The sequence below is a fragment of the Varroa destructor genome, unplaced genomic scaffold (genome assembly GCF_002443255.2).
Source record: "Varroa destructor unplaced genomic scaffold, Vdes_3.0 BEIS01000003.1, whole genome shotgun sequence".
NCBI classification, from domain to species: Eukaryota; Metazoa; Arthropoda; class Arachnida; order Mesostigmata; family Varroidae; genus Varroa; species Varroa destructor.
This window is the reverse complement of record NW_019211456.1, coordinates 5667100-5719008: the sequence shown is the minus strand read 5'-3', so window position 1 is coordinate 5719008 and position 51909 is coordinate 5667100. Positions and strand designations below refer to the sequence as shown.

The following is a 51909-nucleotide window of genomic DNA, read 5'->3' as shown; positions in this document are numbered from 1 at the left end:
TTCCTTTAAATAAAAGCGAGTACATGGCTCTTTTCATCACTAGGTAGATAGATTGAACATAATGAACTTGTTCCTACGATTGCTTTTTACATTTTCGAGTTTACTAAGAAAAAACTAGATTAGTACGCGTGTGTCACTTCACTGTGTTCTTTAAATAAAAACACTCTTTTTCTCTGTTTTGCTCTTTCTCAATCACCGTTATCATTACCATAACGTCGCAGAAAGTACGCTGTAACTTCATACGATTCGTAATGCAATACTCTGGGTAAGAGAGCTGCTTCAGTAAGCTATAAAGTAGCTCTATAATGATACGTATGTACCCTTCGTGGCTCGTTAAAAGCAAAAAGATGATATTGAAATTATCTGTGAAGATAGATATATCTCTTGCATCGAACGAGTCGGTGGAACGCAGAAAGTATCGCTTACACGGGGCAAATAAAAATTGTCAATGCCACCATCATGAGGTTTGCTTATTTCTAACTACAGGCAAGAGCTGGGGCCCGAAATTAACAGCATGGACACGTTGGACTGTCGCATAGAATGGAAAAGCTATTGAAAAAGAAAGAAGAAGAAGCATTTTAGATAGGGCTAGTGCTACCTTCTACTGGCTAAAAGACAAGCGATGGTTTATTAGGAGCTCTTAACAGTCGAGTAGCCGCTATTTGCTTTGGTCAATAGACGGTTGTTCGTCACTTAGGTTCGGCACGCCATTTGATTCCGCGCAATACAGGACGCACTGTATGATTAAAATTCTTCTGAAGAATTGTATCATCCCTATAATATCCCTATTGGCGTCATGCTTCCTGTAATAAGGAAGATAGATCTTATCTAGTACGTTGATGCTAGTCAAAATTTCGAACAACAAAGTTTTCCTATTGACAAAATGCAAAGTGTATGACCGTATGCCGCGCAAAATTGTCCCAGCATCTTTTTCGAGCCCAGCTATTGGCTGTGAGAAAACGCTCCGTAGCCGGCACGGCGCAGATAAGTTACAGGGCGGTACGTGCAGGACTGTCACGGCCGCGTCTACTCTCTCTCTCTCTCTCTCTCTCTCTCTCTCTTGATTTAACTTACTCAATGGGTCTGATCACATACACTTGACAGCGATTTGCGACCTAATTTGAAGGTTTGCAATTAAAAACAATCGTTGTCGGCTGCAGAAGAATGCGCAGGTACCGCGTTACCCCGACGATCTGCAATGCAGGCTCGCTGAACGGCTCTGGTTTGTCAGTCACCCAGTAGTGTTTTAGCAGGATGCGGAAATCGTGTGTCTGAAAAGCGTGTCCTATATTGGTGCAGTGGAATTACTCTGAAGTGTTTACGTCTTTCTGATCCGTCACATCTGCATTTCTCAGTGTTCTTGGATGACGAGGCTTTGCAGCGACCCTCTAGATCCCGTAGTGACTATTATTCAAATGTGCAAGTAGTATATCAGGTTGTATAAATTAGTATTACCTAGATATGGGGTTTGGCATTGCTAATTGCCTGAGCGAGATTTTCTCTATCCAGGTCATGTTGATGACGAGGTTCGAGAACCCGCGGAAATCAGTCAGTTCGATTGTAATAATGGACTGATATATAATGATCCCTCGTTTGTCTGTGAATGATGCCATATACTTCACAATACGATATTTAGTACGGTGACGACGGACATGACAGATGTGCTTAAGTGTCATTCAACGATTTTTTTCCAACAAGTAACCTTGTTACTGATTCGTCGTGAGTGTCTATTCCCTTCGAGGCCAGGGTGGTCACTTATGAACTATTAAAATGAGTGAGAATTTATTAAAAGCCACTAACGTATCTGATTTTCGCATACGTAAATGGCACAGCAAGTAGTGATTCATTTAACCGGAAGAGCCAGAAATGGCTGCAAATTTATATTCCGAACGCCGAAGCTGTCTATAAAAGTCTAGATTTACTCGCAGTATTTAATATGCATATGTGTTGTTTTGACTTCGGATTTTGCTACGGCAATAGTTTCACAGGTAGAACGGAAAACGATAGTGAGTTAAAATCGTTGGTCATCTAAGGAATTGAAAGGTCCTTTGAAGTTTTCTCTCGTCTCGCCATTGTTTTAGGTCGAACATTGAAAGGTTTCCGATTCGAATACTGGATCTTAGGTAGCAGATCTGTAAGTTGAATTTAATAAGCATATACAAGAAGTTGGCTTGCTTCGCATAAACCTGGATAGCGATACCCGCTTGTTTACGATACTGGTGCGCCTTATGGCAATAGGTACACACAAAAGTGTAGAAGTATGGCCTCACGTGGTCAGGACAGAACTATTGACCATCCACGAACGATCTGTCGTTGCTGCCCACCTGTAACTAAAAGCTTACAATCTGACACCCCGTACTGCTGTTAAAAACACTGATTCGAACGACCGGTCTCCTAGACAAAGTTACAGGGAGCTCGGGAATTTTGCAACTTTACACGAAATCAACCAAAGTTTAATGGTTTCAAAGGTCACTCTCTCTGCAATTGATTTTCATTTTTTTTCATTTTTACGCCTATATAATTATCTTTGCTTGAGAACAAAAACGAAAGCAAACGATATGAAAGCCCGGAAAACGTCGAACTGAGTTTTCGTCCAAAATAGTTCTAAGCGTTAGACGTCTTAAAGAACGTGTTTTTGGATCGTTCGGTCTTTTTCTATTAAATAAACGTCAGTATATTATGATGTATATACTAAATAAATAATGGAAAAAAAATTCGCGGAATTTTTCTCTTGAAGCTATCGAACTTTGGTTAACCGTCCTTACTTGATTTTTTTAACATTGTCACTAACTATTTTGAGCTATGGTAGAGACAGTAAATGTTGGTGGCATAGCTATGCCATAAGCAACAACTGATAGTAAGGATTTTAAATGTTAAGGATTTTGAATTCTAAGAAAAATCCCATAGTTACAAATTTGCGCGGTTTTAAAAGAGTCGCAGTGTGATGGCAGCTGTGAAATCCCAGGCTGTCATGATTATGGTTTGGGTTGTATTCTCGTTTGATTGTCAGGTGACGGAGACACCAGCACGTCGTCGGATGTTCCCCGTCTCAACCTAAAACCTCGCAATCTGTTCCTAGTTATCTTCAATCGTATGAGTTCGGCGCTTCACCGTCATAACGAGCTGGGGGTCAAACAAAAAACTTTCTGGCGTAATCGCCGTTGCCAACCGCTTTATGAAGAGCATGCTGAGGAAAACTGGCAGCTAAGTAACTTAAAGGTTAAACCATTACCTTCTCTCGTTGGCAATGTACTTCTTGTGTCTAGCGTAGTCTAAAATGTGCGTTTTCATAGGTGAACTAGTTTAAGCAGCTTTCAGCATTTTGACTAATTCGGGAAATGACGAAAGTTCGATTCGGTTCCAAATGAAATTCGTTGAACAACTAGAAAAACATCGTATTGTAACGTTGCGAGGTCTATGAGTTATGTTACAAGACGTAATAATATAGTTAAAGTTACGATCAAGATTTGGAAAACATTGTGGGTGTTTACGTAAAATTAAGAAAAGTGAAATAAATCACACTCCGTCAAATGCGGCGTGGTAAAATACATCGGAGCAACCTCTCATTATACATAAACGACATGAGCAGCAGTCAGCCTATAGACGTCACAGTATGAGGTTGCCCTTCTATAGGGGCCCAGTTCCTCCGCACATCCGAATGATGACCCAAAGTTGGGCGCTTTTAAATTGCTTATTTCCAAAAATTCGCCCAACTAGCCGAACAGATTGAAAATGTGGGTCGTATAACCGCTCCTACCTGAAACGAGCCCAACTTTGAGTTTAGCTCAATCGATCACATACATCAAAACTCACTTAGCGCCCAATACCAATGGAAACACTAATTCACTCAAAGAAATAGTATGAATGAAGCTAATGGGAAATATACAGTAAGGTCCTTCAAGTTCATCTGAAATAATGTTAATTAAAACGGTTTAGTATTTAAGAATAAAACGGAATCAATTAACATTGTAGAATATTGTTGCGCCTTAATTTTTCAGATCGGCGATCCGCTCGGACAGGGGTCTTTTGGCACTGTTTTCCAGATCAAAACAAGGGTAAAATTTAGTGATATTCTAAAAGTAACTTATATAAGTGTTGGTTTTGAAGAAACATTACGTTACATTAGCCCGAATGGTTCATCGAGCTTGTGTAACATGTGCATGTTGTCTGTTCCTGTCGAACTTAACATTTCTCAGTGCCCGCGAGGAGTTTCACACATGCTGGTCTGAAATAAACAAAAGATCATAGGTGAGAGTATTGTGATATAATTACGTTAACCACAAGCGATGGCGCTTCTGCAAAATCCAAGGAAATCGTTAGACATAGTCGGAAAAAAGCATCGTGTTTTCTTGAAATGTGAATTGAAGGCACATTTGAATCTATTAAGTTACGTATTTAATTTGCTGGTAAATGTGCCAACTACAAATCTTTCATTTGATATACAGCTGTGTATATAATGAATGGCCATGTAATTTACGAATTAAAATATTCTAAGCAGGACAATGCCACTGTTGCGGCGATCAAATGCATAAAGAAGAATGTATTGGATGGGGAACGCGAGCTACTGCGTGTCAAGAGTGAGTTCTCATGTTGGCGTGCGTTATCTGGACATCCTAATGTCATTCGCCTCATTGCCTTTCTTGAAACGGAGAGCCATTGGTGCTTTGTGATGGAGTATATCGACCTTGGTAGTCTGAGTCAAGTTCTTCGTTCTAATGGTGACCAAATTTTGTTCTTAACTTTTTTATGTAGCCGTTCAGACAGATTTGTATACCTCGTGCTGTTCCGTTAACTTGATCAACAACCCAGGAAGTCGATTGGGAAAAGAGATATGTATGAGACGTGCCGTAACAGCTTGAGGCTCTATAGCCTTCCATAATAGTAATTTCAGCTTTAACGAAGGTTGTCAGCTTACGGTTGCATGATAGCACTTCGTCGAACTTAATGCTGGCAGCACTGCACAGACGACGATTCTCTAATAGTCAATTGTTTTAGGTGTTTCTAACAGCTTCTTCCCTTCCTTAGATTAACAGCATCGACCTGCAGTCGGTGGAAGTTACTGACGAGTGTTGCCGCACGTTTCAGACATACAACTGACGCGCTCCCAAATTCGTCGCATCGCTGCTCAGCTTTGTCATGCCGTATCTACCGTGCATGCAGCTGGATACATCCATCGGGATATTAGTTGTTCAAACGTAATGCTAACGTCTCGATTGGATGCAAGGCTTATAGATTTCGGACTTAGCACCAAAGGACACGTCGGGCAGAATAGGTTTCTTTTCCCTTTCTGTGTGTTTAATTGAATTACCGCTCAACGTAGCATCTCCGCTGTCAAAAAAATCGCTATACATTATTCTATTCGCTTGATTTCTAATACGCGAACATTTCTGGGCATGTTGAATTTCTGGGCATGCTGACCACGTTACAGTTTTTAATATTTTAAGCGCTTTATACAAGTCCGATCGCTTCGTTACAACCAACTCAGAGCTATGACCCTGTAAAATGATGCTGATTTCTGCATATCGGTCTCGTTCGTTATGTGTAGATGCGGCAGTCTCGCTTACATGGCTCCTGAAGTCTTGCGGAAGCGTCCTGGCGGATGTGGTTCAGACTGGTGGTCTGTAGGTATTGTATTATTTGCCATGCTCATGGGAAAAACTCCACTGGCAATACATGCATATAAGAAGAAAATTGATCTGGCCGTTGTCTCAAGAGATATTAGGTTCGTGTTAAACCATTATAATTCGTTCCGTATTTTCAAAATTTAGTTCAAGACTTAGTATAGGATCTTTTATATTTTTACTTAGAAAAAATTGATTCAAGCAGCGTTTATTAAAGCTGGTACAATGCCTAAAAAGGAAATCTTTCAAATTTTGTTTTCCTTTTAATAAGCTAGATCCTGTCCGCTGAGTTTAATTTCAGTGTTGTTTTGCACCTAACCTTGCCTAGGTTCGCCTTGGCCAGAGCAACTCCAATCCGTATTAGCCGACGACTCAAGCCTGAAGAGAAATCCTTACTGATTGATATTTTGAGGTACTGGTTGTTGATAATTGTAGATTTCCTGAATACTGTGTGCTAGATAATACACATCTGTTTAGGTTCATGTGATCTAGTTCTTTGTTACATTTGTTGGAAAAGCGGCAAAAAACCGGCGAAGTAATGCGTCATTTCTATCTATTTTGCCCTTCTTGTTCGTACCGTTCTATGCAAAGAGGTAGCATGATATATTGCTTAAAAAGTTGTTGATACGTCCAAACAGGCCTTAACCTAAGAACGGAATGACTAGCGTGACACAATAGGTGTAGGCCATCAAGAGTCGCTTCTGTATTACGTGCGCCTGAAGTAGTTACGAAGTATTTGTTTTTTTTCTGTTAGAGAGGACCCAAACGAACGCCTGGGAGCTCGAAACAATATGGATTTTGACGAGATCAAACGACACGAGTTTTTTAAGAACTTCGACTGGAAACCATTGGATTGTGCCCGCGCGACCATTGTAGCGCGATTAGCCCGGAAAAGGCTTCGAGCCAACCCTGTAGCACCAGAACGGCGTTATCTGGAGCTAGAGTGACTGTATGATGCCAGACATGATTTTGTAGTTAGTGATGCGATGACCAAGCTCGAATCAACCAGAAGCTATAACCGTATAAAGTATCGTAATAGATATACAATATAATCAAGTGAAGTATAAAATTTACCATGTTATATTGCGAATGCTCCTTGGCATTCTTTTCATAAACAAGAAAAAGCGTTATTATTGCAAGTTCTGAAAAGCCTACTTGCACAAAGAACATAGAGCCGTGATAAATCGGAACGAATTAGGCTAAATTGTTTGCATGAAGTAAACGTTCGTCAAAGTTTTTCTAAACTTATTACTTTGAGCCTACCGTAGATAAACAGGCGTGCTATAAAACCAGACGCTTATCAAAAAACTTATCGGGCGTCCTCCTGCGCGCCGCAATATAGCAGATGCGGTAGTGTAATACATTTCTTAACAGCTCCCTACTAAAAAGAATGGATGCTGTGAAAAGGCGTCCAGAGACAGGTGAATATCCGCTAAAAACAGCTTCTGTACATGACTGAAGCTGCTCATAGAGGCGCTATGAACATGTGGTTATCGCCGGTTTAAATTTCAGAGTTGGAAGATGGTTACCATGCTAAATAATGGTCATGGTGTTCCATAGGTTTATTAGAGAAATCCCAGAATGTCCAAGAAGTTCCTTATCCCTTTTAGTTGGGGTAGATAGTTGACACTATAACGGAGAGCCGATTCCGAGGTCTTGTTTACGCAGTAAAAATAACCGGTGTTTACGAACTAATCATCGAACTACGCCGTTGCACATACAACACAGCCCGAGATCATTTGATTGTGTCACAGCATTGATAGGACTTGCATATTAAACGACATGAGTGATGACATATAACGTACTGAGAATCTGTGAAACGAAAACAATCTGAGACAATTCTGGTATTAACTAGATGTTATAGCAGACTTTACCTCCTTCTATTCTACTAGTAAATAAAGTTTAGGATAAGTCAATATAGATGGATTAACGTATTGAAGTATTTATATAAGGCTATTTATATATAGGATCTATTATATAGGGTTGTTGAAAAAGAATACATTTTCAACTTTTTTTTTTTAGAACAAAATTGAGAATACTTTTTAAATTCCAAAATAATGTCCTTCTAAACATTATACGTATAAAAGTAGATATACATCTACTTTTATACGTAGAATGTGATAATAGTAAAAGGTCATCGACTTTCATAATTTTTTTGAATAATATTGAACATCCTGACTATAGAACTTACGTAGTTTCTGGGCAAAGTCACTTTTACATGCCTCCATTGAAAGTAATATGTACTAATGAAAGAGTTGTATAAAACCGAGATAAATGGTATTTTGTTGAAGCAAAATTCGGGTTTTACGTACGATAGTTAAGGTAGAAGACCACGTCTTTTCTGGTCACTAACTCCAGTCAATTTTTTCCAATGACTTGCTATAGTCTTATAAATCGTGTAGGTTTGAGTTAATTGTCTTGCTCAGTATGCACTATTCCTTTATAGTACCCCTAAACCCATAGCATCGCAATCTTTGGCGTCAGTCTGCGCTTTGCCAAAGACTGGGGCACATTTTCTCCATTTGTACATAATTAATGTATGCGATTCGTTTTGCATCACCCGTAATTAACCGCTTCATAAATAGCACGATTTCGTCGCGTCTCGGTAGAGCTTGGTAAATGAAAATACGATCGAATAAATTCATTTGCGTCCACTCGTGTAGCACCCAAACGCCTTTACAGAGCATCTTTTGAACCTCGTTAAGATAACCTTTCAGCTTCCTCAGAGCAGTTTACAGCTCGTAATGGACCTGTCGTTTTCTGGCAACATCATAACTATTTACCTCAACTTTAGTAGCTTTAACTCAGCTTCATCAACTTTTCCGTGACCGGTCAATCCCTATAACTTCCAGAACGAAGGCGACAAAAATATTAAGCTACTCCTTCCTATAACGGCCGAAGTTGAATTTACCACACTTTTGCAGAAATTTCACTTATATTTGAAGTACTCGACCGCAAGTCCAAATAAAGGCATTGCAAGAGCTTTAACTTGTATGCTTTATGTTTCGTTTTTTGTGCGGTATCGCCGTGGAGCTTTCTGTCGGACGGCTGGCTCCCACCACGAAGCAAAATCTATCTGTTATTGCTAATATTTGAATATACACTACAACGCGCCTGTAGCCAAATATGTTACCCGCTAAGCTGCCGCGGGAACCTTGTATTCTCCTCGCAGATTTCAGCTTCTAAGTGACACCACTGCTGACCCGATGGGCCCTATATAACCTGAGATATGCAGCTTTAAAGCTGTGTGGCAAGAAAAACGATCGACGCCGTTTTCGACAACCCACTATATATTTCCTTGCATGTATATTGTCTTGTATATATTCAACCTAAATGGGAATTTTTATTATGTATGTTTCTCAATGGAAAAAGATATTTTAGAGAAGTTTTTGGATGTCGCTCCCACCATTCACCGCAATTGCAGCTTTGATTCGGGATCTAAACCAGTTACTATTAATATCTCTGCATCAAATATCCAAGTGCATCGAAAATTGACTTTTGGGTAGTTTTGATGGACGTTTGAGCCCTTTAAATCATGCATCTGTTGAACATAATTATTAAATCATGCATCTGTTGAACATAATTATAATTTTTTTTTCATTTATGCAGTTTTGTTTATGACGACTTAATTTCTAACAACTTCAGAGCCTTCTGAAGGATTTAAGAGTGTGAGTATTGCAGTCTCAGTTTTGTCGAGTGTGTCTACGAAATGTACTCCTCCATGGAGTTTATGCTCATTGAACTGCGAGGCTACAAAATCGATCAACTCCTGACGAATACACTTAAGTGTTTTAGTCTTTTCATAAGCAGGTTTAAGGATGATCAGAGCCGTCGAGGCTTCTAGGGACTACCACAACTTCCGATACTGCGGGATGATTTAGCATGGCATCTTCGATTTCCGTGGGTGCAATAAGCTCTTTGAGGCAAATGATGAAGTGCTTTTTACGTCCAGTAATTGAGAGGCGATCTTGAGCCAGTCCACATCGCCCGTCGCGTAAAATCATCAGATTCGCGTTTCCAGAAGCCCAACACCATTTGAGGGCCGCGCCATTGCAGCTCTCCAGCTTCACCAACTTCAATACATTGTCCTTTGTCCTTGATCCTGACTCTGATGTCAAAGTTTGGCGCAACGAAGCCGATAGAATTCGGTACAGGGCTCTGAAGCCGCAACTGGCTCAAAGGATTCGATCATACCGTGAGTGTTCAGAAGCTGTTTCTCACTAAAGAGCTCAGTGGTCTCTTCACGTAAATGCTTTTGAAATACGGTCCCGCCAAGAGGAACTACGCGTATGCTAGTTAGCATGCGGTAAATATTCGAGAAACGATGCACGTTAGCGGGGAAGATTTTCATGGGATACTTCAGAACCACAAACACCGTGGCTTTGTACATCTCAATAAATAATGGCAGGTCTGTGTCGATGTCATGACTGGCCAAGACGAGTGTTCCTCAACATGATAGCGGGTATATCGTTACGAGTGTGACGAGCGTTAGGGTGCTCAGTAACATGAATTGGTCTCTTTCTATGTACATCCCCATCGAATTTGGATCCACTGCGTGAATTGCTCTCACGAATGTGTAATGACTGTGCATTCTCCCTTTAAGCACTCCTGTAGATCCCGAAGCGTATGATGCAACTAGTTATCTTCCCATAGACGAATATCATTCGGCTTGATAAACTCTCCTGTAATTAACTGATCTATCGGCGAGGATGAACTTCGTGGATGTTCCACTAATTATAATCGCTTTTTTTACGCTCCAGTCTCGATCTGCCAGCAACAGATGCACTACGATATCTTAATTTGCTCCGTCAGTAATTATTTGACTTCGGCGTCCGTTCCGTTTGAAATTTGTACTCTACACACTTAGTGGATTTGCTCGGTTTGAAAACAAACACGCTAGCATTACACATAAACTCAAGGGCATTGTCGGCATAGGACTGGACTTTAGTTCGAGATAAAACTCCGAGTTTTTGCAAAGAGCCAGCAGAACTTACAACTTCGTCTTCCAGCTGAACGAAACTAATTTCTCTACCGGAATTCACGTCCACTACCGCGATTTTGTTAGGGTTCCCTCTTTAACCCTCTAACGAGAAATCGGTATACGTCTTTTCCGGCGATTTTAGACCTTTCCATTAACCAATTTTTGCGGGAATTTTGAACTTGTTATACCTTCACTTTTAATATAAGTGAGGTCTTATTGTTTAATTTTGTGTGGTAGCCCGCCAGGAACCTTCCTTATAAAGCCCACAAGAGTGGATAAAAATCAACGCGATCAAAATTACTTTGTCACCGCAGTACGGGCCGCTTGTGATAATGGTAATTTACAGTTGTAACCGGTATCTATTAAGAATGTGTTCGCGACGAGAAAACAGCTGCCAGCTACCGATATGGCCATTATCTCAAAAGGCTAGCGTAGAAGCTAGTCTATTTTTCCTGCTATTATCATCCCAAACCGCACAAACTCGAAGCGGATATTTTTCATCCTCCCAGCCAAACACCTCAACATGGACTCATTTTGAAATGTTTCTACAAACATCTTTTTTTTCTTCGAGATAGCTCAGAAGTGGCCGATAAGGGCTGTAAACTAGATGGTCATTTTCGGAGCTCAATCTCGGTAGCCTTCTCATCTAGCTTTCGCAATCGCAAATCAGTAAAATTAGTAGGATCAATCTTCATTTATTATACCTCGGTATTTCCAGTTGTAAATAAGGTATCGCAGTTAGGAATTCCATCAGAAGGCTAATTCACACCACGAAATGGGTTCGAACGCAACCACAACTTGTCCCTAAGATCAGCGGGCACCCGTAAGCGAGCACCACATTAAGTTCATTTTCTCCAAACCACTAAAAACTTGCTTGGCAACATTACTGAACACTTATTTAAATGGTAATGGTAATCTCGGCGGAGACAGTAGTTAATTGTAGTTACTTTGGTCATACATAGAAAAGTAACCTTCGCATATCCTGTAACAACTGTTCAAAAGTTACTTTTTCCTCTAATATAAATTTTACTGCCATAATCACGTTTTCTCAATGGATAATAATGCACACTTAGAAAATGCACACATTAATTGTTTATGGGATATATATACGCAATAACGACTGCATAGTCAACGTAATTTTTATTGTACACAGTATATGAATATTTATATCTTTGAGTGATTTTACATATTTGAGGGAGTTTCCACGGAACTTCCAGCAGAGCGTTAGACGATTTCACACAGCGTTACGCTTAGAACTCACGGGCTTATTTAAGCGTAAATTCCTGCATCGCTTTGTCCTATTACATATTTACGATAATTACAATTTAGATATATATATTCATATGCTAGTACGAAATGGAACCGATACTTTTAATTAGACATCATATAGTGACTTTCACACCACGCCAGTGCAAAAGACTTACTAGCTGTTTTTTGTATTTCTGTATAAGCTACCTTTTTTTACAGTCATTTATAGTTTGCCAGATTTGCCAACGATCCCGAAAGTTCATCAACATACTGAAAAATGCAGCGTCAAGCACAGTATGCACAAATCAAATTTATACTTAGATGCATATTAAGATGCATTTCGACAATAATGTTCCTCTCCTGAAAGTTGTAAAAACATTTTCGATTATATTTGACACCTTTATAAGCAACTTAAACGACAACTCCTATGAACATAGAACACACTAGAGTTTCTCTCACCTTCATTGACTTTTTCCGTACCAGTGGACGCTCAGCACGACCACAGATCACAATAGGAAACAATATTTGAGACACTTATGCTGCTAGTTTTGAGAAACAGTATTGATGTACCTGCAAAATGTAAAATATGGAATCATTCTATTTCAAAACAATATAGATGACTAATCAGAGTAATTCCGGTTGCAAGAAAACGCCTTAGGCGTTTTACGTCCATTTTGACAAAAATCTTAACTTACGCCTTAACGGTCATCAAAACTAGCAGGACATAATAAAGTGAGCTTGTGCAATAGAGTATACAAATGTCGACTATATATGAAAGCACCTCCACGAGTCACCGGTATCAGCCCCGCAGGCTGCAAAAAGGTGGAACATAGTTTTCCTGCAGTTAAAAACCACCATCGTTTCTGACACGGAAACTATGCTGCCTCTTCGAAAGGGTAGCAAAGGATAGCTGAGCTAGTTGATCATTCTCACTCGGCTTTTCAGAGTCATGTCCTGTTCTAGGGTCTATCAAAGATGCCAAAATTTGGGGTACACGACATCTTTATACGCCAGTTTCTCATACGCCAGTGAACAGGGGATGCAAAGATCCCCGAGTCATTTTTCGAAACTTGCTGTACTACATTATGATAGGTACTTGTCCCGATTGAATAGTATTGTAGTTGACTTAAGACTGTGTTACAAATGTCGAACAATTGATGATTTATTTCGGCTGAATATAAATATCCCATCACTTATCTTGGTTGTTTTTTTTTTGCTGTTGAAAAGGAAGAAGCCTCGCCTAGCTGAAGCTGTATCACACACAGGTGTAGCATTACTCATATATCAGTTTAGCGGGTACGTCGTCTTCACTCTGTTATAGATTCTTAGCGAACGCAGACGCAGCGCTGCAAATATCGAGAATTACACTATTATTAGCGTGTACAATGCTGGCGCCGGATTCAAATTAGCCTTTGGTCTAGGTTGAATGGATTAAGACCAAAAATGAACTCCATGTCGCATACACATTAGTGACGGTAATACATGTATCATGAACAGGAATTAGAGATATTTAGCGTGCTTTTTTTGCCTGTATTCCTCTTCCTTATTCCACCTCTAAACAGATCCCCCAGATACTAAAATCTCTGGATTCAAAGAAATTGTGCATAGTAATGATAGTGCAGTGTAACAATATCGTTCATTATTAGTAAGGAAGATCTGCACTTTACTTATATAGAAGTACGTCGATGTCTAAATTTACAAAATAGGAATCGGTGCATAAAGATAGTATTATTGAATGTCTTTTCATTTCCAGGTCTAACTCGATAACGGAATTAAGCATGCTAGTACGTATGCCCACACATTCACTAAGAATAACCGTCATTAGTTAGAAAATATCTGAACCCAAAAAGACGAATAGCATTAACGTTTCTTTCAGTGATTGCAGCGAATTAGGCAGATTTAGCTATGCTGCCACTATTATTTGAAATTTCTTAGTAGGGCAGCGATTCTGGAGCTTAATGGAAAAATTATCTAGAGTTTATTATCTGCAATTAATTCTTACAATTAATTAAGTAATGATTGTTTGAACCAAGAAAGACGTAAAGTCTAATTGGTATGTAAAATAATCTAAATCATAAACAGGAGCGCTAGATGCTATATATCGTAACAATTTTCATGGCTAAATAATCTAATCAGACACTAAAACTTTACAGCCGATCATTGTTGTAAATGAACCTATCAAATCTCCTTTGAAAAGCATTCACTTAACCCTCTAGGACCACAGAACTTATAATGTCGGTTACCTTAATTAAACGATTTTTGGTTTATGGCACACGCAAGTTACGAAAGACGTCGACTTTTTTTTAACGTATTTCGTTCTAAACAAAATGATATTGAAAGGGAAATCTGGCTCTGATTTCGTAGTGTTAAAATCTGCTATTAAACATACATAGCTTTCAGATATTAAACATTTTCAAAATAAGTAGCATAATACAAGATCCATTATGTCAGAATCCTGAAACCTTCCAATTTGCGTACTTATTTTTTCTTCAAATAATTCCTGCGATGCTACACGATCTCTTGGAAGGTGTTATGAAGAAAGACTCCATATTTCACAGCAGTGTTCTGATAGCAATAGCACACCTTCACAATGGCTTAGATAAAGCGGGTTTAGACAATCTGAGGGCCTTTTAGCGTTGTTTTGCTTACGAACTGTACAACCCTGATCGACGTTCACGACACTTCTACTACTTTTTGACCCGTACAAGGGCCAGCACTAAATACGAGCACAGGTAAATTTCACCAAATCGAACCACAACAAAATCGATTAATGGCTATCTAAGAGGCAGAAGTGTCCAATATGGTCATTGGAGAAGCAGTTCATAGCTTTTCAAGAGATCAATGCTGATTTTCTACCTGAAAACGCTCGAATAGATGTTTTCGCTTCTATTGAAAGCACCAAAACGTTTCAGTATTTCTTATTATAACGCACACATGGTACTCTCATATTGCTATTGTCATTATTAAACATTCTTCATTAACTTTTTAACTTTAAACTGCTTTAAAAAACTCGTTTAAGGTGACAGCAAATGCATGATGTTCTGGTAATATATGGAAAATACAGCACGTACTCATCGTGAACAAATACTATTCTATAAGTAAAATAGAATTCATTACATCCAGAGAGGGAGTCCCGTTAACAGTTGAACAAAATCATAAAGAAGGAACAATAGAGAATGAATGGTAATTAATCGGACAAAAGGAGATAGTATCCTAAAAGTCTTATAGAAAACGGATGAAAGATAGTCTTACGAGCCTATAGACCAATGACCAACTCCCAGATACAAAGTTTAATGCCAAAACACTGACTACTTTTCTAAGATTGAAAAGCTGTTTCGATTACCACGATATCACTGTTGTGCTGAGAAACTATTTTTTGGGAGAATATCTGTCTACCTATGAAGCCATGACTGTTTATTAAGTATCTCAGGAAATAAGACCCACCCATTACCCATTATAGGCATGGCGGCGGCCGCGACGGTGGTGGCTACACTTATAGAACGTAAACTACGAGGGCTCTATTTTTGTTCATAAGAACCCGAGCACGAGTAAGTTTAAACCTTTCGTTTTACTTTATTGGGAGGCTGAGCAACGCTTTGTGCATGGTTTCGTCACCATGTGGGCTACATATCTGGAAATACAAGAAGTTCGAAAATGCTTGTTTACCCTATTTAATCATCATCGCCTTCCTTGTGATTGGTGCATTTTAACAAATTTTTCGATTGCTATTTATCAGATGTCATCCACTAACCAGAAAGAGTGACTTTTTAGATAGATGTATTTATGTATAAATATAACTATACGTATATATAACTCTGGCATTATATCATTACTAAATACCAAGTGGTTGAATAGATATTTAGAAGCGCTGTGACCGTCAAAAAAGATACGGGGGCGAGAGAGAATTGCACTGTATCTCAGTTATTTGCGTTACGTTTGGGCGGCAGAGGCATTTGGCCGGATTGGTAGAGAAGAGTTACTCAAGCGACTGACACCACCAACACCATCATCGCTGCTGCCATGAGCCATCATCCCCAAGCCCAGTTGAGCACCGGTTGGCAACGAGCATAGACGAGGGAAGCAGCACCAGCATCTCTCATGAACGAGCAATCGCCCTCGAGAAAGTGTCCTCCTTTCCCACTTAGACCTAACGGACGATCCGGCCGTTCTCTGTGTAGATCGGGTGGTTAACCTGTCGACCGGCTCAGAGTATACCACTCGTAAGCACACGACACTTAGTGCAGTTCCGTCGGGAAAAGGGTGAACGGCGACAACTGCAGGAAGAAAAGCTAGGCAAGCCGACAAGGTAAGGAAACAAAACTAAAGAAAGAAAAAAGAGTGCGTTCTTTTGCTACTGGTTCAGACGTAATGCAAATTGTATGTTGGATCAGTGACGAATGTTGTTCCGACGTCGTAGTGCGCTTTTTTGTTGTCCTGTCCGTGGCTGTAATGGACCTTAAACCGCTTGTTGTTACTTCACCTATCCGGCTTACAGTATACAATAGTACAACCGTTCAATAAATTTGCTAACACGACGCGCACTTCTATCCAGGCGCAGCAAGAAAAAAAATGTAATGTATGTTCCGCAAAACTTAGAAAGACCAACCGAAAAACTTCGGAATTTTATTACGCGGTTTTTGCACGTAACATACTCTGTCTTTGCTTCTTAGGGCCGTCCCCCTACCGCCATATCTGCGCGCCGTGATGTTTATGAACATTTGAAATTGAAATAGCAGTTACACTTGATCTGTTTCTGAGGCCTCAATTAAGACGTTGAGTAAATACAAGACTACGTTGCCTCCCCGAATAACTTCCGTGGTTTATCCGTAACGTAGTGTATAAAAGGAAACATGACGACTACACTGAAGTTTCTTATACGTGCTCGGTAGATTTCTGCTGCGGCAAAATTTCGAGGTGTGCAAATCCGTAGAAATTTTAGGCAGTGACTCGTACAGCTTGGCGTACCCCAACAAAAGGAACCGATCCTGCATGTGAAGCGCTGATGAGTTTGTTCTGGTCAGCGAACTGATGTTGCTGGTGACTGCCAGGCTTTGGTGGGTGTCGCTGAACGCCGAATTCGGTTAACCGAACGAAGCAAACAGCTTCCTACGACCGCTTTCTAATGTGATGACACGAACCAGCCTTATTGTTGACCACCGCCCTAAGGCGTACCCGATACGCGCAGGGCCTGAACGCAAGAGGACTGACCGCCTTACCAAACGAGTACCGATGCCAAGATGGCTGTTGGGTCGGACAACCCGCAGAGTAGGATCAGAAGAGCATCCGCGGGTATATAAGAACCTCTCACCAACGTTGTATATAGATGGTGCTTCAGATTAGTCGGGTGCATATACATCCGGCGCATCGCATATTTCTTTTAATCTTTCCGCGGACGAGCGATATCCACATAAACAATAGCGTTCTTTTCATTGTTGAATGGATGAAGCACATGTCTCGTTTTGAATTTATCGCATTTCTATGCATCGTTTCTCTTTAAATGTATCTATTTTTTGCTTATTCATGGCACAAAAGCAATAAAAGACTATTTCTAAATCTAAACTAATCCTTTATAATCATAGAAGATCAAGCAAAGTTTTTTATTCACTTTTAAGCACAAGAGCGACGCGGTTCATAGTGAGTGACATCATAATCATGCCTCGTAAGTTTCTAACCTTTCTATAGAAAGCAAGCGTTTTACGAATTAAAGGTAGCTTCTTTCCAGGCTCATGAGAATAGCTAAGTAACCCATGTGACCTACCATCATGCTATGTATAGCCATTCCCTCCGAAGAAGACATGGAACTTCGGTTAGGGCAGTTAACATCATGTTCTTAGTTAGCACGATTTAGGGTAAAGATATTTGGCAGACGCTAGCAGCCAAGCTTGCTACCAAAGAGCAACAATAATGGCACATTTATAATAGTGAGCTCTTTATAGTGTTATCATTAGAAAGCGACCTGATATATCTTTTGAAATGAAGGAAAAGATAAAGAACATGTGAAACGGTATCCTCGATGTCTTTGCCGAGAGTCAACTCATAAAGTTGCTCTTCTTTTGGGAGATGTTTTGGTGTACTTCTAGAGTAAATAATTTGTACAGGTTATCTGTCACGGCGAGTCAAAAACTCCAGCAGCTGCCGCACGACAAAAATGCGATCCCATTTGTCGAAAATAGAATTGTCGAAAAATTCTAATAGATATTACATCAAGTTGTCTATATGTTAAAAAAAAGCCTCCGATAGTAGCGGACATTTGGATGGGATCAGTGATTTATCACTCGTAATCTAAATTAGCCCTTAGAAAGTCATCAGGTTTAGTGATTTGACAGATTTGTAGGTTTTGAGTTAATGATGATGACACGTCAATCAACGCTGAATAAAATAGGCTTTTGCTAAGACGGCGTGGATACCTGTAAGTTCAGCTTTCAAGCCCCATCACAGTATAAGGCTTACGTGGTGCTTGATATTGTCCAAACAAACTTAGAAAGAAATAGTTTTTAATGGACCCAGACAGGAAATAAGCAGCGTAGGTATCTTGTTTTTTACGAACTGCGCGAGGCTTAATAAGTTTTGTCTATCCTCTATGATTAGCGTATTATGCTATTAGCTAGATCTTCATAGTTATGTCTGTATATGCTTATGTACGTGCGCACACCTTCGGAGATGTTCAAATAACGACTTCAACTTAAACACAATTATAAGTGGTGACAAACAAGCCATTATCCTCCGTAAATGATTGTTAGGTTTTTAGCTAATATAGTTCGTTGAAATATTATCATTATAAAATTAGATGTGAAATGCACTAGAATAGATGAAGCAAGAAATCTCTTTCGCGATATCTCAGAAAGTGGACTGTCAAAGTTATGCTACTCAAGAAAGCTGTGGCCTGCATGCTCATGCAAAAATATTTAAACTAAACAAAAACTAAATACTACATCGGAAGCCACTGAGTTACTTCTTCGAATTAAACTCTCACTACAGCCATCTGCTCACCCGATAAGCCAATCAAATTGGCGTAATATGGAATCCAGTTATTCTCTATTAATAAGGAAGGGTTTACGAAAAGAACAGTGTCAATAAAAGTTGCATGTATTTAGAACTAAATTACCTTGTAAAAAGTTTAGTCGAATGGTTAAGGCAATAATTTCTCACAGAAACGCTTGCGTAGAAGATTATAAAATTTAGAATAATGATATAATAAATAATAATGATAAATACAGATTATAAATTTAGAATAATAATAAAGAAAAATAAAGAAGGTAATAAAGTTCGCTTTTAAGTTGAATAGGTAGACGTTGGTGATCTTTGTCACCTTACTGTAAATTACCTTCTGCTCAACTAATCATGAACTGAAAGTGCCTATCATTTAATATATTGGCGAGACGAAATCCCCTTGACAATTTGAAAAAAAGTTGTTTAAAAGCTTTTATTTTGCCTCTTTAATTATTATTTTTATTATGTTTTACTCTCCTTCTACTTAATCACATATAAATCTTTCAAACTACCAAGCGACTTCTTTCCTACTATGTTCGTTGCTCATAATGCTAGAAGGGTTTGTGATAGAAGACGCCGTAAATTTATCACGTTTTTGACAAAATAACATAGTATGTTATGCATGTAATTAGTTGTCATGAGCCTATAAGTTTACGGTAGGAAACGAAATAATGATCACGATTAAAGTACAATGCTGTTTTTGTACACGCCTCAATGAAGCTATGTTATTTTTATTATATCTGTGATTCGAAAAACAGTAAGCAGAATTAACAACATTACTCCCTTATTATGGCTCTGTGTTAGATGGCGCTAAGCAAGGAGCAGCAAAAGAAGGACGCGGAGATGAAACGGAATCTTGATGAAGATGCAGTGTGGAAACGCATACAGCAGAGCACATTCCTGCGGTGGGTGAATCAACACCTCTCACAAATAAACAAGACTATAGCTTCACTTGAAACGGATTTTGCAGACGGAATTCGATTTATTGCTCTGCTCGAAGTACTTTCGGGTAAAAAGTGTCCGTACAAATTTTCGAAGCGGCCAACGGTGCGTGGTCAGAAACTTGAAAATGTCTATGTCGGCCTTAAGTTTCTCACCGACGATGAAGGACTTAAACTAGTTAATATAGGTAAGTAACTGAATGTTGAAAGGTATAATATTGTGACTGGGGAGATACTCGGTATTTAAGTATATTTCATTGATTTCATCGACACTTGCGTCTTCACTAGTTAAGTAGAATGACAGAGTTTTCCACCACCTATAATTTGACTTGAAATGATATATTCTCTTTTACCATCCAACTTCACACATTTAATATTTTAGTAAATTCGTTTTAACCTAAAATCATATTCTGAAATAAAGTTTACCATCTTTTTAATCGTCCAACTCTTTTGAGGTACTGCCTTTAGCTTGAGATATGTAGCGTTCTCTAATCAATATTTTTAGTGCAGTTCCCTTACATTTACGAACCGATCATTTAAAATGCGACCCGTACATTTACAAAAGACATCTTAAATGGACGAAAATTTAAAGGAGTAATGCGCACTCTATCAGCAGATACAACGGCGTCATCTTGACTGGCGGAATTATGCAACAGCGTCTACAACAAAAAGAATCGGCAAATTTGCATAATAATTTGCACTATATTCTACAACAGTATAGAAAGAATTATTACAGCATCATTTTGTGTCTCTTATGCTCTGTGCAACGAAGATTTCATTTGTGCGTAAACAATATACAATGTGTAGCCGTTAGTTTGAACACAGCGCCAATCTTTGGGGAATCTTGATTGAGGAAAAGACATTTTGTAACGCCTGCGCACGCTGAATAGATTTAAAATTCTCGGCTTTAGCTTCTCGTCAGTAGTATCCTGCCTCAACATTAAAAATGGTGTTTCGTAGCTTGGAACAGACTAAAACTAACAGGACGTAGGGCAGCAAAACACCTAGGAACAGGCAGCTATAGCAACACCTCTGATAGTATGGGAACGGCTAGTTTTCGCCTTACCATCTCAAGCCACATGCCTTTAGCGATGCTTGCTGTTTTCGTGTGGGACTCGCGCTTGTGGTTGCCCGCACCCAACTCAGTTAATTGTTTCTAAATACTCCTTCACCTGTTTACTCTACTACAAGCATTTTAGGCCTAACGATGTAGATCGTTCTACACGCGGTCATGTTTTACTAATTCCTCACTTATCAATTTGCAACTTATTACTAGGCTATTGTTAACGAAGAAGAGATGCTAACATTCTTTTCAAGCTGGAAGGACGTCAGCAACTTTATTTATTACTAAATAATTTATATAAGGGTTGTGCTATTCATTTTTAAAAATGTGTTAATTTGCGTAGTAATAGTAATAAATTGCCAAAAGTTATTTTAATAAATAGGACCAAAGCAAAAGCTAACCGCAAACAAATGTGTGTGCTTGGTATAAGATATAATACATTTTATAGATATCCATCGGACCCTGTGATGTTTTTACATATACTTAAGTATAGCTTTGGTTCTCTTCTTAGTTGACAGCCCAATAATTCCTGATAGAAAACGTCTATACAATTAAAAAAACTCGTTTAATGATTAGTCGTCGAGAAAATCAAGCTCGAGAGAGGCGATAACATCTCGTAGATATTAGTTCGCCTAATGACTCATGTACTGTCTATGCAGAAAGCCTGTAGAAAAATAATAAAAACAAAAATTTGTACATACTACATCGAATATAGGCATTAAACAAATTTATTTAATTCCTGGCTGCTTAGTCTTCAGGCTTCTCCGGAGGCGGTCCACACGGCTGAATCATTTTGCGCATGAGATTAAAGCGTACTCGTGCCTTAGTTTCATTCTCAGCTATCGCAAACAAACTGAGCAGATTTTCGTGACCCATATATGAAGCGTAGGCGTCACGTTGTTGATTGACAAGCCACTCAAATTTTGTTGTGTCAGCATGTCCCGTACCGATGTATTTCGATTGTAAATGCTCCAATTGTGAATGGATATTGTAGCGCTCTGCCATTGCTAGGATTTGCCACAATATCTTTTGCCACCGCCACCGTTTCACCTAATCACACGAAACAAAATAATTCCACAACTGTACTTGTATGTGGTGCGAGACACCAATAAGAATGAGAGTTCTGCGAAAAAACGCCAGAAATAGAATATTCTATTGCGGAATACATATTTGCAATTGTTATCCATATATTTGATTTGAACTACATTGGGACATATATTGGTAGAATACAACGTCTGTGATACGACTGCACAGGTGTAGGTAGATTCTCACATCTTATACAGAACCTCTAGGCTTGAAGACAATGACGCTTCTACCGTTCAATGATTACAGCATCACTTTCACTGACGAATTACACTGTAACCGTTGTTTACAATTACGCAGAACAGACTTGAATGTTGGTAGAATATACTTACGTGTTTATGGTGAAAAAACAACCAGTCTCACTATCTAAAAATTGTGTTTAGTTAGTGCAGGCACATAACAACAACAATGATGACTGTGATCACTGCCATCTGCCAGTCTCTGTCGTCCGCGTGCGTTGGTCGTCATGAATGAGCAACAATACCGAATAGACGCGGACAGATGCACTTCGTCAGCATCGAATCCGCTTTCCTAATTGGTCCTTATATGCGTGATGAGGCGAGAAGCGAAGCCGCGAATTTAGCTGAGCTTAGTCAGTTGAGACAGTCGGCATAGCTTTGCTTAGACTGGCAATAGATCTTATATCGTCGGCTAATGCGTGCTAAGCGTAGGTGTGACCATTGGCGTTACTTTGCTTTACTCATGTACGATAAAACAACCAAAACTTCTGCGGTTTTCTAGAAAACTTGGCGAAGCGCAGTTTGTCGACTGGTTTAAAAGGCAGATATCTTGGCTGTACACGGTCTAACGCATTTAACGCTTAGGGGAAGAGTCAAGCTAGAAACCCTCTTTTCGGTAAGGCGCTGACACAGTAAGGCAATGATTGTCGCACAATCGGCCAAAGTAAAAGGCAGCTGAGAAAGACTATAGAATGTTTGAAAAGTTGCGTTGTCCACTGGCAGAACGGCCAGTCTTTAAACAATTTGTTTCCAAAACTATCTGTAATATGATCCTATTCCTTTTATTTTTTTTTAAATATTCGTATAACGATTCGCATCTAAATAAATAAAAAAAAGACCGTATTATAAAAGAAGTTGCTGTTGAATCACGTAAGTTGAACCAAATCTTTAACAAACTTGCGAGGTTTCAGTCAAAGCTAATCGTTTAAAAGGTACTTTTCATTTTTTACTTAATTACATAGCTAAATAAAGAAGCGTACGAGCATTGAGCAACGCAAACTTACCCCTCAAACGTCAAAAATTGACTTCGCTCCATTTTTCTAGCACCCTTTATATAGGTCGTTATTTAATCACATTTTTAGTGTAGGATATGCCTTTGACGAGGTTTCAATGGATGATTCCAAGCTTACTTAGCCAAAGCGTATTGTGACGGCGAACCATATTTTGTATAACATAGCCAAGTAGAAGGGGGCAATAAAACAGATTTAAAAAAATTAATAAAGTAAGATGGACCCTTTGTGTCGATTTGAGATGGCAGATGCCTGTAATTGTCGAAGCTGTTATACAAAACTATACAAGACTAATCATAAGAACTAAAACATATTTGACGGATACTATTTCTGCTCATTAGTCACGGTATTATGAATGCAAATATGTTTATGTGTGATCGTATGTTCAGATACTCATTTTGGGTAGAGAGACGACTGAGCCCAGAATTAGGACCAATAATCAATGCTGACTGAACTAGAACAAGAGTAAAATCTCAATATTTTGCATATTCAGCGAGGTATGCGAATTGAATTTTACATTATCTCGGTGTGTGAACTATATTTTTATGCATAACCTCACTATATTTTCAGCAGTTATTTTTATAAAAGCTAGCTTATTTGTGTATAACAAAGGCAGATTCCATATATGTGTTTATTAATAACTGCATATACCCACATATTAGAGTATATGTTCCAGCTTTTCTAGATGAAAGCAAAAATTCAACACACGTCAAACGAGCATCGCTGCCAAATAAAAATATGTATTTGCAATGTAAATACCATTTCTTGTAATTTTCTTCTAAAGCCTCTGTTTTGGTAATGGTAGAACATTTTGGAAAAATAGTAGAATTTGTTTCCATTATGGATTGGTTCACTGTTCCAAAACTGTTCGAACTGGATTCAACGAAGCATTTTACGCAAAGAAACGTTTATGTGTGCAAGCATTTGGGAGACGAACGGTCCACTGAAAATGGACCTCATTTTTGTTCAAAAAACTGAATTTTGGTAGTTGAAAGCATCCGAGAGAGATGATAGAGAAAATTCGCCCTGCCCAGAGAAGGTGACGGTTTCCGGCGTTTCGGTTCGCATATGAGGTAGCATTATTTTACTGCGAGTGGGTTGTTGGAGGGTTTTGTAGTACGTTTTAGAGAATGGGTATACTTAATATAAAGAGATGCATTTCTGACATCGATTGTGCTTGGTTTTTTGACGTCGTCAGAAAGCTGCATGGGCAGCCGTAGACGTTTGTGCCGTGTACATCTGACATATGACTTTACGACTGAGAGGACTGCTAGAAGAGGTTTTCTAAGTTGAAGAATGTCATCTTGAATGTATCATATGAGTGCAATGTAGACCGGCTAAATCATATGGGGAACTCGGCTACTCACTAACGTTCGACACCTCACCTGCCATCCATTGAGAAACGCGCACCCACAATGACCGGTTTCTACAAAAGTGATTATTGGTGACGAGGGGTGGTGTCGCCACGTCGATATGAAGCAGAGAAATTAGTTAGTTAATCAGTAAGGCGATTTTCGGCCCAGAACTAGGCCAAATTTTCGTTCCAAAAAGATTCTAGCTTACAGTTGACAGCACTAGAACGGTCTTTTGAACTGCGAAAATCCTAAGAAAGACAAGATGACCGGCGGAGGTCTGTACTTAGTTCAGCCGCATCGATTAAATGACGCTATCCAAGAGCAGCGACACGGCAGATAAGGCAGTGCCATCCCTCTTCATGGTAATGCCAGGCCACACAGGGAAAAAATCGTTCAAGAACTTACATGGCTGCAAAAAAATCTTTTCTGATCATTAGCAAATAAAAAAACGGAACTATGCATTCATGAACAGTATCATAAAGGTGTACTGGACAAATTCTTTAATACTTGACCTGAAACAGAAAAGAAGTTAATACATTGGCATAGAGACGGTAGGAATCATGGAGGGTGACGGCGAACACGTAATAAGAACATCCTTTGTTTTGAAGCTTTAGTGGAACGTCGCATTTTGTGTTAAATGAAAATATTTCCTTCGTAATTGCGACAATCCACCGAATCCATAGGACGTTAATAAATGTATGATTTTTTCACTTCCTCTATCTCTTCGTTGCTCTAGCAAAGCTGACAAATTATCACAGAATTGCAGCAGAAATTGATTAAAAAAAAAACAACAGTTATGGGTTAAGTCAAGATAAGATATTAAACCAAACTGGATTACTGCAAATAGTCATCTAACAATCTGTTGTTGTACTAAGATAGGTGTTATAAAGTTTTGACGACATAGCAAAACAAACTCCCTTAAATAGGGGGAGAAACATCGCTACTGAGCGGAAACTTCCGGACAACTTTCCGGACGGAAAATTCCGGTAACTTTCAGACAAACGCTATACTATACCGTTATATTATGTACTACAGGAAGCTGCACCTACTCTAAATTTTCAGTTTCAAGATGATGAATCGGGGTCGACACTGGATATGTTTGAAAAGATGTTTATTCATTGTCGTCAATTAAAAAATTGTCATTGTTTCAAGGGAGTTTGGTTTTAACAAACTGTTTTCTTTTAAATAAATTTGGATGCGATTTTTGTTGACAGATTCATCGGACATTGTCGACTGTAAACTGAAGCTTATTCTCGGTCTTATATGGACCTTGATTCTGCATTATTCAATTTCGTTGCCTATGTGGGAGGGCGACGATGAAAATTTGCTGGAAGGCAAGGCTAAAACCCCCAAGGATAGGCTACTTAAATGGATTCAGTCTAAGGTAATGTGATTTTGTGTTTATTGAATTTTCATAGCGACTTTTGTATTACTATGGTGTGAATAATTCACAGCATTGATCAAATATGTGAGCAAACGTAGTTGTAGTGATATATGATGGTAACTATAGTTTTTTTTGCGTATTTTTTTTGCGAGAACTCCTGTGACAAAGATAGTGATTATAGCTTCGAAGTGATACAAGATAAAGCAGTATAAGAGGTTTTCCGATTTTATTATAGATTCCTGATAAATCAGTAAAAAATTTCACTAAGGATTGGAACGACGGCACGACATTGGGTGCTCTCGTTGATGCATTGGCACCTGGACTTTGCCCCAATTGGCAGAAGTGGGATCCCAAGGACGCGCATAGAAATATTAAGGAGGCTATGGATGCTGCCGAGAAGTGGCTGGATGTTGCCCCGGTTAGAGATAAATACTAGACTTATTATTAAATGTTATTTGGATCCGATTGTATTTTTGATCAAATGTCTCATTTTATGCGCAATATACTGTAACTAGTAGAATATACACCTATCCGTAAATATGTCATATGCGCAGGTACTTGATAGCTTCATCATAAAACTGTAGTAAATATGTATCCGACGGGAGAGTTAAGCCTAGACGGGACAAGCTGATAACTTTTAATTATAATTTGCAGCTTATCGATCCCGACAGCATGGCGAACCCAAAGGTTGACGAACTGTCAATGATGACTTACTTATCGCAATTTCCCAACGCTAAACTAAAGGATGCTGCGCCCCTCAAGCTTGAGACCAACCCAAAAAAAGTACGCTGTTTCGGGCCCGGTATTGAGCCGAAGGGGGTTACATGTAGTGCACCTACCAACTTTACGATTGAGACATTTGGTGCCGGTGAGGGAAACCTTGAGGCCTGGGTTGAAGACGACAAAGGAAACAAAACAAAGGTGCTTTTAAATCAGGATCTTATATAGATATTTGACTGAAATCCTGAACGGCGACTTTAGTTCCAAAAAGTTTTCCTCTGGTCGTTTGTTCTTGCTTGCAGCAAGCGGAAATTATCCAAGGATCACGTGTTCGCGAATTTAATTGACGTTGGTAATTTGTGTCACATATTTTATTGATATATTCTCAAATCTAAATCAATTTATGTTACTTGATTGATTAATCATCGTGTTTTTATGTATTTCTTTTATATATGTATGACAACCGTACGTTCTGCTGCCCACAACAATAATGTTGATAGGTTGATATTAAGTTGGAGGATGAGGGAAAGAAACGCTGGAAAGCAACTTATACACCGAAAACTCAAGGCCCTCACAATGTGTTCGTCAAGTTTGCCGGAGTGGTAGTGCCCAAAGCACCATTTGCCGTCAACATCGAAGGAACTCCAGGAGATCCGAAGAAATGCGTGGCTTTCGGTCCTGGTATCGAACCCAAGGGTCGGCCTGCCGGCAAACTAACATACTTCGATGTCACGACGAAAGGTACGAGCGTTTGTTTATTTAGTTCGAGTTATGAAGCCATATATCTTACTAACCTAACTGTATCGGGGCAGCGCGTGATGGTAACTGAGTATAAGTTTAGTCGATATTCTTGAATATACTTGTTGAATGAGTACTTTCATGAACTTGCTTTTTCAGGGGCTGGATTTGGTCAGCTTGAGTGTGTGATCACAGATCCAGATGGCAAAACAGCGAACGTACCTATGAAGCTGGTCAAGGTTGCAGATAACCAATACAAATGCGAATATTGCCCCGTTAAGCCAGGTCCTCATACTGTACAGGTTCTTTTTGCTGGCAAACCCATTCCCAAGGCTCCGTTTAAAGTCAACGTTGGAAATCGTTAGTATTTAGTATTTTTTTTTACCAACGTACTCTACAATTAAAACTAAATGCACAACCCTTGAGAATTTGTGAAAAGCTTGGATACGGTTGTTTGTATTGCCCAAATTTGGTCTGGAAGTTTATAGACAGATCAACTAAAGTCAAAAATGGTATCGAGCATCCTGAGATTACAACAACGTTTCAATGGTAGAGCGGCACTAATCGTACGGGATCTGAGTTTGGTGAAATGACGCCGCACGCACGGTCGAAGGTTGATTTAATATGTACAAGTGACGTAATATTTATTATTATTACATATATTATTAATATTATTAGTTCAGCGGTTTTCAGTATTTAGATATATGCTGTGTGTTAGCGGCAAAGTAACAACTTTGCTGGGACATTTCGTCTAGCACAAAAATATAAGATAACTGCACCAAGGTAACACGCGAGAGTAAGGAATTTATTGAATCAAGGAGTATAATTACTTTGACGCGATAATTGCAGTGGGATAACATGATTAATTCAACTATGTTTCAAGTAAATATTAAAGCACACATATATGATAACTACAGCCGGGCAGCTGAACTGTTGCAATATCCTAAGAAGAGAGCAGGATGAAAACTGCAAATAAATTTATTGCAGGACAATTGCAGAAAACAACGAAATTTGCCTCACAGAACCTTTAGGGTATTGCAACCGGACGGCTGAAAAGGTGTAGGCCTGCAAGCGAGCTTTTCTATATGCTTTAAGTCTAAATGCGAAGTCGATCAAATGCCTTGGATCTAAAATAGGGTGATATCTAGGTACAAAAAACTAATGTTAGGTAAAACATAGCAATCGCAATGAAATAACTGTACTAGACCTTTGCTTCACGTTAGGCAATATGTAAAATCAATGAACAAGTTTAGCTAAATCAATCAGCGCGAAATTCGCGGACCCATATACATATATATGGGTCCGCGAAGATGTTCGCAGGTTTATCAATTTCAATTGAGGCCGACTGTACGAATCTTTCTATAAACTACTTTGATATATAGTAAAACATCTCTTGTGCATACTACTACGTGCGAGATATTTTAATATGTTAAATGCATTCGTACGGTCACATAGCATGCAATACTTTTCCGTGCATTTTACTCGTTGTGCACGTTTTCCTTAAATTAATCGATGTTTTGTCATAAGTTTGACTTTGGTACCACCAGAGTGGATCTGTAGCATCATATCACAGGGTCGAGAAGGAGTACGCATTTTAGTCAGACGCGGTTTGCTTAAACACAGAACACTTTACTATAAAGATACTCATTATATTACCGTTATCTTAGCACGGAATTTATATACCACCTACAATATCAAGGCCACTCACTTTTGTTAGCTTAGGAGCTCGAAACTGTTACAGCAGTAGAACAGGCAAAACTATAGTAATCTTCTTAATCATTTGTAGCGTGCAACCCTCGTCGGGTGAAGGCCTCAGGCCGTGGTCTACAGAAGAAGGGCGTGCGTGTACAAGACATTGCCGACTTCAGGGTGCTTACCACCGACGCTGGGGACGGAAACGTAGAAGTGGAAGTAACAGGTCCCGATGGTAAGCCTGTGCCTGTAGAAATTGTGCAGAACAAAGAGAATCCTGACCGCTACGATGTCAGTTACAAACCTCTCGCAGAAGGACCCCACAAAGTAGTCATTAAGTATGGCGGAGACGAGATTCCCAAATCCCCCTACGAAGTCGGAGTTGGTCCCTACAAGGAATCTAAGATCATAGCCTACGGACCCGGTCTTAAAGGAGGTATCACCGACAAACCTGCGAAGTTCATTGTTGATACTAATGGAGAAACGGGCTCTCTCGGCTTCTCCATTGAAGGTAAGATATTTTGTTTTCCGTATGCATCTGTATTGACTTGTAGTAGTTATAATTAACAATAAATATTATATCTTCTTTTATAGCCTTTACATTACAGTACAAATTATTTCTTGAGTACAGCTCACTGTTACACGGAGATCACATAATACTTATAATATGCATAATATAGTCCGCATATATTACTCATCTGAGAAAATAAGAGATAGAAAAGATAAACGTATTCTCAATAGAGATCATAGACTTTACGGTAAGAAGTTATTCTCATATCACTTTTTTTTTTATTTAGGTCCATCAAAGTGCTCCATCCAGTGCGAAGATCTTGGTGATGGATCTGCCGGTGTGACGTACACGCCAAGTGCACCTGGTGATTATGTGATTCATATTCTGTGCGATGGGGAAGATATCCCCAAGTCGCCGTATGTGGCCACTATTGACACAGAGATGGAATTCGATATTACAAAAGTGAAGGCGTTCGGCCCCGGCCTTAGCCCAGGGGTGCAGCAGGATAAACAAGTTGAATTCAGCGTTGATTGTAAAGCAGCCACTGCCAAACCTGAGAGCGATCCTAAAGTCACCGTCGAAATTCACAACGAAAACTATGAACCCATACCTGTGACTATTAAATCAAATAAAAATGGAACTGTAACTTGTTCGTATAAGCCGAAAGATGACGGCAAATACACCGTGTGCGTCAACTACAATGGATGCGCCGTTCCCGACAGCCCCTTCAAGGTTCTCATGATTTTCATTTGGGCGCAGATGAACTTCATTAATTCGAAGCATTATGATTTCGGAAAGGGAAAGACTTCATTGTCGTGGTATCTAGAGGTTTCATTAGTTGGGAAAAAAGGTTTTGAATAACCATGGAGTGGATGTTCTAGCTTTTCCAGTTTTCACGAGGTCAGCTGTTTCTCGTTTAGTATAACTGCAAAATCGTGCGGTTCTATATTGCATTTGTTAAATTTTCCATTGGTTTTTTCTGCACTTTTTGATTAGTTATAAATAAAATAATAATTGTATTTTCTCGATTTTCAGGTCGATGTGGCTGCTAGCGCTGACCCCATGAAGGTTAGAGTCTACGGACCAGGTATTGAAAAAGGAGTGAAAAGCAGCACGTCTACGAAATTTTTCGTCGATTGCAAAAACGCAGGGTCTGCTAAGCCCAAAGTCAAGATGGTCAACGAAGACGACGAAGATGTCAAGGTTAAAATCGCAGATAACAAGGATGGTACCTATACCTGCGAATACAAAACGCCAACACCCGGAAATCACTTCGTAAGTACTCGAAACTATTCATAGAATGCACTTTCTATGCAGAAACCTTCGTTCAGTTGTCAATAACGATAGGTTATTTAATAACTGACGCGAGATTTTAACTCATGTCAGCCTCCGTATTAGTATTTCGCAAACGTACGCTTTACTGCTGCTATTCATTATTCTGCCTGTTTTTGTAGGTGTAACCGTTATTGTTTCATATTTTAACAGATTACTGTCGAACAAGGCGGAAAACCTGTGCCAGGTTCACCATTTAAGGTTCCTGTAGAACCGCACATGAGCACTAAGGACGTCGTCGTCACCGGACTTCAGCCCGTTGTGTTCACGAACTCCTTCAATGAGTTCCAAGTGGATACCTCGAAGTTACCAAAATCTGACGAACATAAAGTGGAATGTACAATCGTTAAGTCAGATGGGTCTAGACAGGCTGCCAGGGTCGAGCCCCTTGGCAAGGGCAAGTTTAAGGTTACGCATGTTCCCAAGGATACTGGTCAGTATTTGGACACTTACACACGTCTAAATGAATAGATCATATTAGAATGTAGATACAATATCTCTTATACTCTGCTCTTATATCTAGCAAGCGTAAATGTGTCATGGGACATTTACGTTAGTTTTTGCTGCCGTGACAGCGACACGAAAGTGGACATCTAGATTTATTAGTTACATACAAAGTCAATCATGAGACGTCACCATCGATAATAATTCTATAATGAAACTTAAGCGACATGGTAGCAGCATATGATATTTATCATTTTAACGTTATCGGAACACAAAATACTCACAAGCGTCGATCACACTAAGAGCTAAAACGTCCCCAAAAAGGTCTGCACAACTCTATTTACGTACGCATATATACGCGTATTAAACGTAAAAGTAAACTATGTAAATAAACGTATTAGGAAAATGAGAAGGACATTATTTCTAATTTAAGGGACGCTTGAATAAATCAAGCCGCAAACGTAAAGCAAGTCAGCTTGGACGTTACCTTAAATATAACTATTCCAGCTTTGAATAACCTTACGTGGTTACAATGAGAAATAGCCAAAAAGCATTGAATGAACAGTAAAGTTAGCCCAACGATATTTAATACGGTAAAGTCCCGTTTGGCGTTCGAGCAGGTTCGCGAGTGATTCTTATTGAATATTTAACTGTTTAACCGGCTGACTGCTAATATCGCAGCAGACCAGTTGAAAAGCTTGAGGTTGAACTGATGGCGACAGGGCAAAGTAATTACAGTGGCTTCCCCAAAAGACATCTGCCCTCAAGGAAGAACATGCTCTGAAAAAGCTGTTGCTATTAAAATCAATAAAATAATAATTTCCACATTAATAAAAGCCAACAAGCTAAACAAAGTCTTAATAAAATAAACTGAAGAATAGCAGATTCTTCGTTTAATATATATATATATATGTATTGAAGTCCCGTTAGCATAGATACTACGAATTAATCAACCATTATTGCAATAATGGGAAGTACTTCGTATACGGTCTGTTTCTTCTAAACAGTTACTTCATGCTTAAAATGTGCCTGATTAATATACAAGTTGCTACACACACAAGCGTTCCGTTAAGTACGGAAATGAGCCGTACGACACAACTTGCGATACATAATCCTTGGATAATAACTATTACTGCGTTTTTAGGCTCCTGTAAGTATAAGGTGACTGTCGATGGTATCCCTGTGCCTGACAGTCCCTTCCCGGTCAAAGTAGAGAGTGGCTGTGATCCCTCTATGGTTAAGGTTTATGGACCTGGTATCGAGTTTGGAAAGCTTAATTCAGAAAATAAATTTACCATTGAGACGAAAGGAGCGGGTACTGGCGCGCTTGGATTGTCAGTTGAGGGTCCCACGGAAGCTAAGATGACTTGCACAGATAACAGGTACTTATTCGCATAGCCCAATACGATTTATTTAAAGACGACTAGCAGCCGGCATGCTGTAAAATTCAGAAACTGCAAAATTTTAGTAATTGTCTGCCTAATCTCGACCTATTATCTGCAAAAGGGCTTTAACACTAAAAATAATTAATTACATAGGGACAACGTAGCACAATTCTTTAGCGCTGAAGCGGAAGATGGCTGAAAATGAGTACATTTAAAATTCGATTGCCACCGTAATGCCAACAATCTAAATTTTGGTGACTTGCTTTCCTTAGGATAGGATTAGGGGCGATTAAGCATTAAGGACGAGGTAAATGCACAAAGCAAACCTGTTTAAAAAAAGCCAATATTTGCCTTGACATATAGCTTGTACTGTAGCATCAGTGAGACCTATGATCTCTATTTTTCGAAACATTTCATTGAATATATGAGGTAAATATCAATTCACAAGGTGTGATGTGTAGCGTTATGATCACTTATTCCTTTTGCGTAGAATTTATAGAATTAGTATGATTATAACAATTCAGATTATAATATCGCCTGAATACTTCCAGGGATGGTACCTGCACAGTAACGTATGTTCCTGATGCTGAGGGCATCTATCGTATTGGCGTTAAATACGGAGGTAAAGATGTACCAGGCAGCATCTTCGAGGTGCCGGCAGCTAAAGATCTTGATGTTTCTAAGGTCAAATGTTTTGGACCCGGGCTTGAAGAAGGCAAAGTACGAGCCGGAGTACCGCAGAACTTTACGGTTGATACAAAGGAGGCTGCCGGTGGTGGAAAACTTCCAGTCGTTGCGACTGTAACTTCTTCTGCTGGTGAGTACAGAATGAATTAAATTTTTAGATGTAAAAAAATAGAATGTGAGGCGATAATTTGGTTTTCTTGATGTGAGTCCGCTCTCAAATATGGGCGGTCTAACAGAGCCTTCGTTCTTGCCTTCTTTGCAAGCTCTTGCACCATCGATAGTTGTAGCGAGGTATAAAAGTTTGGGTAATTCAAGATACAGGTATAATCACTTCAAAAGCCTGTCCGTTCCAGCGACGACTAATAAAAAGAAACGGCTCGAATTGAATGCAGTACTTACTGCCTTGCTAACTAACGAAAAATTAAAAAAATTGTGTATTGACTATTCATCTTTACACAACTTACCTAGTGTTATGATACAGATACCACGCGTTAAACACCTTATTTTTTCTGCTTATGAAGATACTTGACGATAACTCAAATATATCTGTTCCAATTCTCTAAGTTAACTTAGTTTAAACCGAAAAAGCGAATTACGCTTTGCATTAGATTTTACGGAAAGTTGTCGTGAGTTCTGATCTGTGTTTCTGCATGATATAAACGGCTTCGTGCATTACGAATAAGGTCTTGAACTCGAAGTCGAGTACTGCACGATATACTTATGAATTCTAGGTGCCACAAACCTTGAGTGTAGTTTATTAGCTAGCTTCTTTTCTTGCGGGGTGAGCTACTTTTTCAGACGGTTCTGTATGTCCTGCCGAAGTAACCGATCTTGGCGACGGAAAGTTCTCTGTAGATTATATCCCGCCTGAGGATCAGAAAGCCACCTGCAAAATCGAGGTGCGGACTGCAGGTAAAGAAGTGCCGAAGAGTCCGTTTAACCTAAAGTTGAAGCCTAAGGCCGAACCGGCGAACGTCAAGATGGTTGGCACCCCTCCTAAGGAAGTCCCTTGTTCTATTCCTCAGGAGTTTGTCATTGACACGACGGAAGCTGGCGCTGGTAAACTTGACGTCGAAGTTGTGGTGCGTATTGGTTTTTATAGTTGTTTCTATAGTCATCCCGTAAAGAATCGATATTAACGTCTTGTGTAAACAGTAAGAGTATTAGCGCTGAAGTCACATGTAAAAGAGTACGGTAGACGTTAAAAATATCTAACTAAATGAATAAAGCAAACGATCTTTTTTGGCTAAATATATATTATTGCACTTAATTAGCAAACATTTGCAAATCAATTGTGTGTGTGTACTGGGTAGCTTTCAAGATAATTTTTACGGGTGTCGGTGACTAACTATGAACAGGCAAACAGCTCTTTATGAAGATCTAGTTTTCCAAATGACAACAATTGCCGAACATGAAGAAAGCAGATTAACGCAAGGATAGGCTCTCATTTAATAGAAAGTAAGGCATATTAAAGTACTTTTGGATTTCGAACAATTGAAGTGTTTAGTTCGAACTAGATATTAATAATCACCAATACTATGTGGCCATCGTTCTTCTTGGGCAGAATCCAAACGGAGAAGTTCGACCTGCCAAGACCCGCCAGCTACCCGATGGTAAAACAAAAGTTCTTTTTACTTGCGATACCCCTGGCAGAAGCAAGATTGTTACGAAGTTTGACGACAAAGAGGTCAAGCAGTGCTGCTTCCAAACTGATGCGAAGAGAGTTGGCGACCATACAAAATGCGTTCTTGACGGTTGGTATTGCTGTTCCATCCTCCATTAATTCCATACAATTGTTCCTGTATATTTCTTATTAGTCCGTATAAGCCCTTACGTATCGCGCAGAGAATATTGACTCATGCTAGCGTTTCCGTAACATCCTTAACTGAATTAAAACTTATCGAACTGATGGGATCTTCTGACTCCAGCTCACAGCCGCTGATTCTTTTATCAGCAGCAGCATGGGACGCCCATGTACAATCGAACCGTAACCTAATTCACTGTTGCTACCCTGTGATCAGAGAGCTCAGATTCGTTGAACACTTGAGCGTCATAAGCGTGAATAACAAGTTTTGCTGGTTCAACACGTGCGGCATATAGGCTAAGTTGTCCTTCTTTTTTCAGAGAATTCGATTCCAAAGGCTGTGGCCGTCGGAAAAGATTACGAGGTTAAGGTAAATACCCGCACAGCTGGTGAAGGTCGTCTGACCGCTACGATCCTAAGAAACGGGTCGAAGACCAGGAACACTGAAGAGTGCTGCGATGTGGAAACTATTGCCAATAAAGATGGAACCCAGAGTATCCGATTCAAGCTGAAGGAGAGGGGCGAGTATAATTTCGATCTTCGCTTCGGAGGAGAGAAAATTACGAAGACGACAAAAATTGTGGTAAGTGTTATCAGAAAGATTACAAAAGGTCATAATGATCTCTTTTATTTCATAATAGGCACATTTAAACATATAAAAATGTAGTTTCTTCATTTCGCCAATAATAACCCGCACGGGGCGAGTGAGTCAATTATAATTTCAGCTGCCTACTATTCGTCGAATTTCCCTCAGGTAGCTCCATGTGGAGAAAAAACCTTAGCTTCGTCAGTCGGTCCGGTATCTCTGTTAGAAAGATTCGAAATTAACTCTAGTAATGGATCTGTAAACACAGCGGGTTTAGTTTAAGCCATAGTACAGCTATACTCACTTTCTAGATTAGCGTCAACAACAGCGAGCTAAAGGTAACGATGAACTATGAAAGGTCCAGTTGTTATTAGTGATCTGTGTGAATCTGTATTAGTATTAGTAAGTATACTCGACTCGTGCAATAAGCCCTCCATTAATAATAGGAAATTTCTGTCTACTCGAGCAATGAGTTGACACCACGTTTGTGGGCAGTAAAAATTAGAGGCCGTAAAATCGCGCTGGTGATTCTTGTTTCGAGTAGGATATTTTCCAAATATCTTTTTACGCGAAGCCGTTCGTCGTCTTGGCACAGGAATCGGCAACATATTATAGATCGTTGGAGAGAGTATAGGGGCTTCTTTTCAATTTATTGGCTTTTAGCTGCATCAAACAAGTCGATGCCATAAACCTATTATGTTTTCTACTATAATTTAAGCTTACGAAGCTGCGAAGTATAAGAACGCATCTGCAATATTGAAATCTTTTATATAAAACGGCTGTAATTACATATAGGCTATAAGTTACTCGTAGTTGAGTTCGGTGTTTAATGCAAGCATCGTTTCTAGTGTTGTTCACCAGCCGATTTACATTACGGTTAGATGTTATCTGAGTTTCTGCAATGATTCAGGTATAACAAGTTCGCTAATAAAATTAGGAATATGTGAAGTAATATATATTTTAAACCGGGCGTGTATGCAATCCATTTTGTGATGGGTGGGGGTAGCTCCCTGAAAGAATGCTTCGGTAGTAGGGCAAGCACAACTTGAAATATGTGTCTTCAGGTATTATTATTATTCTTCATAGAAGTGGCTTTTTTTTTTTAATTCATACAGCGTTTAGCGACTAGCAGTAAAAATGATAGAATGAGTAAATACGAACATTTGCATCGCTGCAATAGGAATGTTTTCTTTTTTTTTTTTCGTAATTTTTCAAATTAGAATGTAATTAACGAAAGCCAAAAAAAGGGCTCTAGGATATTGAACATAAAAGTAAAGCCGCTATACCTTAGATGAAATAATGTTCTTAATCATATCCTGGAGCATCGTTCGGTTTGATAAAAGTAGACGGACTTGTATCTATCATTCCGCTTGTTTGTCGAAAGATTTAAAGGAACACCTAAAAGCTTCAAGTTAAGCGTGGTCAATTAACGTATTTGTTTCGCGTCTGTGAAACGTATTCTCATATTATGAGATGTCTGTAACAGGGTATCTAAGCCTGTTGACTTAAGGTTGTCCTAACAAAGTCCTATACGCGTTTGTTCGATATCTAGCATGAAGCGAGCCATCAATTTATGCTTGTCAAGATCAAACTACGATCAGCGTAGCGTACGGTCGCGTTTTTAATGAACAGTTGCTATGAATCAAGATCTGATGAATACCTCTCTTATCTTCATACAGGGACATATAAGCTGTGCTTTCCATAACAGGTTAGCTCACAGGTCTCCGTACACCTTTTGTGCGTTAACGTACTTTTTTTTTATCAGCAATAAAAAAAACTAGCACTGCTGCCACTGTCTTCGTCAGTTATGCCTAATCAGATTGATACGGCAGTTGGCTAAGTTCTACCCGGATGATTTGGCAAGCCCTGAAGAAAGGCACTATTGCCAAATAGACATTATAGTATAGCTGATACCCATAACACTTAATTACGCATCGAACAGAATGAGATAGAAAATCTTGCGATAGCCCATAGCGAAGCAACGCTGCGTTCACACTGAGTCGATGGAGCTTTCGATGACAACGTTCTCACCGATGGCCAGCTAGTTAGTTATTACTAGCTTAACAATAGCTTAGCAAAAAAGGTGCCCGTCTTATCTGAACGATCTACCGAGTCTACTATTTATTAACAGCTCGTTTGTCCTCTACTGTTTTATTGTTGGCTTGTTTGTTGTAACTCCATAGTCAACATGTATTTCAGAGATGACTAGAAATCTCAAATAACGATTCCTGACAGCATTCCTTCATTCGATATATTAGAAAGTGTAAAAAGTCATTGATCAGAAAAAGCCATCTGCCTCTAATATAATAAAGACGAAAAAATTTTCCGTGTTGATGCTGCGTGACAAACTTCGAAATTTTCGAAATATTGAAAAGTGATTTGAAGCAAAGCTAGAACAAGCCCGATATCGATGAAAAATTATACTTGTCTGATTGGACCACCAGACTGACTATGCTTATATTAATCTAGCAGTTATGTATTAACAATCTGTGACTCGAAATGGTTCGGTGTTAGCGGTGTTGAATCGTCTTCAGTAGGTGCGGGCGGCAAACTCGCCTAAGCAGGATGTGTCTACTGTCGAGTCCCGTTTCCATATTCGTAATAGATTCGAATCGCCTCTCCCTCGATGTCACGATACTGCCTTTTCAATGCGACTGCCGCTGTCTAGCCAGAGTTCGTCCGTAAAATGACCAACTGGAAAAAAGGAAGCGGCACAACGGTGCGTCGCCCTTCATTATGCTCTGGCGCATTTTCAACCGCACGTGCTGGGTCGGCGTTTCGAGAGCATATCTCATTAGCTGATGCCAGCTCGTCAAGTACCCAATAGAATCTTTCTGTACCTGTACACTGGTACATTTCGAAGAAGTCGCTACGATCAGTAATAGCTTCTATTATGATTAGGTAGTTCTTGAACTGCCGTGGCCCTCAACATCGTAGCATCACTTTCTCGATTCTGCCGAGAATACGTCCATAATATGGAATAAATATTCTGTATAGCTGATACACAATCGTGATAAATGGTCACGCTAAAACCCGTTTACGGTGGAAGTTTCTGAAGTGGATGTATCCATGAGGCCATGGCTGGCCGTATCACTTAGGCTGTCTGTCAGTACTGGAGGCAAGAAAATGCAATAGTTTCGGACGACTATGGATCGGTCGGTTCAATACGGCTCACATGATAATACAAATGCCTCAAAACTATTGGTTTGTTGAGATATTGTTTCAGGTAGCTGTATACAAAACAAAGGTGTTTCTAATTAGGCAGCTGTAGCCGTTCTGAGAATCCGTCAACCCACGACATTGTTGACTATCACCTTTCTGGTTGGTAGGATATCGCAGTTTCATTTGCGAAAGGCTAGCGCTTCAAAAGTCAGCATGCACTAACGTAGACGACAATTATCCCTCGTTCTGTAAATGGCCAGATTGTATGGCAGTGACATGTACACTGGGTAGTTGATAGTCATCTGCAGTAAACGATCTTTTAATGCTGGCAGAATCTCTCATATGTACGGATACGAAGCATCAGATACCAAGTAATACGTTGCGCGGTAGCTTAACGATAGTGCGCAATTTCGTCGATAGCGAAAACAAGTTTAGTTAAGTTACTGTCCAAAGGACAATTCAATAACGTCTACCTGCGAACCAATTAGTAGATTAATGTACACCAGTAACATCTAACGAGATAAGTTGAGCGATATACTAAAGACAGGAGAGAGTTATACTGAGGCAGCTTCTCCTAGCAGCTACAAAGAGGTCTCTATAATATTCAACAGTATCAAATAGATCAGTTTAGAGTTACGCTATGTATTCGTCTATCTGTAACGTCCGGGTAAAAAAACGCGCGTAAGCGAAACTCTCTTTAGAAGACCAAAATCTATAAACACGTTGTCGAGACTATCTATGGTCAGTTTCCAATGAGGGTGCGTACGAAATTACTTTTGTTCGCGTTTACCATCTCACCCGCAAGGTCGTTAAGCTGACGAGATGCCTGAGTAGCAAAGAGGCTCGGCAACCGCCGTTTGTACCCGGGCTGCAAGCACTGCTCGCTTCATGTTCGGGCTGTGACCACCATTTTACAACGATAATGAATGTGGCCAGTTTGGTTTCATGGCTTCTATATCTCGGCTGACTGCTTCGAACAATGTCTCATAACAATGCTATGTAGCGACTGTGGGATTTCGTTGAAGGCAGAAATAATGGGGAAGGTTGGGGAACAGTTTGGGTATCGCTGGTCGCTTATCGTCTATGGCATAGTGCGTGCTACAAGCTTATCGTGAATTTGAAGAAGGTTCTCCTCCAATCGTTTTACTTGGCAATCAGATTGAGAAGACTCCTAAACACAGCCAACTGCTTCGCACGGCCACAACGAAACTTCAGTTGGCCGGGCCTTTTAGCTAGTATCGTCGCGACTAGAAGATTCCGGTACTGCGAAGCCTGCTTCTAAGTAAAAATCAAATGGCTACAATTTGTAGAGTTTTTCCACCTCCGTTTCTCCTATTCGGCCGATGTTTCCGAACTACTTCGCGGTGAAACTGTTCGGTCATGTATAATAGAAGGCTATCCACTCGCTATTTCAAACACTTGTCTCTCATGTTATCATTTCAGTACTGCCTCGCTCGTTGGGCAAATCTAAGTGATGTTCATCTTTATCAAGCATATTTATCGCTAAATAACAATGCGATAATCTTCAGGGGGGACATTCACTACTTAGGTTAGCTTGCCCAAGCATGCTTCTGATGGAGCTTGAATCAATCACTCAGGTATTTGGCGGCTTGCATCCTATGGTCTTGTTTATGTTCTGGTTTTTTTAGGTGGACTGACGTTTAGGTTATAGAGAGAAGCGGTCTGTTTGTAAAAGGCGTCAACCTGTTTGCAAAGATCAAAAAAAAGAATTCGTTTTTCAGCCTTAGCGACACCATTGGACCGGAATTTGCTGAAAGAACAAAAATATGTTCTCTACACGTTTACCGAGTCAACTTCTCAGCCAGCAAGGTTAAAGGTAAAAGGAACCTAGCGGCTGGCTCTATGGCCAGATGCTTTGAAACGGAGTAGTATCCGGGCAGCATTCTATACTCCAGATAACACGCAACAGTGAACTCGTTCGTAATGACCTTTTGTCAGAGTGCAGTAGCCCGCTGATTATTCGCTCTGCTTAATTGAACATACTCGTCTTTTATTATATCACATTAGCTGACTATGATATAGCTTGTATCATATTATTTTACAAGCTTTCGTACTTAAACTCTCGATTATGGAGCATTTGGTTGGCATATCTTCGGAACGTTTTTTCGAAATTTTCTTTTGGACAGAGAAAAGGTTGTTTCTCGATGCTCGCCAAATGTTATGTGTAATCCTGTTGCATTTCCAGGATCTTCCAAACCTTTTGCAGTGAAACTTATTTGACCTAGTCTTATCTGTAAGTAAAGCTAAAGTCCATTAATTAAAGGCAGCCCTAAAATTATCTTGGAACGACAAACTCGCAGGCCTGCAGCCATGCTTAACTCTACGACGAATGAACCCGTCTAGACTTTAAAAACATATAAGAGCTGCTGGCTATTGAAAACGTTTGTTATATGTTTTCTCTTCATTTAGAACCTCTTTTTCTCTTTGCCTCCGACTTAAGATTATGCGTTAGTGCTATGATGATATGCGATAGAAATGCGTGCGTCCAGTTTTAGCAAATTATTGAGCATAAACTTACCCTGGAACTGAAAATTTCGCTTTCTTAAACTACCGTTAAACCCCATCGAAGTAATCCATATAAACCTAGAGAGACTATATATGCTTCATGCGCGAACGCTTTCCTCCCCTTATCACACACAACAAGCTGACCCAATGTTCTAGGCAGAAGAGAACTTCTGCCATTCGAAGAATGTTTATTTAGTCGTAGTATTGAAAGTTATGTTCACGGTTCCCGATGGACCAACGAAATTTTTGACAGGCTCAGAGGGAGATCGATGACACACATCGGTTCTGCTGGAATATCGACACCGAATTGCTACTGATCTCGGGCAGAAGACGAACGATCGGCATTTTGAAATTGCTAAGTCGGCAAATAACACCAAATCGACAACATCAATTTCCAGTGTCGACGATTAGTTCACGTTTTTGAACCCACGTTGAGGAGCAGTAATTTATGCCTGTATAGAGAATCTCGACTTGAGCGCCACTCTGGGTGAGGTCGATGCAGTTATACGAAATAGCACAAACAGATGTATATCTATATTTGCTTGTATCCTTACAAGTAATTTAGGAGAACCTTTCAGTTATAGTAGAGACACTTGCTTTTTTTAAGGAATCGTCAATTTTTTTTAATTACTTTGTTGGTGAAGAGAGTCTTTCCTATAAATCTCTAAATAGTATTTATTCAAACACAAAGTATGCAATTAATTCAAACCTTCACAAATACGTGTTTCTTACCGGTTTGATCCATTTCGAGATTGGATTTTTTTGACTGCGGTTCCGAAAAATGATCTCCAATCCCTTTTTCTTTTTGAAAACTAACTACGATAGTTTTATTTGAATGTGTTTTCCCACAACGCTAACCTTTCCCTCCGCCCTCGTGGCTCTGTCCCGCCGCCTATGGGCAAAGCTGTTGTCGCTTGTTGTTTGTGATCAAAGAGCGTCTTGTTTTCGAGGTGTGCATGTTCTGAAAGCCTTAACGCTGCGTTTTGGTACAGGCGACGGCCCAAATCAAAACGGGAATGTGACAAGTAAAAATACCACGACATTATGAAGCGGGGCCGGGAGACTTGGCCATTGCGTTGGTCTGTGGTAGATTGTCGACTTACCAGAGCGGGCGGAGTTCCGGGCGTCGGGAAAGGGACCCGATCTAGCCGATTACCTATTAGTCTTGGCTCTTTAACGCTCATCCCACGAAAGTCGCGCGGAAACTCGCCCTCACCCGTAGGACTCGTTTGGCCCAAGCACGCCGAATAATTGACTTTGCACTGACCAAGGACAAGAGCCTTAGCAGTTGAGAACTTCGTTTCGACAGGTAGAGACACATGCTTTTCTTGTGCAAAACAAGATATAACCCCCGTGTTTCCTTAGTGAGAAGATCCACGTATTAAAAAGTGTTGGGCATTTTTTCGACCGAAGGAAACAGAGCTCTTGTTCTTGCAGCTTTCCACTCTTAGGGTTGTTGTGCATCAAGATAGTGGGCACACTTATCTCAGTCTAAGCAATGTATAAAGGTGCTTAGACAGTGCGTGAGATAAACCATTCCTCAAGTGATCTCCTTGTACACAGGTTACATTGACAGTGCGTAAGATCACGAAGATAATACCTACAACGCTTCCCTTCAATATCGATAGTTTGCCGGATATACAGTTTGTGTCTATGTGAAATATCGACGTTCATATATGAGTGTATAGAATGAAATGATAGGAGTTTGGATTGACCAGCTAACACTAGTTACTACTGAAATGAGGGAAACACGAACTCGATTGTAATAGAAAATCTTCGTAGCAAACAAATTAGAATATACCCTTCTCAGATTTAAGAGCTTATTTCCTGCATAAAGAATCTGTCTTAATTTAATCGTGAATATTGTTCCTGTGCTCATGCGGTGGCAATGTGTCTAGTTTCTAAATTACAGGATACATGGTGGTCTAAGGTCAAACGCAAACATAGGCATATCTCGTTTTTTGCTGGAATCCAGCCGTTTAAAGCAGTATCTAACGGCGGTACCGGACCTCTAACGCAAAACCTTTATCAAGTTGTGAATATTTCTTTTTTAAGTCGCCGTTGCCTTGGAACTTTACTAGCGTGTATAATTTGTTCCTATTTACAGTAAAAAGTCAGCAGTATTTACCGGAGCCATTGATAATGCCTTTACTTACATTTTACAAGAGCTTCACGCAACAATTTTTGAGATTTACCTACTATGACTTATTTACTTGGGCTTCGCAACTTGATGTAGTCGGTAATCTTTACAAACGATCAGACCTCAGGTCTTGAAAGTGATACTACACGTGACTCAGGCTGGCTCTCAGATCATTATTGTCCATCAATAGCAGCTAAGTTTGTATCCTAATTTATACAAACATCAAGCTAAAGGTGTATAAAGACTTTGAGCAAAATCGTCTCCCGATTTCCGTGTGATAAACTGGTACCTTAACTTTTTTTTTATTTAGAAAACCTTACATATTCTCATTTCTTTAACCTTCCCCGTATAGTATACACTTATGCTTGAAGGGGGGGGGGGGGGAAGACGATTATACGAACAACGTAGGAGGAAGAGGTTGACGCATGTAGCTATAGTAAGGGTCTTTTTTGGCTTCCGTCAAGAACCAGGAAAAAGGAGCAAAAAACTCTGGTAGCTGGAAACTGGAAGCATTATTGTTCCCAGCAGATGCTCGTGTTCAATATCAGTGAAAGAAAGTGCTTGCTTTGTTGCCTATGTCAACAGGAAGTACACCGGAACGAATATAGTTCGTTTTACCTATAAACTGGGAATCTGGGTCTGCACAGAAAGAGTACTCAAATCAACTACATGCATTTTGTTATTCGACAAAGGCGATTTCTCTTCGTCCTAATAGTGACATCATACGTGACGTAAGGTTGCAGTACCATTTTGACCGCTCATTTATGCTCTGTTCTAGCAGAATGTGTCTGACACGTTTAATAACGTACTTCAACATTCAACCAGAGCGTATCTTATCAAATTCGATCGCTAAATTCTGCAAATCGTACGCACTTATCAGCGCTTGGTCCGCCTAGTAACGGCATCGTAGCAGTGGAACGTGACCTGTGTACAGGACAATCTCTCATTAATGCGACGAGTCCTTTTTGTGTCCCGCTGAAAATATCTCGAGAAAGCTAATAAACATTGACAATATTCAGCTTATGTTGACGGGTGTCGAGCAGCAATTTTACCGTGATCGATACGTATACATCCATTATAAAGGTTGTCGTAGCGTTTCGGTATGCAGTAAATCTGAGGATATGCCAGGTAATAGGTCGATTTGGGTATTTCTTGAAGCATATCAGCCAGTCATATGATGTATGACTTTGATAACCGAATGGCTCCGATAATTGCTGATATCAGGTGCACTGAATGTAATCGCGGGATTAAATTTTCCATTTCAATTAGGTTTTTTTAAGATACTCTTTTTTCATTCTAGCTATCCAGTCAAACCCGAGGTGAAATATACCGAAGAACAAATGCAAAACTTTTATCATGCACAGAAATATCGCGCCTCACGATTTCTCCAAGGAGGTGTTGAGATGTAGTCTTATAGGGGCCAAGCAGCCAGGCTGCGTTACTGCTAATACTCTGCGTACGTGGCCTGTTAAAATCCTTTTTGGGCCATCTGTAGGTAACCTGATTAAATTGCCGTCGACTGATTTTGCTTTGAGGCGCCTATTTTGGAAAGCGTTTTTTACATGACTGGGTAGAGCTCATGCTTTGACTGGAAATTTTCACCTTTTTTTTTTTGTATAGATAAATCATCGAAGGATAAGTTTCACTTCGTATGTATAATTACAAAGAGTAAGTACTGTATAAACGAACCTGCTATATTGAAGATCAGCCTAAACAGAATAATAATCGGGTTAATTGCATTGACGCTGCACAGAGATAGACCTTTAACCAGACGCAGCCACATTTAAAGAATACAGCACAATGATAACCTATACTAACGATGGATACCGTACTTTTGTACGTGTAGTATTAGGATTACGGGTATTTTCAGCCTGTTTTTGCACACCCGTTTATTTTACGCTTCGTCGGGGGCCTTGTCATAACGGTTCATACCGTAAGTCTGCAGGTGTAGGAACAAAAAAATCAAAATGTATTAATGTAGTTTAGTATACGATGAAAGAGTTAGTGTAACACTGTAGTTTCTGTAATATGATAGGAGAGCTGCTATCGTATGGTTACATATGAGTTGTTTGGTCTGTTATGCCAATAGTTTTTTGGATTAATGAAGTTAGTTAATTGTATGTTACAGTTTTGCTTTTGACAGTGTCTGCTGTCAAATGATCTATCATAGCGAAAGAGAGATTTATCTTATACTGATCTTTAGATTTTATACCACTTTTTCGCAGACAACTCAAGAAGTCTACGAGGAGACTACAACAACAACTAGCTACCGTAAAGAGACTCGAACTACAAAGAAGTTCCACGGCCTTCAGCTCAACAACCTCCCGACTCGTCACAAGAACAGTGCTGACGTTGACGCGTTTGTTAAAATGCCTTCGGGTGGAATTGACCGGCCGGTGATCGTCGATAATCAGGATGGAACGGTCTCCATTCGTTATGATCCGCGTGAGGAGGGTTGCCACGAATTGCACGTGAAATTCAACGGAGAGCACATTCAGGGATCGCCCTTCAAGTTCAATGTTGATTCCATCTCTTCTGGTTATGTCACTGCCTACGGCCCTGGTCTTGTACACGGCGTTGCCAATGAGCCTACACAATTTCATATTTCGACCAAGGGAGCCACTTCAGGTGGGCTGAACGTTGCCGTTGAAGGCCCAAGCAAAGCCGACATCAACTATCACGACAATCGTGATGGAACCGTCACGGTTACCTACCTTCCAGCTGCTCCAGGTGACTACAAGATCACGATTAAGTTCGCCAATGAGCACATCAAGGGATCCCCTTACACTGCTAAAGTGACTGGAGAAGGCCGCAAGCGTGCTCAGATTTCTGTTGGTCATTCATCCGAGGTATCACTTAAAGTTCAGGACAAGGACATCAAGACCCTCAATGCTTACATCGTCGCTCCGAACGGCCTTGAGGAACCCTGTTTCCTCAAGCAATTGCCTAACGGACAACTTGGTAGGTTGAAAAACGGCTAATTTCTTGGCAACGAACTTCAGTTCTTCTTACTTTTTTAGAGGCACTCGAAACTGAATAGAATGTTCCGACATTGGACTCTCGTTGTATATATATAACTATGTACTTCTGTAACCGTGTTCAGCGCATGACTTAGAACTGTCTGAGCTAGCTAAGAAGCCTTTTTGAATCTTCACAAAAAGATACCTATAACGAAACCCATAGATAACGCCTTGATCGCTCTTTCAAGGTATTTCATTCACCCCACGTCTTACGGGCGAGCATCGCATCCATGTGCGTCGTCAAGGTCAGGAGATTACGGGATCTCCCTTCAAGATTAGCGTTCTCGATTGCGAGATTGGAGATTCGACTCGCGTTCAGACATCGGGCTCTGGGCTGACCCAGGGCATTACCCACAAAAATAATGACTTCGTTATCGATACCAAAGACGCAGGTTGGAATCATTGTATCACATACGCTCCTAATTTAGTTCTGTTTCGCTGTGGGCAATAATAGGCTTTGTCAACAAAATTCCCGTTTTTAATTGTTTCCTTTCATCTTATTCTCCCTTCTCCTTCCTTGCCCCTACGATATCTCACGCTATTTCTCACACCGTCTATAAAATACGTTTCGCTCCATTCAGTTACCCCGTCCGATTTTCCCCCCGATATCATTTTGAGAATGCTGCAGTGTATTGTAGCCTCAGTTGTACTTGTACATTAGGATAGGTAAATATCTTCATTGGAATAGCCTAAATCAGATGCATAGAAGTGTCCTTCCTTTCCTTTTCGGGTTACAGGACCGCGCAAGTACCGAAAAAGGTCAATAACCTGAGCATTTAACCAAACCCGCGTTAAGCTAGGCAGTTTATTAATTTCATGATAAATAAGTATTAGTGATGAATGGTAATAGTAGCAATGTATAATAATATAGAATAGTAGCCTTATATACTGTAGGATACTGAACAAATGATTTCATTTGATTTGCTAATATCTAGTAGATACATAAAAAAAGATAATTGAATCAATCAGGTCATGATTTCTAGCGGAATAGTATAATTCCGAAGCATGCACTTCACCGCATTTAATAGACGAGAAAGTTCACAATGCACGAGAATCAAGTTGAACTCAGCACGATAGAAATTATGATTGGAACTGACTAGGATTAAGTCAGCCCTGGCCTTTCTGACAGTCCAGGCAAGCTAGCTGTGCCTTAGCAAGGCATCAGATGAGTGAGCCGAATCAGCTTTATTATTTTTTATGTGGCAAATTACAGGCTATGGTGGCCTCTCGATATCTATGGAAGGACCTTCTAAAGCTGACATTAAGGTCAAAGACAACGAAGATGGCACCGTAAAGGTGAGTTACATGCCGACCGAACCGGGCTATTACATCCTAAACGTGAAGTTTGCCGACCACCATGTTCGTGGGTCACCCTTCACTGTCAAAGTTGACGGGGAGGGGTCTAACGTACAACGTGAGAGAATTAAGAAGCAACGTGAGGCTGCACCCGTTTCCGACGTCGGGTAAGTTAAGATATTGAGTTACGTCTTAGCTTTAGAAAATGCAATGTACACGTCAGAAGCTTCATTAGGCCAGAGGATACCTTTTCTAATTTGGTGTTCTGTTTGAATGATTATTCTACGTTTAATTTACAGCCAAGAGTGCAAACTGATCTTCAAACTGCCAAACGCATGCGCCATTGACATGGACGCTAAAGTGCAGGGCCCTGGGGGCGACTCGAACGCCGCAACGATCCGCGATGCAGAGGATGGCGCATATGAGGTCAGCTTTGTGCCCAAGGTAGCTGGCATCCACCATGTAACTGTGCGTCATAAGAAGTTCCATATTCCTGGCTCGCCGTTCCAGTTTACTGTTGGTCCCCTCAGGGACTACGGTGCTCACCGAGTCCATGCTGGCGGTCAAGGTCTAGAGCGTGGTGTAGCAAATGAACCATGCGAATTCAATATTTGGACACGCGAAGCCGGCGCGGGCGCTTTGGCCGTATCAGTTGAAGGCCCATCGAAGGCTGCTATCGACTTTAAGGACCGCAAAGATGGTTCATGCTACATCTCATACAAGGTAGCTGAAGCCGGGGAGTACCGCGTCGGTATCAAATTCAACGATCAACATATTCCCGATTCGCCATTCAAGGTGAGATCGTAATTCCGTACATTGTTTAGAACTGGTTTTGAGCCTTTGCATTTATTCTGTTTAAGATGTCGAGATGACTCGGAATGACTTTGTCACTTTTGCGTTTGTTTTGCATCACGTTAGGTTTACGTAATGCCGCCTGTGGGAGATGCTGCTAAGATCGAACTAGCTAATGTTCCTGAGAATATCAAAGTTAATACGCCTGCCAACCTGACACTTCGGATGAACGGTGCTAAGGGAACCCTTGACGGCGAAGTTGTCGATCCTTCAGGCAGGAAGGACGACGCCTTTATGTGTTGCCTTGATTCCGGTAAGAGAACTAATAATTCTAATATTACATATGAAGTGTTGAGCTTCAATTATTATGTGGTCCGAGTTCTCACTGCGGCACTGAACTTTTGATGATTTGAAGGGAGGCGAGTGCAGTCATGTCATGATAAAAAAAGCATCCGCATTAACTGAACCGAAAGCTATACGATCAAATAACTGTGAAATTGTACAACTCATTAGTGAAACCTTGATTTATTTTCATAATTCTCCCGTACTTCCATATCGCTTTAGGAAGTTTGTTCAGTACAAGGTACATATAATGTATCAAGACAAACATTCAAAGAAGAAATCCTTTGGAGAGGTTTAACTTTCGTTGTGTACACGTTAATAACGTGAAGTGATTACAAAATACTGTAATACGTTTTCTAGAAAATATCTTTTTGTTCATGTAAATGTCTTGTTAGTTCATAGTTATTGAATAGCTTTGCGTGAAACATGTTTATGTTTATACATTCATTCCTTCATTTTATACAGTACACTTGCAGTATTTGTGGGCGTTGGTGAACTGCAGGTAATATTTTGTAAGTCATAACAATGTTCTGCACCTTATGGATGTTACAGAGGAATGGGCTCTACGTTTCGTACCTAAGGAGAACGGTGTGCACAATATTCATATTCGATGCGAAGGAGTCCATATCCCGCAATCGCCGTTCCGGGTGCTCGTCGGCACTGACGACGCTGATCCAGCAGCCGTAAATGCGCATGGCCCTGGTCTGAGGGAAGCCATTGCTGGACACAAGACCGATTTTATTGTCGACACCACCGCAGCTGGTATCGGCAAGCTCAAGGTGCAGGTGGATGGTCCCACTAAAGTATCCATGGACTGCACAGACGTCGAAGAAGGCTACAAAGTGCATTATACTCCCTTGGCCCCTGGCGATTACTTTATCGCAGTAAAGTACAACGGATATCACATCTCGGGATCACCATTTAAGGTTACTGTGAGTGGCGAAGCTGCTCGCACGTCGGCTGGCGGTTTGGTAGCCGCCAACGTCGCTGAAACGGCAAATGTCGAACTCGACACCGTTCGTAAGGTCGGAACTACTAAGGCAGATCGCCTGCCAGCATTCAAATCGGACGCATCGCGATGCACCTCAAAAGGTCTAGGACTAAAGAAGGCCGTCATGGGACGCGCTAACACCTTTACCGTCGATTGCAGCAACGCTGGCAATAATATGCTTTACTGCAGTGTGTTTGGGCCTAAAGGGCCTTGTGATGAGACGTTCGTCAAGCACATGGGGCGTAATATGTATAACGTTTCCTACCAGTGCAAGGAACGGGGCGATCACGTCATTATAGTTAAATGGGGAGACGAAAATATTCCCGGATCCCCATTTAAAGTTATCTCAGGTTAAACTGCTTGTTTCTTACGTCTACCAGTACGCGAAACTAAGGATTTGAAGCCCGCTGAATGTTACGTATATCTGAGAATGAACCAAAAAAACTCCATACAGGAAAAAATCACAATCATCTATGACTCACTAAACCCTCTAATGAGATAGCTCATGACATTGTTGTGATGTGAGAAAATATGCAAACGGTCGGACAGAGGTCTATCTATTACTCAACCTAATGTCATCCTCTTCATAGTACAGTGATCGCCTCAGATATACCATTGTTTTTGCTCACATACATACAAATAATAAACGAAATAAAAACTACAATGACTAAAAATAATAATAACAATAACAATTACAGTAGTACAATGAGCGGACGAGTGTGCCACATATAGCGGCTCTTATCTACGCAATAAAACTGCCTGCTACACATAAAGTCAATTTGGATTTCATATATCTTCATTCATTAGGCAAAGCATATATAAACGTCCCATAGACAGGTCGAACTGTCGAACGCTGATTTATGTCTGTAGGCGCTAACAAACAATTGGTTTACATTATGCAACGGTACGGTACGATAGGCACGATAGACACACGGAAGCAGCTCTCAAACAGCAACGTACCTAGGCACAATATAAGGTATGACACCACGCTTGTACTTGATGCTTTTTTGCCATGGAATAAATCATCCTGGTCCGTTTCGGAATCAAATGAGTGTTTTAGTGTTCGGGCAGCACCCCTTGTTATCAATCGTTGATCTTAGCGAGACAAAGTTCTACAAATAGATATTTTCAGATAATTCTTTGATTATCTCATCTACTGGGATTGCAAACGGTCTTCGGCCTTCGTTGAAATTTACCCCATGATGCAATCATTTTTTCGCATATTATTACAAACCGCAATTGAAGAACAGGTGTTAAGTTTATCAGAACTGAAACAGGCTATGGTAAGCAACCTTCAATGCGGTTCATGATTTCACCATTTGGATTACTTCGCGAGAACTACTTATTGCCATCGTGTCATCTTCTGCCCACTATCCTTTACCTATTCTAGCGACTCCTACAGCTTTGAAGGATACGCTAGCATAGACATCTACTCATTTCGATCCAAACGTTTTTCTGTTATTTTTGTCTAGTCAACAACACGTCGCACACACACACAATATATAAATACTTGATTCATTACCTATTTCAAAAATAACATATCTATCCAGAATTTTGCCTCATATGGCCTGCAACAGTATTACATCTCGTAGGGTAAGAAAAACATTTTAGTTCTGCCAGTATAAGGCCCGGTGATTTTGTAAACACGATTACAAAAAAATTCACCTTTTACATATAATCGAAGAAATGTAAGGCCCACTGAATCCATCCAAAATAATTCCAAAGGAATATGGAAGTAACAAGAAATTCTTTTTGCGAGTCAAACGCCCTCCGTAGGTCCTGGAAGGCTGCAACAACGAACGAGACACGAAACCCTTCGCTTACGC

The 51909-nt window shown here is 40.0% G+C and overlaps 3 protein-coding genes across 13 annotated transcripts in view; 2 read left to right on the top strand and 1 right to left on the bottom strand.

Annotated features, from left to right (window-relative positions):
• The window catches only part of LOC111247162 (protein kinase C zeta type-like), a 10608-nt gene extending 1711 nt beyond the window's left edge, over positions 1–8897 (top strand). The window contains exons 1-8 of one of the 5 annotated variants that reach the window (XM_086983019.1): positions 866–999; positions 3011–3219; positions 3999–4055; positions 4499–4577; positions 5086–5272; positions 5546–5722; positions 5950–6033; positions 6376–8897. In XM_086983019.1, coding sequence (XP_086839145.1) covers positions 903–999; positions 3011–3219; positions 3999–4055; positions 4499–4577; positions 5086–5272; positions 5546–5722; positions 5950–6033; positions 6376–6568 — 1083 coding nt within the window. In that variant the 5' untranslated portion in view covers positions 866–902 and the 3' untranslated portion in view covers positions 6569–8897. Of the gene's footprint in view, positions 1–865; positions 1000–1300; positions 1436–1631; positions 1720–3010; positions 3220–3998; positions 4056–4498; positions 4719–5085; positions 5273–5545; positions 5723–5949; positions 6034–6375 lie in introns of those variants that run through there. The other 4 variants (XM_022797788.2, XM_022797786.2, XM_022797784.2 and 1 more) reach the window with 4 other exon arrangements.
• Positions 8898–16002: 7105 nt separating this feature from the next.
• cher (filamin A protein cher) lies at positions 16003–51131 on the top strand. The gene is made up of 22 exons (XM_022796469.2): positions 16003–16156; positions 19645–19969; positions 25746–25915; positions 26151–26333; positions 26570–26836; positions 27136–27376; positions 27533–27733; positions 29160–29576; positions 29863–30308; positions 30612–30851; positions 31062–31341; positions 32497–32734; positions 33289–33554; positions 34223–34506; positions 34989–35178; positions 35549–35811; positions 45868–46603; positions 46851–47054; positions 47876–48125; positions 48258–48753; positions 48877–49063; positions 49645–51131. The coding sequence occupies exons 2-22, from the start codon at positions 19645–19647 to the stop codon at positions 50436–50438; spliced, it is 6678 nt and encodes a 2225-aa protein (XP_022652204.1). The 5' UTR covers positions 16003–16156; the 3' UTR covers positions 50439–51131.
• Sf3b5 (splicing factor 3b subunit 5) lies at positions 21535–34970 on the bottom strand. 7 transcript variants are annotated; one of them, XR_015323329.1, is made up of 5 exons: positions 34956–34970; positions 34167–34593; positions 33298–33548; positions 32648–32790; positions 21755–21894 (listed from the first exon to the last, which is right to left on the bottom strand). XR_015323329.1 is itself a non-coding variant. In XM_086983020.1 (2 exons), the coding sequence occupies exons 1-2, from the start codon at positions 32648–32650 to the stop codon at positions 21592–21594; spliced, it is 306 nt and encodes a 101-aa protein (XP_086839146.1). In that variant the 5' UTR covers positions 32651–32665; the 3' UTR covers positions 21535–21591. The 7 variants fall into 7 exon arrangements, 4 of the variants coding, with proteins under 4 accessions (XP_086839146.1, XP_086839147.1, XP_086839149.1 ...); XR_015323328.1 differs by having other exon boundaries at positions 34167–34532; XR_015323330.1 differs by having other exon boundaries at positions 34167–34310.
• Positions 51132–51909: the final 778 nt, after the last annotated feature.

Bases quoted from the DNA above. Each gene is read 5' to 3' on its own strand.
- cher (XM_022796469.2), top strand. From the start codon at position 19,645: ATGGCGCTAAGCAAGGAGCAGCAAAAGAAGGACGCGGAGATGAAACGG. The intron at 30,852-31,061 runs GTAAGTACTCGA...ATATTTTAACAG, and splicing joins CAACACCCGGAAATCACTTC to ATTACTGTCGAACAAGGCGG. The intron at 35,812-45,867 runs GTAAGTGTTATC...ACTTTTTCGCAG, and splicing joins CGAAGACGACAAAAATTGTG to ACAACTCAAGAAGTCTACGA.